This window comes from Culex quinquefasciatus, chromosome 2 (genome assembly GCF_015732765.1).
Source record: "Culex quinquefasciatus strain JHB chromosome 2, VPISU_Cqui_1.0_pri_paternal, whole genome shotgun sequence".
Lineage (NCBI taxonomy): Eukaryota > Metazoa > Arthropoda > Insecta > Diptera > Culicidae > Culex > Culex quinquefasciatus.
Window position 1 is genome coordinate 155,882,448 of NC_051862.1, and position 72,089 is coordinate 155,954,536.

General features: G+C 36.0%; 2 protein-coding genes across 2 annotated transcripts; both read left to right on the top strand.

Annotated features, from left to right (window-relative positions):
• Positions 1 to 20,293: 20,293 nt before the first annotated feature.
• LOC119766364 (T-complex protein 1 subunit beta-like) lies at positions 20,294 to 32,888 on the top strand. The gene is made up of 3 exons (XM_038250862.1): positions 20,294 to 20,321; positions 32,229 to 32,528; positions 32,588 to 32,888. Exons 1-3 carry the CDS (start codon positions 20,294 to 20,296, stop codon positions 32,869 to 32,871), a joined length of 612 nt encoding a protein of 203 aa, XP_038106790.1. The 3' UTR covers positions 32,872 to 32,888.
• A 6,968-nt stretch (positions 32,889 to 39,856) lies between these two features.
• On the top strand, positions 39,857 to 41,202 carry LOC119766365. Its single transcript, XM_038250863.1, has 3 exons — positions 39,857 to 39,864; positions 40,602 to 40,766; positions 40,841 to 41,202. Exons 1-3 carry the CDS (start codon positions 39,857 to 39,859, stop codon positions 41,187 to 41,189), a joined length of 522 nt encoding a protein of 173 aa, XP_038106791.1. The 3' UTR covers positions 41,190 to 41,202.
• The last annotated feature ends 30,887 nt before the right edge of the window (positions 41,203 to 72,089 follow it).

Below are 72,089 nucleotides of genomic sequence, written 5' to 3' on the forward strand. Positions count from 1 at the left end.
TGCATGATTAAATTGTCTGTAGTAATACTAAAACAACCATTTCCTCAGGTAAAAACAATGCCGATTAAACACAGTTTTAACATGTCTGCTGTTAAACTCAAGCTATTGACTGTAGGAGTAAAGCGGAGTTTATATATTTTTCTATAAATTATTGTGTGTTTAAGCGAAATTCGAGGTTAAAAATGATTTAACGCATAATTAGAATCTTGAATTTAAACTCTTACAGCAATGCGGAGTGAACATCAAATATTTATTTATTCATTTGTTTTATTTAAATGCGAGAGTTAGAATTTAAATTTAAACGACCGATTCAAAAAGCATTTAATTAGTTAGAATTTAATTATTTTTTGTGTAATGGGATTAATCAGCATAATTATATTTAAAAAATCGAATTGATCGTTCAAATCCTAAAGTTCAACCGACGCGTAAAAAACTGTACTAATAAAAAGAAAATATTTGTCATTTACGTTATCCTGAAAGAAAATGCATAGAAATTATAGTTCGTGGCCCACTATCCACTCTCAATCAAACACGCATTTGCAGACACACAACATAGAACGAGCTCACCAAATTTGAGGGATCCTCTTGCGTCGATGTTTGTTGGCTTTGTTCAATGAAGCAATTCATGTTCAAAGACTCTTGAGCTGGCATTTCTTCTCTGTTTTATTTTTCAACACTGTTTCTTGTCTCACTTTCCCCTCTCAAAAAGTATACAATTTGTTTAATTTCCTCGTCATTTTCTTAAAGTTAAAAACAAAAACTATTTCCACTTGTCTGTGGCAATCATCGCATCACACACACAGCTTCACCCCATGACATTTCTTTCAGCAACACCCAACCACGGATACGTCACGACTCTGAATTAAACTTTCGGAATTCATAGGGCTTTTGTTAATTTGAATTGGTTAACCGCGGTGGATTTTTTTTAAATATTTCGAACTGTCAAAAATCCACCAAGGATCTACCGGTGGATATTTTTCTACCACAGTTTTTTGTGTGATCAATGTGGTAGATGTTTTGGTGGATTTTTGACAGTTCGAATTATTTCAAGAAAATCCACCGCGGTTAACCAAATCAAATTAACAAAAGCCCTCATGTCTCTTAATTCTTGGCAAGCAAAAATAAATAAATTGAAATTACAAGCCAAAGTTTATCTATTTTAATAAAAAAAACGTTGTAAAATGCGTCATACTCTGGAACATTTGATTTTAAAACATTAGTTTTCAGAAAGTCTTAATTTTTAACAAACATAATATTAATTGCGAAAAATATCACTCTCAACTTCCGGTGGTTGGTAACTTTTTCGTTTGACTCTTTTAAGTTTGGTTGAAAAAGTCAAACTAAAATGTGACGAACAATCAACAAACAATTTTTTTTTGTAAATTTGAACGAATTTGTATTTTTGAGTGTCAGATAAAACTAATATTATGAGTAAATTAAAATTGTTTTGAATTCAAAAATTATCAGTGCCAACAAACCCGTATTGTATTTGTATTATTTGATTCGTCTCAAACTTTATAGGGGCCTTTCCTATGACCAAAGAAGCCATTTTGAGTCAAATATTCGAAAATCGGTATCTTTTGAAGGAATTTTTTGATCGGTTTAGTAACTTCAGCAAAGTTGTTGAAGATTATTTAGAAAAAAATAAGCGTTTGAGATTTTTTTTACGCAAATTCAATTTCTCATAAAAGAACATAAAAATCATTTTTTCATGATAAACTTAAAAAAAAATAAAATTAGGCTTGAAAGGGGTCTTTTTTTAAAGGACTAAGCCCCGCAACTTTTGAGCTACAGAAAAGTATTGCCAAAAATTTTGCCACAATTTTAAGAAAAAAAATCCCGATTTCAGTACTTTTTATCAGAAAAGTTGAATTATCATATGGGTTTATTTAAATTTTTACAAGACAAAAAAGTATATTTAACGCTAGGGTTTAGGATTGGGCGAATTGGAGTATAGGAGCTTTATTTTTTTTAATTAAAAAAAATCAGATTCAATTATCTACATAGGTCATCTTTGTGGCCCTGTTGGTTATCTCATCAAATCAAAAAATATAAATTACAATTAGAATGCATTTTTAGGGATTTATTCCGAAAACTATTTTTTTTATATTTTTTCAAACACACAAACGTGGGAAAGAAAGCTGATTAACAGCCAAAAAGTTTGAATTTATTGAAAATTAAGTTTTTTTTCAGTGCCAATCAGCTTTAATTGTTTTGCTCGTGATTTCTAGGAAACTTTTGGTTAAATTTTGAATGTTCAAAAATAAAGCATCGAAATTTTCAGGTGTTTTCAATAAAAATAATTTTGAAATTTATTAATCAAGAGTAATCTTTTGAAATTGCTTTAAATATTTATTGTGGACATTAAAAATAATTTGGTTTAATTTTCAAACTTCTAATCTAATCTTATCTAATCTAACACAAACGCAGCCAGTCCGATGAAAGCATGCTGGAAAGTCTTGTGATAAAATTACGCCCCAAGCACTTTTCTTGTCAATATTAATGATTGCAGTACATCCGAGAACACCCGAAAATGTATTGCAAAAATTAAAGCGGCCAACCCTACTGCGTTGTGTTTACCACAGAGAGGATTCTGAGAACGGATCACATTTCACAGAATCTACTTGGTTTAATTTTCAAACTTAATGTTTTTTTTCTTAAAAAACAGTGAATTTTACAAAAGTATAATCTTATATCATGCAAAACCATGAGAACTGATATGATGACATTTTTCTCATTTTTTTTTTGTTGGCAAAGACAAATGAAGAAAATTGTAGAAAATGTTCACAGCTTCTCAATTAATTTTTTACAGGGTTGTTTTATCCTTAATATAGTTTTTTCAAGTTGCAAAAAATAAAACATTTTTCGAAAATTATTATATTGAACTGCCCTTAGCTTGAATACAGTGCACTCAAAAAAGCCATTTCGATTGCAAATTTGATTTGCATCTAAAAATGATTTTTGAAATTTTGCTTGACAGAATTTGCTTGCTAAATCACAATTTATTCAAGAAATGTACTACTCCAAAACCAGATTTTGCACCATGCTAAACTTTAGCACAAAAGTTGCCCTGAAAACATAAAATAAACAATATTTATAAATGAGTATTTAAGGAATTTAACTTTTTAGTGCTGAAAAGTCTAATAAAGTTATCGGTTTTCTTTCCGTGAACCTTTTTTTTCTGAAAAGTCCTAATATTATTATTTGGAATTTTGTGATAACCCCAAAATTTTTATTTGAGTCAAAATTCTCTAATAATTCTAGTTTTTTCTGCAAATATCAATACAATTAAAATTTATGATACAATCATAAGATTTATCGAAATTTTCTGCACATCATCATCAAACATAATCATAATCATTGATGTATTACTACATAAGCAGATCAATTTAAGCTCCACACACTCGCTGTGATGCCCCTCATTCTCGTTGCCACATAAGCCTCGCAGCATAGGCACAGCATTGAACAACATACAGAAAGAAAGTGGATTAGTGAAAGTAGCAACTGCGCGCGCGATCGAAGCGCAAAAGCAAACCGAAAATAGGTTATGACATAATTAAGCATGTACTGGATTTTTTTTCTCTGTCTTTCCATCTCTTTCACTCTCTGGTTGTTTTTTCGTGATTGGCAAGATGGCTTCTCCACCAACATAGGTTGGCCCGGTCACTGATTTAGGTTAGCGAGTAGGTGGCCATTCGCCACCCGGCAGGTGACCGCTGGTCCGGGTTTGGCATTTCTCTACCCTGGGGGAAAAGAGGAAGAAAGAAAAAAAAACGTTGCCAGCCGCATGTCTCATGTCGGGCCACGTTTTCCTCGTGGGAGAGGCTTTCTTTTTTCCCATTTTCCCAGTAAACGAGAAGGCTATTTCCAGAAAAAGAATGCAAAAGTTCTGCAGGGCACACGTAACCGCCCTCCCGGGATGTGGTAATGAGTATTTATGTGGTAAGACATGCAAACGCAAAGGTTATTTTGAGCCAATTTGGTTTTGCTGGTTATGCGTATTTTTAACAATTCGTGTCAACTGGACCTGAAATAAAGTATGTTTTGGGGAGTTCAAAAGAAGAGGAGTTTTTTTAACCGATTTAGATGCTATTTGTGGCAGCGCAAATATACTTTCTATGAATATATATTCTATTTCTTCTTTTGAAAATGATTCTATTAATATATAAGGACTTCTTTTGTTGAACATAAAGGTGTCAATCGTACTTTGCATCATGACAATATTGCATCAAATTGCACACTTTTTTATTTATTTATTTTTTCAGTTTACAGATGTTCTCACTCTATTTATCTCTGGGGTATACCAGAGCGATAGTTTTAAAACATTTGCATTCTACATACTTTAAATTTAAGTTTGATCAGTTTGCTATGTCAGTTGAGTCAATGCATTTTGTTTCAAGTTGTCTAACTATTACATTTTTCCCAAAATATAAAAGGGCAAAAAATGATAAAAGCTGAAATTTTCATGGAAAAAACTAGTTAAATTTATTGTTAAATCATTTCGAATACATTTCACTTTTTATATTTGGATTTTTTTTGAAATATGACACTTTTGGAATTTTTACAAATTGCCAGCAGTGTTGGATTACAAATTGCAAATTAAAGACGAAGATTAAAAAAAAAATTATTTAATGAAGTTATTTACATTTTGCAATTATGTACACTACTACAACTGTGATTATGGAAAAAGAGTTTTATAATGCATTTGGTTTCGTTTATTTCATTATTTTTTATCATTAAATTAAATTTGTAATTTTTAATAACACATATTATCATCGAAAATGTCAATGCATCAAATATTTTCTTATATTTTTAGAATTTTAGGAAATCCCGGGATACCATGATATTTTTAAAACATTTATAAAATCCATGTTTTCACTAATATTTTAGCTTAAAATAATACATACTTCTATCTAAACAAGTACAACGGTTTTTAGATAGCTAAAAAGAAATTATAGTGCTTTGGATTTAAATCATCCACAATTTTTAATCGAACGTGACCCAAATTATATAAGTTTCGCATTAAAAATATTTATAAATAATTTATTTTTTTATTGCTTGACTAGAAAAGCTGGCATCTAGTCAATGTTAAATAGATAAGTTAATAATAAATATCATGTATTATATAAAAATATATTTCACAAATTATCTTCAAGTTACTACTAAACCAACTAAGGAAAATAGGGACTACAGTCTGGAATGGGACAGAAGAATTGTTTCTTTTTTATCACCGAAATCAAATAAAAACATTATCCAAAAAATGGCTTCAACAGCTGTCTTAATTTGTTTTATTTGTTCTGATTCACCCCGTTGGCGGTGCTTGAGGAAAAATTATAAAAATGATTTGAATTTGAAAAAAATAACAAAGTTACATCGAAGGCATTTTGCGTATCTGTAAACAATTTTGTTAACTATTTTCCCTTATCAGCCAAATTTATGGTGCCGAATAACATTCGTATTTTATAAACTCTTTAACGATTAATATGTATTCAACTGTTCAACTTTTTCACAATCAAATCCGAATTTCCTGCCTAAAATTTGCACTATTTTATTTTCATTTTCGGGAAAACCGGAACAATTTATTATAAATCACAAGAATTGGGAAAAAAATAAAATAATAATAATAATTTGTTTGAAATAATTATTCAAAAGAATAATCCTCGAAAAATCCTAGCAGAAATTTACTAATTTCAACACTGTTATGTCAGATATTCTAAAGACTTTATAATTTTTCAAATTAATTTTAAACTCTTATCGAGTAAGGCCGTTGCAGATATTTTATGAAGTTAATGTTTATGATGGGGTGCAGAAAAATAAAAAGTTTTAAAAATTTAATTTACGAGCCATGATTTAAAAATTTGAATGAAAAAGGTGTTTTAAAATGCATTTTACACCTGTCCAGTTGTTTTGCAATCATTAGTTTCCAAAATATCTAATTTTTGACGAAAATGTTTTTTTTTGCGAAAAAAAAAGTTATTGCGATGCTGGTGCATTTGAATTCCATAATAATTCAAGATATTTTTAATCCAGCCCAAATATGCTAAATATGATTATCAATTAAAAAAAAAAATTTAAGGGGAAATATACCCTTTCCAATCAAACACCTATCTTCGTCATATGGAGAGTTTGATGCTCGATGAAAGCTCCAAAAATACTATTTAGGCTATAAACTTACCAGCAACAGCACCGCCTCGAGTAAGCATGCAAATTTATGCCATTTTCTGGCCAAAAAGATCAAATTTAATGCACTTTTGATCATAATTTCTGTTTTGCGAGACCATTTCTCATCATTTTGGAGGCACACACATCCACACGCAAGATCAGAGGTTAACTCAATATCTTTTTACTTGCGCTAACGATTTCAAAGCGCTTAAGAAATAAAATTGCTTCAAACTACCGGCAACAAGTTCTTTTGACCGTTACTTAGTCACTCACTTGAAAAATAATCCCGAAAAATGTAAATAATTAGCAAGCATCATAAAAAAAAAACAAACGCGCTAAGTCATCTGACGTTTGAATTTTGAATACCCATAGGGGGATGGCGTCGCTATTTTTAGACCACGTTTTCCACTTTTTCTCATCGAAACCGACTACTTTATCGACTGCATTTTGCTGGGCGAGATAGGACGCCGTCTATTTTTAGACGATGACTCAGCACTTTTACACTCTTGCGCTTAAAAAAAACCAGGTGGCAGCACGATGTAACGCCACGTCCCTATTCCAATCGAGGGCTGAAGAAAACCGAGCGAGGAGCGAAGGCAAATAAAGAACAAAGGGTGGCCACCAACACCACCAACATGCTGGTGCAGCGTCTGTTGGAGTGAGCAAGTGCTGCCAGGAAACTTTCGCTATAAATGCTTCTTTTCGTAAGTGTTCGATTAAAATTTAATCAATTTTGGCAGCACTAAGCAGATCCAAAAAAGCGCTGAAAGAAAAAAAGAACTAAGCTGAAAATAGAAAAATGGGCATGGCCCAATGCACTCGACTGATTAGAATGCATTTTTGATTTTTTTTTTAAATGCTTGTAAAAGGAATAGCATAACTTTTAATAAAAGTGAAAATAAACAGAAATGTTCACAAAAAGTTGCTTTACTCGTTGGTGTACTTGGTTTTAGTGAATTTCAAGGAACAATCCAGATTATCCAGCATCATTCAAACACGACCGCTTATTAGGCTTAAAATGGGCATATTTCCCCAAGATTGGTTTCAGTTGATTTGATTTCTATTTTCATTGAAATTTTAAAGTTTTCTGAAAAAAACTTTTTTTTGCCCCCTGATTTTTCGGAACAATTTTGAAGGGGGGCGACATAAACTGAGCAATTCTCTGAGATTTCGGTCATTCGATTTTTCTTGTATTTTTTAATCTGGCTGAAACTTTGTTGGTGCCTTCGGTATGCCCAAAAAAGCCATTTTGCATCATTAGTTTGTCCATATAATTTTCCATACAAATTTGGCAGCTGTCCATACAAAAATGATATGTGAAAATTCAAAAATCTGTATCTTTTGAAGGAATTTTTTGATCGATTTGGTGTCTTCGGCAAAGTTGTAGGTATGGATATGGACTACACTGAAAAAAAATGATACACGGTAAAAAAAATTGTTGATTTTTAATTTAACTTTTTGTCACTAAAACTTGATTTGCAAAAAAATACTATTTTTAATTTTTTTTTTTTATATGAGGACATAAAATGCCAACTTTTCAGAAATTTTCAGAATGGGCAAAAAATCTTTGAACGAGTTATGATTTTTTTAAACAATACAGATTTTTTCAAAAAATCGAAATATTGGTCGCAAAAATTTTTCAACTTCATTTTTCGATGTAAAATTGAATTTGCAATCAAAAAGTACTTCAGTGAATTTTTGATAAAGTGCACCGTTTTAAAGTAATAACCATTTTTAGGTAACTTTTTTGAAAATAGTCGCAGTTTTTCATTTTTAAAAATTAGTGCCCATGTTTGCCCATCTTTGAAAAAAATATTTTTGAAAAGTTGAGAAAATTCTCAATATTTTGCTTTATTGGACTTTGTTGACACGACCCATAGTTCCTGAGATATTGCCATGCAAAGGTTAAAAAACAGGAAAATTGATGTTTTCTAAGTCTCACCCAAACAACCCACCATTTTCTAATGTCGATATCTCAGCAACTATAGCTCCGATTTACAATGTTAAAACATAAAACATTCGTGAAATTTTCCGATCTTTTCGAAAAAAATATTTTCAAAAATTTAAATTCAAGACTAACATTTCAAACGGGCCAAACATTCAATATTACGCCCATTTGAAATGTTAGTCTTGATTTTAAATATTTGAAAATATTTTTTTCGAAAAGATCGGAAAATTTTACGAATGGTTCATAGTTTAACATTGTAAATCGAACCTGTAGTTGCTGAGATATCGACATTATAAAATGGTGGGTTGTTTGGTGAGACTTAGAAAACATCAATTTTCCTGTTTTTTAACCTTTGCATAGCAATATCTCAGCAACTATGGGTCGTATCAACAAAGTTAAATAAAGCAAAATATAGAGAATTTTCTCAGCCTTTCAGAAATATTTTTTTCAAAGATGGGCAAACATGGGCACTAATTTTAAAAAATGAAAAACTGCGACTATTTTCAAAAAAGTTACCTAAAAATGGTTATAACTTGAAAACGGTGCACTTTATCAAAAATTCACTGAAGTACTTTTTGATTGCAAATTAGATTTTACATCGAAAAATGAAGTTGAAAAATTTTTGCGGCCAATATTCGATTTTTTGAAAAAATCTGTATTGTTTAAAAAAATCACAACTCGGTCAAAGATTTTTTGCCCATTCTGGAAATTTCTGAAAAGTTGGCATTTTATGTCCTCTAAAACATATCAAAAAATAAAAAAAAATTAAAAATAGTGTTTTTTTTGCAAATCAAGTTTTAGTGACAAAAAGTTAAATTAAAAATCACCAAATTTTTTTTTACCGTGTATCATTTTTTTTCAGTGTAGTCCATATCTATACCTACAACTTTGCCGAAGACACCAAATCGATCAAAAAATTCCTTCAAAAGATATAGATTTTTGAATTTTCACATATCATTTTTGTATGGACAGCTGCCAAATTTGTATGGAAAATTATATGGACAAACTAATGATGCAAAATGGCTTGTTTGAGCATACCGAAGGCACCAAAAAAGTTTCAGCCGGATTAAAGAATACAAAAATTAAAATTAAAGAAAACATACCGATTCCGTAGAGAACTGCTCAACTATGAAAAATATTTGCAACGGCCTTATTTGTTCTAAGTTCCCGTTTCCATAATTAATTTCCTGACAACTACATAATTGCTCACCACTCTTTCTATCCACGGAAATCGATCTTAATTATGTCACGTTTTACCTGACAGTCTCTAAAGTGATAACCACCATAGAGCCAGAGCCTAGCTCCGTAGCTGTGGAAGTACCGTTAGCCCGGTATTCATCACGTTCCAAACCGAAAGAAAACTGGGCCAACCCGTTCAGTTTTAGTACGCCTTCTCTCCCTGCACCACTCCCCTTAAACGGTTCCATCATCCGATATGGCGGTGGTGACCTTAAACCAGCACACCGCAGTGAAATGGACGGACCTCGACATTCACTTCTCACTGTCACTGCTGCCGCTGCCCGTTTGGAGGTGGACCGTCCGAAAAACCTAACCCTAAAAAAGCCGTGGTCTCAAAGTCGCTGCAACAACAACGAAGAAGGGTAGAATGAAGGGGCCAAAGCGCAAAACGATAATAAAAAGCCAGCATAAAAGAGAGAAAGTAATAAAAAGGAAAGTGGCTCGAAAAGTAGAACACCGCGCGAACATAGGTATTGAATAACAATAATCACAGCTCGGTGCGGAACGTGTGCAAAGAAGCTGGGTGAAGGAGCAGCAGGAACTGCTCGGATCGAGTGGCACCACCACTCGGTGTTGGAAGTTGGAAGTTGGAGTTGGTTTAGACCAGGCCTGCCCAACCTTTTTGGCTCAATTTTCACATTTTTGATCGTCAAAATTACAATTGTTGATTTTTTCATGGTTTCTTTGATGGAATCGGTTCTCAGATGACCAGTGAACATAACTTTGATAAAAGTTTGAAAAAATATTTTTGCGGGTCGTTTTTATGTAAGTTTTAAGTGAAAAATTGGTCCGGCCCGCGGGCCGGATTGATTTTTGCCGTAAAATGTAGATAAAAACGACTTGTATAAATATTTTTTCAAACTTTTGGTAAAGTTATGTTCACTAGTCATCTGAGAACCGATTCCATCAAAGAAACCATGACAAAATCAACAATTGTAATTTTGACGATCAAAAATGTGAAAATTGAGCCGAAAAGGTTGGGCAGGCCTGGTTTAGACGCATGCATCGGAAACCGCTGAAACTGGGTTGCACGGGCCAATATGAAAGTTGGAAGTGAAAGGGAAAATTATCCACGAGAGCCATCAACGCAGCTTCGAGGCTCTTCTGGACCTGGTGACCAACTTCCCAGCGCTAAGATACTTACTTTGCCTCGTTGTTTTTCCCAGCGAAACCGCAGCAGTAGGCAGCGCTTGTCATTTCGCGTAACAAAACGAGTTTCCGAAGTCGAGGGTTGATCGCTTTCTTCTAAAAGCGCAGCAGGCGCGGAAATTGCGCGAGCTTGGTGCGATTAGAGGAAAGTCGCGCAATAAAGCTTAGGTAGGCCGTCGGGTTAGGGTTGGGGTAGCATTTTTGCATAAATTTCAGCTTGATGTCGTGGTTTCGATATAGGTGGAAAACTGGTTTTCTTGGTATTTATCTGGTGTACCTTATCACGGTCAAGTTTGAGCAATTTTAGCTTGGACAAGACTAGAACATTATTGGCGTTAGTACCTGACTGTTTCAGTCCCTGCTATTTGACACGAACCAGGAACTAATGATTTATATAACTAGATTAGGTACTTATCGAAGGAAAATTACACGTTATGGCATAGATCGTGCAAACATGTTATATGCTTTATTTAGAAATTCACTGTCCATTTTTTCCCCAACAACAAGTAATCCAACAAATAAAAATATACTTTGAGTAATACTCAGTATCTTGACGGAAATTAATATTCAAGCGGAAAAACAGCGTTTCATTTAAAAAAAACCCAATTCAGAGGGTCCCTAGTAACATTTTGAAACCTACAGGTTTTATCAGGGTTCTGAAAACCCTCATCTAAACTAAGAAGGCTTTATGGCCTACTTAAAACCTAAAATGTGGTGTTTTCCAGAATTTGAATTTGTTAACATTGTTCCATTCAACTCGTTGCCAAACTTGATTTTTCAATCTTCTTTTTACAACTACTATTGCAACTGACCCAACGGCAGCTGCCCGACCTTTTTTCGATTTGTGTGAAACTTTGTCCTAAGGGCTAATTTTGACACTGATCACAAATCCAAATACAGATCCTAAAAGGAGTTTTCAACTGAAATCAAGTGATTACACTACTCGACAAAACAAAACTTGTGTCATGGGAAACACGATATCTCATGGGTTCCTCAGAGAAAATGCTTCCTCGAATCCGATGCAATCGAGAGAATTTGATTTTATGTCCAAGCGGACTGACGAGAATGTGGTATTTTTTTTAACATAAAAAATCGAACAATTTAAAAAAACCATGGGTCTCCTCCAAATTATATGAGCCATCTACAAGAATATGGAAGCGCCTGGTGCATAGTCATTTCCTTTCAGCACAACGGAAACAACTAATACAAATGTATAAAAAAGTTGTCAAGTTCGGGGGGTCCACAGCTAGTACGATTATAAAAATAAATATTAAAAGTTTAAAGTTAAAATATTCGAGAAACATTTTTTTTTGTATTTATTTGTTGTTCTGAAATTTTATGTATCTCAAAGGTCTATGGGTACTTCGGGATGTCCATGGTCATCCAAGGACTGTCTGGAGTTAAGATCTAACAGTCTACCGCATCGCATAATACATTCAGATTGAAAGGGGAGGAAAGCACTACAAAATTTGAAATGTATTTGCAACGGCCTAAATCAGTGCTTACAACGTATTCAAAAACTCAGTTAAAACTAAATTTCCATTATGTTTAGAGATTTGCAACTTTCTACAAAGATGTTTCTTGTGTCATTTTGCACATTTTGGAGAGTACACAGAAAAAAATATGTGAATTTACTCGACACGGAAAAAATGAATCACATGTAAACTCAGTTGATGTAAACATGAGATTCGACGTAAACGGTTGAATCACACGTAAAATCATGTTTTTACGTATAATTTGTTGCAAATTTACATCAAATTGAATTAAAATTTAAATGTTTAATGACGTGCAAAAGTGTTACATCATAAAAGATGTAACATTCGGAAATATTTTTTTGTGTGTAGATAAAACATACCATTTTTACCCAAGTAACATTTTTAAACCAAATAGCCACCACCTAGTTTTATTAAGGTTTTATGGTAGCATCTTGATCGCTTAAAAGTTTTATTTGGGCAAGCAAGAGTTAATTAATAGGTTCTAACAGGGTTTTATGCCTCGTATTTAAAACCTTGTCTAATCTAATCTAATCAGACCCTAGCGCAGCCAATCTTTCGAAGGGATCCTGGAGAGTGCCTTAGGTAAGATGACACCTAGCACTCTTCTTGTCATTTATTAACATTTGTAGTGCGCCATTGCATTCGAATGCATTGAAACATTACAAGTGTTAAAGCGGCCAGGCCTACTGCGTAAAGCCGTATCGCAGAGATGACTCGTAATTGGGTTGAGTTTGAGCACTGAGTGTTCGAACAACAACACAATTCTGAATCGACAGGGGAGGAAGAAGCGTGGGGACACACCACCATACGCTCCGAGCTTTTGGTTGTATTCGTTGGGAGCACCATGCTAAGAAGGTTTGGTACTCCGGGACCCTCTGGGATGGGAAATTGTATTTCCACGAATGCCCTGGACTCTATCTGCCGTGGTTATAGCGCCACAACTCGCTCTCTGTAACAGTAGTCCTAATTCCAGTCCACGCTCACCAAGTCGTCATGGCCTAGTGGTTAGCATTTTTGCATACCAATCCAGAGGACGGGGGATCGAACCCCACCTCGAGCGGCTTTGATTTTTCGTTCATATTCATCATTTTCAAATTTCTGTGTTCTTAACTTTCTCTTTGGGAGCAGATGGGAATCGAACCCAGAACCATTCGCTTACAAAGCGAACACCGTAACCAGTCAGCCACGGCCGCTCCCTATGCCTCGTATTTAAAACCTTGTGACAATAAAAGCTAAATGGCTTTCAATAAGGTTTTATGAAAGTTTTAATAGAGAACATGTCATTTTATGCGAAATTTAATGTACTTTTCGAATCTACATTGACCCAGAAGGGTCATTTTTCATTTAGAACAACATTTTTCATCTTAAAATTTCGTGTTTTTTTCTAACTTTGCAGGGTTATTTTTTAGAGTGTAACAATATTCTACAAAGTTGTAGAACAGACATTTACAAAAAAAAAATTGATGTATAGACATAAGGGGTTTGCTTATTAACATCACGAGTTATCCCGATTTTACGAAAAAAAGTTTTGAAAAAGTTACTTTTTGCGTTTCTCTTTGTTTCGTCGTCCGTGTCTGTCGCGGGTGATCATGAACGGCCATGATCGACGACGACCAACTTTTTGAAAACTTTTTTCGTAAAATCGCGATAACTCGTGATGTTTATGTGCAAACCCCTTTTGTTTATATATCAAATTTTTGTAATTGTCTGCTCTACAACTTTGTAGATCATTGTTACACTCTAAAAAATAACCCTGCTAAGTTAGAAAAAAAACGAAATTTTAAAATGAATTTTTTTGTTATAAATGAAAAAATGACCCTTCTGAGTCAATGTAGATTCGAAAAGTACATTCAATTTCCCATAAAATGACATGTTCCAAAAAAATTTACAGTCGAGTAAAGAAAAATGGGAGAATTTTTAAAACTGTTTTAGTGTTTTTTTTCGATGAAAAATACGTTTTTTTCGGAATTTTGAGTACGCCATCAAATCGGGCGTTTAATTTTACATAAAAGTCCTTTAGACACTAAATTTCTATCTCATCACCGTTTCAGGCTGCAAATTATTGAAAAACACTTCTTTTTTCGCATGTTCAAAAATGGAAGGGGTCGTACCGCCCCTCCGTCACGAGATATCAAAAAACGGACCTCGGATTCGTGATCAGCGACAAAAGTTACCCCTAAGGACAAAGTTTCACGCAAATCGAAGAGGGGTCGGGGCAACTTTTCCCGATTTCGTGTGAGTTGGTAGAGAATTACCCTATTATAATAATGGTTGTTGAGAAAAAAAAAGACATAAATTTAAAACCAAAAACAATTGCTTCGCAAAATCAAACAAAAAGTAAAAAAAAATTCCGCATTCAAAAAAACCCATCCAAAGGACCTTTCAGTTCGTTTGATTTCACTTCGTCCAGTGCAATTTGGTTAATTTGTCGCAACGTGAGGGTAGACTTTGCAACGTGAGCTTACCTTTTGTCTTAACCAGTGACTTACGTTGAATAGGTCACTTACCGTGGAACATCCTTAGGCAACGCCACAGTTCCTAAGTGTTCGTGTAAAATTTTATTCTGTAGCGTCTTTTATTTTTGGTCCCAGAACATTCCAGACCAAGCAAACCGTAGACTGCAATTATCTAACAGGTTCAAAAGTTTTCCAAAGGAGAGAAGGGAAAAAGTTTTTCCTCGTCGTACTTTTTTCTACGCAACCTGCCGGAAGGTTCGCGAGACTCACGTTCCGTGCCTCATGACAGCTGGATTTGACGCAAGTGATTGCTAACAAAAGTTACAGTTTTTTGTTCGTCAAGGAAGAACAGGATGAGGATTTGCGTCACTATTTGGGGGTGGGTTTATGCTTTCGACTGTTTGAATTTTAGATCGTCACTGCTTTTGATGTTGAGAAACGAATTTTGATCAAATCATAATTCAAACTAATTTAGATCTACTGATAACTCTCGTTTTTTTGACGCACATGTCAATGAAATCCAAAAGCTCGTGATTGTCACCCATCGATTCCATGCCCAGTACAGCGTGACTTATTAGCTCAATTTATTAGTGGTGCCAACTGATCGGAATCGGCCCCGAGTGTCGTTGAACTCCAACTTTCCAAACGCAAACAACGCACGAAGAGGGACCTTCCCAGGAAAAGCATTTGAATCACGCCAATGTCATTCCACCACGGCCGCCGCCGTGGAATATCGCCGGGGCCGAGGCCGAGTTCACTTCTGGAATCCATAATTCGCACCTCGTAGCAAGCCAACAAACAACTTTCACGCGCAGATCGCCAAGTCGAGAGCCGAGGAGTCACGGAAGGCAAATTACGAAATCTGTCTGCGAAGAACTGTCGCCGATACATTGACCCAGTTATGCGAACTTTCATTCAACCTTTCTCGTGGTACGTGGTCTCCGCCGGTTGTCGTCAATGCCGTGGACTTCCTCGAAAGAGCCACGTAGGTATGCGCCGCGAAGGAGTGCATTGACTCCTGCGTGAGGAACTGTTTGGCTGACGGTAGGGTTGGAGGAGCTGGTATGAATCTAACGCAAAAAAGGATATTTTAAAGGAAGCAGCTGAATTACTCAGTCCAAATTAAAGAGAATAAATCTATTGTAAATCTATTGTAAATTTTGTAAGTTGTAGAGCAGACAATTACCGTCAGTGGGGGTTATTATGGCATCTATCGTTATTTCTAAATAACAAATAGGACGCTGTGTCTTTTTACAGAAACAAGAACGAAACATATTTGCCTCTGCAAATTTTTGAAAATTTTCTCAGTTTGATGTTAGTGCGTTTTCTTGAAATTTTAAATCAAAATATAACTTACAAAGATCTAATATCAAAAATGTGAATATTTCCATTCAAATTTCCATACAAAATTAAAAATAAATACGCATAAATTATTCAGGAGTTGTTTTGAGGCCCAAAAGGCACCATAAAAATTGTTTTGATTATTTAAAATAATCTATGTAACGACGAGCCAGTTTAACATGTACCTACTTTGATTTAAAGCAAGAAATATAGTAAAAAACCAGTTTTTTTTGTTATCCTGATCTTATCCAATTATGAAAAAAAATATATAGTAATTGTATCTGTATTTAAAAATATATATATTTTATCTTCTAAGATCACTGCCAATATTTCAAAAGTTTATGTCCTGGGGGAACACAAAAGTTCAAAATTCAAATTCAAACATGGCAGATAAAAATATCAACTCGGATTTTCAATACTTTTTAACAAAAAAGAGATGTTGTGTATCTTAATTAAACTATATTTCACAAAATATATGAAATATCATTTTATTTTCTACAGTGTATTAATTTATATTCAAAAATTATTTTAATTATTATTTTCTGCTAAAAATAAGATGAAAAATATGTTTTGCCCTCTGATTATTTAAAAAAAAAATAAAAAAAATATCTCTGAAAAAAAAAATGCATCATAACAGTTTTGGTATATTTAACATATTAAATTATTCAATACTGAAAATTTCTTTAAAGTTATTCTGGGATAAAGCGTATGAATCTTTGCTTGCTCATTCCTTAAAAAATACTAGTAGCATTCAATAGTAAAAAGTTAAACTTTTTTCAGTAGTACGTCCATCCCGGGATTTTTCCAAAACCGGGAATTCCTGAATCCCGGGAAATTTAATATTTTGTCCCGGTAATTCCCGAAATTGAAAGAAAAAAAAATAATTTTGGTCTGAAATTTCTGTATTTGTTGTGAAACAGATGAATAGTTGCCACAGCAAAAAATCCGATGGTAAAATAGCATGAAAAAGCATGCACATCACCTTCGTCAAAATAAACACTTAATATTACACACTGCATGTACATTTTTTGCAAACACAAAAAAAAAAGTTGCAACCGATGGGATTCAAACCCAGCACCAACAGTAAGGACTGGCGCCTTAGCCCAGTCAGCCATCAGACCGATGTAAATCTGTAAGTATAAACGCATATATGAGCTTGACATTTCGGTCAAGTAGGTTTCCCATACTGATGAGCTACATATTTTAGGGTGTAAAATCACATAAAATTGCATAAAATAATGAAATATTTATTTTACACCCGTGTCTTTTACACGCAGCTGGATCACTACTTTATTTGCTGTGTGTATACTTAGTAATCGATAAGAGATCTACAGCATTAAAAAATGTTATTAAACTTTTGTCAGTATTCAGTCTGATTATAATGGAAAATTGTTAAAATTTCAGTTTCCAGATCCGAAAATGCCTAGCGCTTTCAAAATGTTTTAATTAATTTTATTCATTTTTGAAAATTCTGTACTTATTTACGTTTATTCCATGTTTTAAATTAAAAAAAATATTATCATATTTAATTATTTTTCCTCAAACACCAACATCTTTAGCAAATCAGGAGAAATGTATCGAATCGTTGGAAAGATCTTCCAATTACCTAACCAACGATGTGTCGGATGATGGATCCGGACATCGTTTACATACTTTTAAGTGAGATCTGGCATCAAAAAGTACAAATATATCGCTTAAGTGGTCATAACTCGAGACAGGGTTGCCAGAACTTCAATGTTGTGGACTCGTTGGAAAGGTCTTTCAATTACTTAACCAACGATGTGTCGGATGATGGATCCGGACATCGTTTACATGCATATAAATGAGATCCGGATATATGTGAAAACACATTTTTATACATAACTTTTGAACTAGTTATCGAAACTTGAAACAATTCAATAGCGATGTATGGGACCCTAAACCAAGTCGAATGCAACTGGTTTGGTCAAAATCGGTTCAACCAGTGCTGAGAAAACTCAGTGAGAATTTTGGTCACATACATACATACACACACACATACACACACACACATACACACACATAGACATTTGTTCAGTTTTCGATTCTGAGTCGATATGTACACATGAAGGTGGGTCTTTGAGCTTTTAATAAAAAGTTCATTTTTAGAGCAGGATTATAGCCTTACCTCAGTGAGGAAGGCAAAAATATTTATAAGAGACTTATTTAATTTGAATGACATTGAAGAGAAATTCCGTTTCCCGGGATATTAAAAACCCGGGGTTTCCGTGGTCATAATGAGCCCAAATTTGGAATTAAGCCTATTGATGGGCCAATCTTTGATTTCAGGGGGTAGCCCTGAGAAAGCCCGGACCAACCAAAGGTATAAAACACGGGAATACCAAATTTTGGTAATACTAGAGAAAGTAACAGGGGAAACACATCATTTTAGCGGAAAATTGGTCAACATTTGTCCAGAGTTTCAAAGGAATTTGAATGAGTACTGAAATACCAAAATGACTAAAAAAAATTCCACAATTTCAAGTAATTTCCTTAGGGGGCATACAGTCACCCCACATATTCGGAACACCCATAAATTCGGAACACTTTTGTGATAATTTGTCAATAGCATGCCAAATGCAGCTTTTCTCTGAGCCTACTTTTTTTAGGACCTTTATTTGGATATTTTCTTGCTATTTCGCTAGTAAAAGTAGTACTTTTTGAACAAAAAACTTCATTTCAAGACTATTTTATCTTGAGCAGCAAAACACTTGCTCCAAATTGCCTGTTCCATGATTGTGGGATGTTATTGTGCCTCCCACAGTTGTGGAACACCTGAATTTAACTGATATTTTCACAAAAAAAATGTTATCAGACCATGAATAAAACATTACTAAGCTTGAGTTTCACTGGTTGCAGTGTGTGACGTCATTATTTTGTTACAAATATGTACTCCAGGAGAGATCCAAAGTTTGTTCACATCCGTAAGAAAAAAGTGTTCCGAATTTGTGGATTTCAAGGGTCAAAGTTTTTCTTCAAAAACTTGATATAAAAGATAAAATTTTCAGTTGTTCGATACAGCATTCGAAAGATCGCAAGAAAAACTTTCAAATGAAGGTAAAATCATTAAGTTCAAATATCGATTTGCTATGTTTTTTTGAACATTGGCCGATCTGTAAACTGTTTCGAATATAAGGGATGACTGTGTCAATAATTTTAAAAATCTAGATTAAAAATTTATGTTTTCAATGAAAGCATTCGCTTTGAGCCTTTATTTAGCGCAAAAATACTGCAATACCATAAAAATACCAAACTGTGATATTCGATCATTGACAAATTCTGCAATTTTGCAATATTTAAACAATTCCTTAAATTGTTATGATTTCGAATTTCGCTCTTGCATATTCCTTAAGACAAATTTTAAAGGGTTCAGCAATACCAAAATTTTGAGATTGATACCAGAGAAAGGATCTATAACGCATTTTCCTTGTTATTTATCCATACTCGGGAACACCAATTGTCTTACAATTTCAATTTAAAACATCAGATTTAAAGTTATTGTTGAATTATTATTATTATAGTTTATTTTTGACACTTTACCATAGTTTGGCATTCGTGTCATTACAAGATTGTTGAATATTATTCACGAAAATGCATCCGAGAATACTTGATCCGCTAAGCTATTTATTTTAGGAAATTAAAACAATCATAAAGCTCAAAGCAGTGCACCTTACCCTATCAAGATGTTGCTGGCCCACTGAGCGGGAGTGTTATGTTTGGTCACATGTGTTGCTGTTGTTGAACATGGCTCGCGCTAAACGGCAGCAGCTTGTATGACAAACAACTTGGCCATCCCACTTCGTCCCTTCCTCCAATGTCGCCTGCCTGACGGCCCGGCCTGACCGAAATTTTAACAGGAGAAAGCTTTTATTTGCCTAAAGTTCAAAAACCTCACGCGACTGGACGTGTGGTCTTCACTTTTATTTCTTTCCCCGCTGCTGTTGTTGTTGTTGTTGCTGGTCATCGAAATTTCTTCCACGTTGACATCGTTCAGCTGGGAAGTTCTCTGGAAACAATATGTTTTTTTGGCTTTTATCGAAATTTGTTGGGCATATCAAGAAGTTTTTTTCTGTATTAAAAAAACTCTTCTTAATATTATGAGAAATTGTAAAAAAAACAATAATTCGTTAAATTCCAGAGAATAGTTCAGCAGCAACAACAACATCAGAAGAAATAGTAACACGTCACAGCTGGAAATTTCACTCTGAGATCGTGAGTGTCCTCCATGGGTTGACCGGCAGAAAGGCCACGATCAGCAGAGGACACTGATCCTGCCCAGCTTACGACGACGACGAGGGTCTTTGAACTCCAAGCGGCGGCGGCACGCATAATTCGCGTATTACGAGAAAACGACTGCGAAAAGGGGGCTTTTTTGCCTTCCAAGAAAGGAAAGACCTGTTTTGGACCGCGCCGGCATCAGGATTTCCCTTCCGGGTGGAACTTTTTGATGCTGGGTGTTGTTGGTCGGGGAGGAGATCTGAATCATGGCACGCGGTGGTGAACACGATGACGGTGAGAGTGTTATGTATGCTTTCGGGGTGGGTAAGGTGCCAAATAGTTTTGTGAATCACGCTTGTGAATGGTTGTTATGTTTTGTCTTGCTGAGCATTGAGTCATTGGGAGATGCATCATCACATCACAATGAGAGATTATTTGGATCACATTGTAATTTTTTTCTTTTCTTTATGAATGATCTTTTAAATTTTATTTGACATTAAGGTATTACCTTGTCAATAGAATCAAATTTTTTTTACTTTGATGAACATCAAAAAATCACCAATTGATTTATTTTTTTTGCGGTTTTTGAGCAAATAAATCATATATGAATTTGATAATTTTTGGGAAGCATGATTAGAAAAAAAGCTCCGATCAGGCTCAAATTAGACTGGAGGTTCCTTGATCAAAATAATACAACCCGTAGTTTTTTGTTTAGCTCTTAGAGTGACCTACGCCGCGTTAGGGTGGTCAGAAAAATGACAATTTTCGTCACTTTTCGCAAAAATAATTTTTTTTAATCTTAATTCTACGCCATTTCAATCGAATTTAGCTCTCTCGGACGTAAATAATAGAATATTGATTGGGATTTTAGAAAAAAAAAATAGTTTGGAGTATCAAAAATCTAGCATTATATTAGAAAAACTCGTAATGTGATTTTGGAAGTTTCGAGACAAAAGAGCCTATGTCTGAAAATATTTATTACCAGATTCCTCGGGCAATTTTACATAATATATCTTAATATGGTGAAGTTTCATTTACAGGATTCCAAGATATAATTTTTAGAAAATAAAAACTAACTAAAAAAATTACTTTTTTCACCAAAAAATGCAAAATTTAAGCGATGACCTAAGCGATGGTTACCAAAATTACGAAAATTTTAGCTGTTCAGTTTTCTATTTTATGAACGGGTTTAATCTAGGACTGCATTGGTAGCTGAATAAAAGTGTGAGGGTTTAATATGCACTGTATATAGATGAATATGTAACAGTAAATTTGGCAAAACCTAAGCATCACTCAACAGCACAACCAGCTTTTTTGTAGCTTATTATGATGACATTAAAAAGAAAATTAACATTAGGGATACCTTCTGACTCGATTTCTTAAGAAGCTATGCCAATTTTGAGCCAAATCAGTTGAGGTTTAAGGGTTGCTATAGATCGTTGAAGTTGGTGAAAAGTCATTTCATACCAACACGTCTTCTATAAATTACTCATAAATCATAAATAATCAGGGCCACCTTTTGGTGCAATTTTGAAATTTTTGTCTTTCCCCATATTTTTTTTTCGGATTTTTCCATACAAACTTCAACAATCAATTGCGACCCTTAAGCCTTAACCGATTTGGCTCAAAATTAGCGCTGTTACTCATTTTTACCTTAAGAATCGAACCCATTTTTCTGGTCACCCTATTGCACATGTGTTACGAAACCGGATCCATGTTTGAAAAAATGGGCTATTTTTTTCATTTCTGAACATATTAAAATTATTGCTTTTGATTTTATATAAAAATAGTGTTCAGGTTTGACTAACCATAAACTAAAAGGTCCTCGGATTCAAGAGCAATTTGATTTTTTTTCTCCAAAAAAAGTTGGGTACTTCATGGTTTAAAATTTGGTATTCCCTAAAAAAATTAATTAGGGTTTTAAAAGTGTAATCATTTATCTTCAAAATATATAAGTTTTGATGAAAATTTTATTTTTCGCAAAAAAATTTTTATTGTACATTACAATTTCACAATAAATCAAGATATTATTAATCTAGCCCAAATCTGCAAAATATGACTTTGAATGCAGGAAAATTTCAGGTTTTCAGTTTTCAGTTGATTAGATTTACATTACAATTTTGAAGTTGTTTGAAAAAGTATTTTTTATCCTTGATTTTTCACATAAACTTTGAAAAATAGTTGCAACGACCTTTGAAAAACAATTGGACTGTTGTGTAATGCATTTCTCACAATGTTTTTTTCATTGAAATGTTGATTTTATGGTTGGCAATTTAATTTTTAAATGTGAGCAGCTTTTTTTTCTACGAAAAATTTTACTCTAGTACAGTCATCCCACATATTCGGACCCAGGGTTACCAGGTCAAAATTTGAAAAATCTGGCAAAGTATTTATAAAAATCTGGAAAAATCTCAAAAAAAAAACTCTGGATTAACTGATTTTAAAGCATCAAAAATGTTGAATTTGCATTTAATTTAAGAACTTTAAGACTCTATTTTCAATTATTTTCGTTTAATTTAATCGAACAATTGTTCTAAATTGGCCTAAACTGAAAAATCTGGCAAAATCTGTCAATATCTGGCACAGAGAAGGGTGAATCTTTATTCTGGCAGACACTTGAAAAATCTGGCATTCCCAGATTTATCTGGCAATCTGGCAACCCTGTTCGGAACACCCAAAAATTCGGAACACTTAGGTGATGATTTGTCAATAGCATGCCAAATGCATCTTTTCTGGCGACCCTGCTATTTTTAGTATACTAAATATATGTATACGTATATTTGGACATTCTCTTGCTATTTCATTAGTAAAAGTAGTACTTTTAAAACAAAAAACTGCATTTCAAGACTATTTTGTTCAGAGCAGTAAAACACTGCCTCCAAATTGCCTGTTCCATAATTGTGGGATGTAATTGTGCCGCCCACAATTGTGGAACACCTGAATTTAACTGATATTTTCACAACAAAAAAGTTATCAGACCATTCATAAAACATAACTAAGCTTGAGTTGCGTTGGTTTCAGTGTGTGAGGTCATTATTTTGTAAAAAAAATATGTACTCCTGGGAGAACCAAAGTTTGTTTACATCCGTAAGAAAAAAGTGTTCTGAATTTGCGGATTTCAAGGGTCAATGTTTTTCTTTGAAAATTTGATATAAAACGTAAAAAAATTACAGTCGGTCAATACATCAATCGAAAGATCCCAAGAAAATTCAATTATCGATTAACTATGATTTTTTGAACATTGGCCGATCTGTAAACTATTCCGAATATGAGGGATGACTGTACTGTAGTAATTCCCCACGAAAACAGCATGATTCGAAAAAAAAGTTCTCCGATGGAGCTTAATTTTTTTCTGGGAGATCCTTGGCCGAAATAATTAGACCCGTATTTTTTTGTTTGGCCATTAGGGTGACCTACGCCGTGTTAGGGTGTTTCCAAAAATGGCAATTTTCGTTGATTTTCGCAAAAATCATATCTCCGCGCCATTTCATCCGATTTTAGCTGTCCTAGACACAAAAGAAAGGTGATTAGTTTGGCTATTTGGGAAAAATAGTAAGAAGTTTCAAAAATCTAGCTTAACATTTAAAAAGGTTGAATGAAAACATAAAATGCTATTTTGAAGGTCTCGAGACCAAAGAGCCTATGTCTGAAAATATTTTTATTGGATTCCTCAGAAAATTTCACAAAACATATCAAAAAATGGTGAAGTTATGTTTTCGATACTCTGTGATACGATTTTTTGAAAATAAAAACTGGGGTTTTCGACGCGCCACGCGTAAAAATGGGAAAATGACGAAAACGAAAAAAAAAACAACTTTTTTCACTAAAACTGCGATAACTTTAAAATTTCAGCGATGATCTATACATGTTAAAATACCAAAATTTTCGTAATTAAAAGACGCAACTTTTGGTACCATAACATTTTCCCATTTTTGCGCGTGGCGCGTCGAAAAATCCAGTTTTTGTTTTTCAAAAAATCGTATCTCAGAGTATCGAAAACATAACTTCACCATTTTTTGATATATTATGTGAAATTTTCCGAGCAATCCGATAAAAATATTTTCAGACATAGGCTCTTTGGTCCCGAGACCTTCAAAACAGCATTTTAAGTTTTCATACGACCTTTTCAAATGTTAAGCTAGATTTTTGAAACTTCTTACTGTTTTTCCCAAATAGCCCAACTAATCACCTTTCTTTTGCGTCTAAGACAGCTAAAATCGGATGAAATGGCGCGGAGATATGACTTTTTGAAAAAAGTGGTTTTTGCGAAAATTGACGAAAATTGCCATTTTTCGAACCACCCTAACACGGCGTAGGTCACCCTAATGGCCAAACAAAAAAATACGGGTCTAATTATTTCGGCCAAGGATCCCCCAGAAAAAAAATAGCTCGAACGGAGAACTTTTTTTCCGAATCATGCTGTTTTCGTGGGGAATTGCTGCTCTTGTTTTACCTTTTTTTTCAACTATTTTCTGCATTTTTATATTTATTAATATTTCATACTTTTTTCGGTTTCAGGCCTATTCTAAAACCTTTAATCAATATTTATCTGAAGCCTATTGGCTGATTTTCATTATTTTTCAGTCACTTTTTTTTATATTTAAAGTGTTTTTCACAAGATCCCAGATTTGTCATTTCCAATGCTTTTTGAAGATTCCAAATGGGTTAATTGATGTTTATTTTTTTAGTTTGAAGTCCGTATAGTTGTGGGGTTTGGTATGAGAAGATTAGCATTTCTATGTCTCGTAGTTGTCGCCACGCAAATAAGCTTGGGAAGGATTTACTTGTTCCAATTGTCTATATCATAGAAATCGCCAAACTACCTTTTGAAAAATATTTTCTCACCTTTTTTTACTTGAGTCAGAGTCGACGGTTTATAGAAAAAATATGAAGGATTATCTTTGTTAATAATTCTTTTAGAAATGATTGAAAAGTTCAATCTCTTTCATCATTAACTTTCATGGCAAAAATATCGCTCTGGTTAACTTATGAAAACTGATGTGTAGAATTTGCTGTAGATTTGTCAATTTAGAAAAACTGTACAAAGAGTATGGGTGGTTTTTAACTGCACTTTTGTTAGATTTTTTATTGAATGATTTATTTTTCACTAGCTTCAACCTCAAGTATAAGTAGGTGAATCTTTACCAAATTTGTTCACATTTCGACGTCGTCTTGCTATCATGTCGCACCCGCCATTTTGACGTTCCGAGCAAAACGCGTTTTAATGTTTGACCTTGAATAAACAAAAACGAAAGCACGCAATGTAAACAATAACAAACACGTTTTGTTTGGCTGTGCATTGTCCCGAAGTTTGGTTGAAGTTGGTTACTGGAGTCCCGAGTTATAATTAAAAATGTTTACGGTAGTCTAACTTGTACACCATACTCTCTTCGGGAAAGTTGTAGAGCATATTCCAGAGCATCCGAATATGAGTCCGGTTTTGATACAGCGTGAAACTTGGATTTTTTAAATATCAAAATCAAAAAAAAAATGGTTTTCTCCATACAAATTTATATGGAAAATTGATTCGCTTTGCGCAATGTGAGGACTGAACGAATCGTTTACAAACTTTGGGGAGTTGTTAAGGACCCCAAAAGGAACTGAAAAATTGCTGTGCTGGAAAATCGATTTTGTTATTACACCCTATTGGGACATTTTTATGCTTAAGTAACATAGTTATGCTTTAATTAATCGGAATATTGGAAATTGTTACTTGTAAGAGATCAAGACGATAATTAAAATCTAGTTTACAAAGCAAATAGAGCTAGAAATATACTACAGCACGAACAACACAATACAGGAAAAAAAACACTGATAACGAACAGGATTTCAGCCAGGATCTACTGACAAATGCAGTCCACCCTGCACCCAACCAGTCAATCTGGTTCCGTAGGTTCTTGTGGGCGTAGAAATCTTTCGCCACTGCACCACACCAGCTGACCAGCTGGCCAGCCTATAGGTAACACACGCGCCGCCAGGGTGTGGTTCTCGAACCCAACCTCGCAAACAAGGTGCCACACAAGCATAGCCCGATTGGGAAACCTTGAATTTCTAGGTGGAACTCCACTTCCTAGCACGGGCAATATTTCTGATTCGAAATGGTCCAGTATCAGAACGTATGAATTCGTGTTTTGATTCCGTATTAGCACATTCTAAATTGACGGTAAATAGATTTCGCTTCTCGAGGTAAAACCTGCTAATAGGGACACCGTCGTGCTTTGATAGCCTTGAATTAGGTTATTTTATCGGGAACTGTTTGCGGTTCCAAAAATGAAAACAACGTAACGCTTTGTCACTGTTTTCATCTTAACTAACATAAACGAAGCCTAGAATAGTGCCGCACTCAGCCTCGAGGAATGATCTAATCGTGGCAAACAAAAACAACCTGGATGAATTACCACACGAGGCCACGTGCCCTCACGTTTGCGCAATTCTTCCCAGCCGTCCTCGATCCAGGATGATACATTCAACTCCACTGCACTGCTTTGTCGGTCGGTGAATACTGTTTACTTCAGGGTGAAAACAGTGTGCACTTGGATTCGATGAATACACCACTTTGGGATGCAAAATTCTTGCGAAAGTTGGCTCGGCAAAAGCTGGTCACGTGGTGACGGTGACATGTGATTTAGAGTGAAAAAAAAGTAGATTTGCAGTCGTATCTCTTTTTTAAACCTGTCTAAGGTTGAGTAAGATCTAGTTTAATGATTCAGGAATAGTCATTTATTTAAATGGATTCTTGATATGTGGCTTTGCAATTTAAATTAGTTGCAATATGATTAACATAAATTGCGAACTTTCCATTCCAGACGAAGAATTGGCATTCTAGAATTTTGTAGAGATTTTCACTGAGTGCTGTTAAGTAATTTCTCCAGGATTATTTTGATTTGATAGATGGGTAATTCTCCGCCAACTCACACAGCAGTTGCCCCGACCCCTCTTCGATTTGCGTGAAACTTTGTCTAAAGGGGTAACTTTTGTCCCGGATCACGAATCCGAGGTCCGTTTTTTGATATCTCGTGACGGAGGGGCAGTACGACCCCTTTCATTTTTGAACATGTGAAAAAGGACGTGTTTTCAATAATTTGCAGCCTAAAACGGTGATGAGATAGAAATTTGAAAAAGTTGGTCGTCATTGACCATGGTCGTTCATGGTCACCCGCGACAGACACGGACGACAAAACAAAGAGAAACGCAAAAATGAACTTTTTTAAAACTTTTTTTTCGTAAAACCGCGATAACTCGTGATGTTTATAAGCAAACCCCTTAAGTTTATAAATCAAATTATTTGTAATTGTCTACTCTACAACTTTGTACAACATTGTTACACTCTAAAAAATAACCCGGCAAAGTTAGAAGAAACACTAAAATGGAATTTATTGTTCTAAATGAAACAAATACTCATCTAGGTTAATGTAGATCCGAAAAGTACATTAAATTTCCTTAAAATGACACATTCCAATTTTTTTACAGTCTAGAAACGGGAAATGGCAGAGTTTTTAAAACTTTTTTAGTGTTTTTTCCGTTGAAAAATACGTTTTTCCGGAATTTTGAGTACGCCATCGGGTGTCCAAAATTACATAAAATTCCCTTTGACACCGATCCCGATGATGCTATGAGACGCGGGTTCGATTCCCGCCTTATCCACTGAGCTTCTATCGGATGGTGAAGTAAAACGTCGGTCCCGGTTTCTCCTGTCTCGTCAGAGGCGCTGGAGCAGAAATCCCACGTTAGAGGAAGGCCCCCGTAGTGCCAATAGTTTCGTTTTTTCCCTTTGACACCAAATTTCTATCTCATCACCGTTTCAGGCTGCAAATTATTGAAAAACACCTCTTTTTTAGCATGTTCAAAAATTAAGGGGTCGTATCGCCCCTCCGTCACGAGATATCAAAAAATGGACCTCGGATTCGTGATCCGGGACAAAAGTTACCCCTTAGTTACACGCAAATCGAAGAGGGGTCGGGGCAACCCAGATACTTTGAGAATACTTTTTCTATGACCAAAGAGATCATTCAAATCAATTATTGGTCCTTCAAATTTGTCATACCGCTCTTCTTACAAAATTATTCAAAATTGACAAAAATCGGCATCTTCAAAATAGGTTTCATGATCAGTTCTTTTTCTTCGGCAAAGTTTTTAATATTGTGAATAAACTATTGAAAAGTATCTCTTAAAAAAAATAGAATTTCTCAAAACAATTGTTTGAAAATATAATTTTGGGTATGCTGTAGATGACCAAATATACAAGCTTGGAATGAATTAGTTGAAAAGCTGTCAAAATTTAAAAAAATGCTTTTTTAGATTTTATATTTAGTGTTAAATTGAAAAGAATTCTATATAAAATATATGATGATAAGGTGCATCAATTCCAGTTTCAAGTGATATGTTTCATTACAGTGACTTTTCACCTAAAGAAGTCAATATCAATCAGTATCACCTGACTTATTCAGAATATATTTACTTCGAAAAGATTGTATTTTAAATAAATTTAATGATTTTAAAATTTGACTAAAACTGAGTATTAACAAAATACTACTATTTCAAGAAACAAAATCTCAGAAGCTTTCACGCAGAAAAATGTTTTGTAGAATCAGCCTGTACGAGGTTTGTTTAAACAAAAATTTCGTTGAATATAATCAACACCGATTTTGCGTTGAAACAATCCTTGATTTTCTCAATTCCACAAAAATCTTTTGTTGTTTTGAAAAAGTTGCTTTGACGTTTAGCGTCTTGATTTTCAAGTCAACAAAATGTTTTGTTGATTCAAATATGCCTTATTTTTCTGCGTGTTAAGACCGATTTTCAATCTGATAAAAAAACATAAGTGATTTTTTTCTTTCAAAAATGTTTCAGCAATTCTCCACCTTAACCGGAAATAGATTTCATTCATATTTTTAAATTTAGCTGAAACTTTACGGGGGCTTTTCCTATGACCAAAGAAGCCATTTTGTGTCATTAGTTCACTCATACAAGTTTTCATACAAGTTTGGCAGCTGTCCATACAATAATGGTACATAAATATTCGAAACTTAGTAATTTTTGAAAAAAAATCTGATCGAGTTGGTGTCTTCGGCAATGTTGTAGGTATCGAAAAAAAAGTACACGCAAAAAATGTTACTTTTTTCACAAAAATAATCTATAAATCCATATTTTTTATTTCTGAATTTTTTGATATGTTTTAGGGGACAAAAACACAACTTTTGATGCATGATTTTTTGAAAAAAAAAAAAGTTTTTTGGAGAAAATTTAAATATTAGTAATTATTTTTGACAACAGTTTTCAATGAAAAATCAGAAAAGTACTATACCGATTTTTTGAGTCATTCATATAAGTCCTTAACAATTCACCAAATAAAGTATTCGCATGGTGCTTAAAAACTACTATTTTTCTTACTGTAGTATCATCAATTTAAATTGTGTAATAAAAAATTCTGTGAATGCGTGCACCGAATGATCGATTTTTTTTTAAAAAGAAGTATCATCAACGGTTAAAACAACTTTCTTGATCCATCACCAACTCCTTAAATGGTGTCATCCTGCGTTTCATATTCCTAGACAACTTTGGATCATTATGTTAGTTGACTCTTAAATAACGATAACTTAAATTTAATTCCACTTAGGGATCATCTATAAACCCACGTGGACATTTTTTGGGAAATCTCTGATAACCCCCCCCCCCCCCCTAAGAGTCCACTCCTCTTATTTTCTAAAGAATCGGTTTGCAATTGATTATTTATATATTTTTTTACAATAATTTGGAAAGGTTTAATATTTATTGCTTTAAAAATACCTTTTTTGTGTAATTTTAACAAAATGAATGTGTAAAACAGTGAAATTCATTAGAAACTAATCCAAATTTCAACGGTTCCTGTTGTAAAATTAATTCACGCAAAATTAGTCAACATCCCCAAATGTAATAACATTATCATTTTTAATTTCTGTGCCAATGGTAAAAAAAAATAAAATAATATGTTTATTGAAATAGTTTTAGGTAAACCAAATCTTTTTTTATAACTTGATGTTGTAGCTGCATCCTTAGTTTAAAAGAAACCCAAGACGCTACAACTATACAAAACCCTGCTAAGTATACTTCTCTTTTACTACGAATCAAATCTTACATTTACTGAAAAAAAGTGCTTTTACAACTCATATTTATCGGTCACATGCACTCATCACTCCTCTCGATGATCGCACGGGGTGATGTAAGAACCTTTCGCGTTGCCTGCCTGCCTGCCATTACAACACCCGCAATTACAGCAAAACAAGAGTAAACAAGGTGGCCTCGGATAGCAAAACTGTGTATTTGTTAGATTTTTTTTTTTGTAATGCTTCTCAAAGTAATAATTCCATTTAAATCAATTTATTTTGAAAAAAATAATTTGATTATTTTTTAATTCCGTTGTTTTTTAACGTGCCACCAACTTGTACTCAGAGTGCACCTCGCTCTGGTACGGGAACTGACACGTGAGCGCATCCGACGAAGGCCCGATTAAATCAATTCCTAAAATGGTAATCTGTGTGTGAGTGAGTGTGGCTGTGTTCCGTCCAGAATGGCCCCGTGCTCGGCCTCAAAGTCAAACACCGGCTTCTGACGAATTGACATGTTTTCGACGAGTCCAGCAGCTCTCAGATTTCAACATTATTTGCAACGTAACAGAATTCACAGCGGTTCACGTTTTAGGCCGAAAACGTGACAGCATCGGGCATTAGTTGGGTGTCCTAGATGGATGCGGAATAGATTAATTTGATGGAATGGGAAATGACCTGACGAATAAGTGGAGTGGAGGTTTTGCTTTGATGATCCAATAAGATGAAATTACAACCAATTTTGGATTTACGTAATGGATTTACTATGTTCAATATTTATTACTTGAATAAATTTAAGTTTAAAAATATTTTGTTTTATAAAATTAACCTTTACTGATAGATAACCATAGATTTGAGATTAGAGCAATTAAATATTACGGATAACCGAACTAAAACTATAGAGCAATTCCATGTCAAATAGGGAATCAGTTGTACCCGACCCTCTCTGATTTAAATGAAACTTTGTAGACATGTTATCCTACACTTATATAAGCCATTTTTGTGTATATGGAGCCAGTTTCACTCGATAATGACATTTGAGAAGGGCGTAAGTGTTTTAAATATTTTTGTTTTTCGTAATTTAAATATTGCTGTATCTCGAAGCCGTTGCATCGCATTAAAAAGTGGTCAAAGACAAACTTTTAGGAAATTTGATGGGCTTTCCGAAAAAATACACTGAAAGTTATAACACACTCCACTTTTAGGAGAATTTTAGATTTTTAAGTTTGAAAGGTAAGCCCACGATTTTTTTTCGTTCAAAATTTTTGTGAAAATAGCCCAAGATGTTTCAAAAAGACTCACGAAAAATGCAGGATGGTATGTCTCTCCTAAAAAAATACAAGAATCATTTACTAAAACTATTTTTTTTAATGTGGTCTAAACGTCAAAATTTTCAAAAACCGATAGCGGGAATCGATTTCCCAGACAATTTTACATATTGACCATTGCCCTATGCCCAATCCTTGTGAAGTTACAGCGGTTTTAAAAATAATATTGTTGAACAAATAGGGTTTTTGATGGTTTTTGGCAATTTCTATATTGCAGACTTTATTTTTCAGTCTCGAAAATATTTTTACCGGAAAGCTCGTCCAATTTCCCATGAACCGGCTCCGTGGCTTAATGGTTACGGCTTCTGCCTCACAAGCAGAAGGTTCAGAGATCGAATCTCGGTCGGTACCTTTGAAATTTGGAATCGGGAATTGGAACTTTGAATATGAACAAAAACGAAACAGAATCAGGTGGGATTCGAACTCACACCTTTGGATTGATGGTCTGGGACTTTAACCAGTCGGCCATCCGAGGGGGACGTCACTCCGCGATAACACACTAAAACGCACAAAAACGAGCTCGAAAAGCATCAACGCTACTCATCGTGCCGAGTTTTCACCTAACGCCACCTTAAAGCAAGTTATCGCAAGTTAACGCGCGTTAAAGCGAGTTAAAGCGACCAGCGTCTGCTCGACTTTTGAACCAGGGAAATTTATCTTGCAACCTTGCCGTCGAGCAGTTTTTGGTCATGTTTGGCAACTCGGCATTTGTTTTGGTTTTTTTCAAGCAGTTTTGACAGAAAGAAAAAAACAAAGCAAAAATTGCGATTTTTTGTCAACGACCGAAAAAGTTTGCTCCGGGGTGTTCGCCCGGCTGTCCTCGTTTGTGGGGGCCATCGCGATCGGCAATCTGGTCAAGAACACACTCGGCCCGAAGGGAATGGACAAGATTCTGATTGCGCACGGCCGTAGCGCCGGCCAGGTTGAGGTCACCAACGACAGGGCAACGATTTTGAAGGCGGTCGGCGTGGACATGAGTCGCTTCCAGGACGACGAGGTTGGCGATGGAATTACTTCCGTGACGGTGTTAGTGGCAGAGTTGCTGAGCGAGGCGGAAAAGTTGCTCGAGCAAAAATTTCACCCTCAAACGAGTGCGGCCTAGCAGGCGGCACGTTCGGCGCTGTTTGCCACGGCGTCGCTCAGCTCGAAGATTGTGTCCCAGCAAAACTATTTGCCGGCTGTTGCTTGGAGGATTCGTTCCTGGACGAAAGTTTCCTGTTGGACAAGAAGTCCGTTGTGCACAAGCCGAAACGCATCGAGAACGCAAAGATCTTGATCGCCAACACGCCGATGGACACGGACAAGATCAAGGTTTTTGGATCGAGTATAAAGATGAACTCGATGGTTGCCGAGCTGGAGGTCGCCGAGAAGGAGAAGATGAAGGACAAGGCCAACCAGGTCCAGGCTCGTCTCGGTCGTTGTGATATGTTCTAAAGTTTGCATCGATGTGATCGCCCGTTCCAACATCCGCAGGACACGGTGCTGGAATATCTCGCAAGGAGGCAAGTTGCTGCTCAACAGCAACTTCGCCCCAAAGTGATAAGCAAACTGCACGTCAGCAGAGAGGAATTTGGAGAAGATTTCGGTGGAATTCGAGGAGGAGAAAAAGTTCATGGGTAAGTTTTTTTTTTTTTTTATCCGGCGAGTTTAAGTTTTTAAGAGTATAATTGAATAATGCCGTCATAAGTGCAGTGCTTCTGAGGACGCGCAGTCCTGTTTTTTTCGTGATAATTTTCGTCTCTTTTGTGTGGCTGTTTGTGTGCATGGGGTGATTGGTCAGTATAATTGAATAATGCCGTCATAAGTGCAGTGCTCCTGAGGACGCGCAGTCCTGTTTTTACGTGATAATTTTCGTCTCTTTTGTGTGGCTGTTTGTGTGCATGGGGTGATTGGTCAGTATAATTGAATAATGCCGTCATAAGTGCAGTGCTTCTGAGGACGCGCAGTCCTGTTTTTTTCGTGATAATTTTCGTCTCTTTTGTGTGGCTGTTTGTGTGCATGGGGTGATTGGTTAGTATAATTGAATAATGCCGTCATAAGTGCAGTGCTTCTGAGGACGCGCAGTCCTGTTTTTACGTGATAATTTTCGTCTCTTTTGTGTGGCTGTTTGTGTGCATGGGGTGATTGATTAGTATAATTGAATAATGCCGTCATAAGTGCAGTGCTCCTGAGGACGCGCAGTCCTGTTTTTTCGTGATAATTTTCGTCTCTTTTATGTGGCTGTTTGTGTGCATGGGGTGATTGGTCAGTATAATTGAATAATGCCGTCATAAGTGCAGTGCTCCTGAGGACGCGCAGTCCTGTTTTTCGTGATAATTTTCGTCTCTTTTATGTGGCTGTTTGTGTGCATGGGGTGATTGGTCAGTATAATTGAATAATGCCGTCATAAGTGCAGTGCTTCTGAGGACGCGCAGTCCTGTTTTTCGTGATAATTTTCGTCTCTTTTGTGTGGCTGTTTGTGTGCATGGGGTGATTGGTCAGTATAATTGAATAATGCCGTCATAAGTGCAGTGCTTCTGAGGACGCGCAGTCCTGTTTTTCGTGATAATTTTCGTCTCTTTTATGTGGCTGTTTGTGTGCATGGGGTGATTGGTCAGTATAATTGAATAATGCCGTCATAAGTGCAGTGCTTCTGAGGACGCGCAGTCCTGTTTTTCGTGATAATTTTCGTCTCTTTTATGTGGCTGTTTGTGTGCATGGGGTGATTGGTCAGTATAATTGAATAATGCCGTCATAAGTGCAGTGCTCCTGAGGACGCGCAGTCCTGTTTTTACGTGATAATTTTCGTCTCTTTTGTGTGGCTGTTTGTGTGCATGGGGTGATTGGTCAGTATAATTGAATAATGCCGTCATAAGTGCAGTGCTCCTGAGGACGCGCAGTCCTGTTTTTTCGTGATAATTTTCGTCTCTTTTGTGTGGCTGTTTGTGTGCATGGGGTGATTGGTCAGTATAATTGAATAATGCCGTCATAAGTGCAGTGCTCCTGAGGACGCGCAGTCCTGTTTTTACGTGATAATTTTCGTCTCTTTTGTGTGGCTGTTTGTGTGCATGGGGTGATTGATTAGTATAATTGAATAATGCCGTCATAAGTGCAGTGCTTCTGAGGACGCGCAGTCCTGTTTTTTCGTGATAATTTTCGTCTCTTTTATGTGGCTGTTTGTGTGCATGGGGTGATTGGTCAGTATAATTGAATAATGCCGTCATAAGTGCAGTGCTTCTGAGGACGCGCAGTCCTGTTTTTTCGTGATAATTTTCGTCTCTTTTGTGTGGCTGTTTGTGTGCATGGGGTGATTGGTCAGTATAATTGAATAATGCCGTCATAAGTGCAGTGCTTCTGAGGACGCGCAGTCCTGTTTTTTCGTGATAATTTTCGTCTCTTTTATGTGGCTGTTTGTGTGCATGGGGTGATTGGTCAGTATAATTGAATAATGCCGTCATAAGTGCAGTGCTTCTGAGGACGCGCAGTCCTGTTTTTTCGTGATAATTTTCGTCTCTTTTGTGTGGCTGTTTGTGTGCATGGGGTGATTGGTCAGTATAATTGAATAATGCCGTCATAAGTGCAGTGCTTCTGAGGACGCGCAGTCCTGTTTTTTCGTGATAATTTTCGTCTCTTTTATGTGGCTGTTTGTGTGCATGGGGTGATTGGTCAGTATAATTGAATAATGCCGTCATAAGTGCAGTGCTTCTGAGGACGCGCAGTCCTGTTTTTTCGTGATAATTTTCGTCTCTTTTATGTGGCTGTTTGTGTGCATGGGGTGATTGGTCAGTATAATTGAATAATGCCGTCATAAGTGCAGTGCTCCTGAGGACGCGCAGTCCTGTTTTTACGTGATAATTTTCGTCTCTTTTGTGTGGCTGTTTGTGTGCATGGGGTGATTGGTCAGTATAATTGAATAATGCCGTCATAAGTGCAGTGCTCCTGAGGACGCGCAGTCCTGTTTTTTCGTGATAATTTTCGTCTCTTTTGTGTGGCTGTTTGTGTGCATGGGGTGATTGGTCAGTATAATTGAATAATGCCGTCATAAGTGCAGTGCTCCTGAGGACGCGCAGTCCTGTTTTTACGTGATAATTTTCGTCTCTTTTGTGTGGCTGTTTGTGTGCATGGGGTGATTGATTAGTATAATTGAATAATGCCGTCATAAGTGCAGTGCTTCTGAGGACGCGCAGTCCTGTTTTTTCGTGATAATTTTCGTCTCTTTTGTGTGGCTGTTTGTGTGCATGGGGTGATTGGTCAGTATAATTGAATAATGCCGTCATAAGTGCAGTGCTCCTGAGGACGCGCAGTCCTGTTTTTTCGTGATAATTTTCGTCTCTTTTATGTGGCTGTTTGTGTGCATGGGGTGATTGGTCAGTATAATTGAATAATGCCGTCATAAGTGCAGTGCTTCTGAGGACGCGCAGTCCTGTTTTTACGTGATAATTTTCGTCTCTTTTATGTGGCTGTTTGTGTGCATGGGGTGATTGGTCAGTATAATTGAATAATGCCGTCATAAGTGCAGTGCTCCTGAGGACGCGCAGTCCTGTTTTTTTCGTGATAATTTTCGTCTCTTTTGTGTGGCTGTTTGTGTGCATGGGGTGATTGGTCAGTATAATTGAATAATGCCGTCATAAGTGCAGTGCTCCTGAGGACGCGCAGTCCTGTTTTTACGTGATAATTTTCGTCTCTTTTGTGTGGCTGTTTGTGTGCATGGGGTGATTGGTCAGTATAATTGAATAATGCCGTCATAAGTGCAGTGCTCCTGAGGACGCGCAGTCCTGTTTTTTCGTGATAATTTTCGTCTCTTTTGTGTGGCTGTTTGTGTGCATGGGGTGATTGGTCAGTATAATTGAATAATGCCGTCATAAGTGCAGTGCTCCTGAGGACGCGCAGTCCTGTTTTTACGTGATAATTTTCGTCTCTTTTATGTGGCTGTTTGTGTGCATGGGGTGATTGGTCAGTATAATTGAATAATGCCGTCATAAGTGCAGTGCTTCTGAGGACGCGCAGTCCTGTTTTTTCGTGATAATTTTCGTCTCTTTTGTGTGGCTGTTTGTGTGCATGGGGTGATTGGTCAGTATAATTGAATAATGCCGTCATAAGTGCAGTGCTCCTGAGGACGCGCAGTCCTGTTTTTACGTGATAATTTTCGTCTCTTTTATGTGGCTGTTTGTGTGCATGGGGTGATTGGTCAGTATAATTGAATAATGCCGTCATAAGTGCAGTGCTTCTGAGGACGCGCAGTCCTGTTTTTTCGTGATAATTTTCGTCTCTTTTATGTGGCTGTTTGTGTGCATGGGGTGATTGGTCAGTATAATTGAATAATGCCGTCATAAGTGCAGTGCTCCTGAGGACGCGCAGTCCTGTTTTTTTCGTGATAATTTTCGTCTCTTTTGTGTGGCTGTTTGTGTGCATGGGGTGATTGGTCAGTATAATTGAATAATGCCGTCATAAGTGCAGTGCTCCTGAGGACGCGCAGTCCTGTTTTTTCGTGATAATTTTCGTCTCTTTTGTGTGGCTGTTTGTGTGCATGGGGTGATTGGTCAGTATAATTGAATAATGCCGTCATAAGTGCAGTGCTCCTGAGGACGCGCAGTCCTGTTTTTACGTGATAATTTTCGTCTCTTTTATGTGGCTGTTTGTGTGCATGGGGTGATTGGTCAGTATAATTGAATAATGCCGTCATAAGTGCAGTGCTCCTGAGGACGCGCAGTCCTGTTTTTACGTGATAATTTTCGTCTCTTTTATGTGGCTGTTTGTGTGCATGGGGTGATTGGTCAGTATAATTGAATAATGCCGTCATAAGTGCAGTGCTTCTGAGGACGCGCAGTCCTGTTTTTTCGTGATAATTTTCGTCTCTTTTGTGTGGCTGTTTGTGTGCATGGGGTGATTGGTCAGTATAATTGAATAATGCCGTCATAAGTGCAGTGCTCCTGAGGACGCGCAGTCCTGTTTTTTCGTGATAATTTTCGTCTCTTTTGTGTGGCTGTTTGTGTGCATGGGGTGATTGGTCAGTATAATTGAATAATGCCGTCATAAGTGCAGTGCTCCTGAGGACGCGCAGTCCTGTTTTTTTCGTGATAATTTTCGTCTCTTTTGTGTGGCTGTTTGTGTGCATGGGGTGATTGGTCAGTATAATTGAATAATGCCGTCATAAGTGCAGTGCTTCTGAGGACGCGCAGTCCTGTTTTTTTCGTGATAATTTTCGTCTCTTTTGTGTGGCTGTTTGTGTGCATGGGGTGATTGGTCAGTATAATTGAATAATGCCGTCATAAGTGCAGTGCTCCTGAGGACGCGCAGTCCTGTTTTTACGTGATAATTTTCGTCTCTTTTGTGTGGCTGTTTGTGTGCATGGGGTGATTGGTCAGTATAATTGAATAATGCCGTCATAAGTGCAGTGCTCCTGAGGACGCGCAGTCCTGTTTTTACGTGATAATTTTCGTCTCTTTTGTGTGGCTGTTTGTGTGCATGGGGTGATTGGTCAGTATAATTGAATAATGCCGTCATAAGTGCAGTGCTTCTGAGGACGCGCAGTCCTGTTTTTTTCGTGATAATTTTCGTCTCTTTTGTGTGGCTGTTTGTGTGCATGGGGTGATTGGTTAGTATAATTGAATAATGCCGTCATAAGTGCAGTGCTTCTGAGGACGCGCAGTCCTGTTTTTTTCGTGATAATTTTCGTCTCTTTTGTGTGGCTGTTTGTGTGCATGGGGTGATTGATTAGTATAATTGAATAATGCCGTCATAAGTGCAGTGCTTCTGAGGACGCGCAGTCCTGTTTTTTCGTGATAATTTTCGTCTCTTTTGTGTGGCTGTTTGTGTGCATGGGGTGATTGGTCAGTATAATTGAATAATGCCGTCATAAGTGCAGTGCTTCTGAGGACGCGCAGTCCTGTTTTTTCGTGATAATTTTCGTCTCTTTTGTGTGGCTGTTTGTGTGCATGGGGTGATTGGTCAGTATAATTGAATAATGCCGTCATAAGTGCAGTGCTTCTGAGGACGCGCAGTCCTGTTTTTTCGTGATAATTTTCGTCTCTTTTGTGTGGCTGTTTGTGTGCATGGGGTGATTGATTAGTATAATTGAATAATGCCGTCATAAGTGCAGTGCTCCTGAGGACGCGCAGTCCTGTTTTTACGTGATAATTTTCGTCTCTTTTGTGTGGCTGTTTGTGTGCATGGGGTGATTGGTCAGTATAATTGAATAATGCCGTCATAAGTGCAGTGCTTCTGAGGACGCGCAGTCCTGTTTTTTTCGTGATAATTTTCGTCTCTTTTGTGTGGCTGTTTGTGTGCATGGGGTGATTGGTCAGTATAATTGAATAATGCCGTCATAAGTGCAGTGCTCCTGAGGACGCGCAGTCCTGTTTTTACGTGATAATTTTCGTCTCTTTTGTGTGGCTGTTTGTGTGCATGGGGTGATTGGTCAGTATAATTGAATAATGCCGTCATAAGTGCAGTGCTCCTGAGGACGCGCAGTCCTGTTTTTACGTGATAATTTTCGTCTCTTTTGTGTGGCTGTTTGTGTGCATGGGGTGATTGATTAGTATAATTGAATAATGCCGTCATAAGTGCAGTGCTTCTGAGGACGCGCAGTCCTGTTTTTTTCGTGATAATTTTCGTCTCTTTTGTGTGGCTGTTTGTGTGCATGGGGTGATTGGTTAGTATAATTGAATAATGCCGTCATAAGTGCAGTGCTCCTGAGGACGCGCAGTCCTGTTTTTTCGTGATAATTTTCGTCTCTTTTATGTGGCTGTTTGTGTGCATGGGGTGATTGGTCAGTATAATTGAATAATGCCGTCATAAGTGCAGTGCTCCTGAGGACGCGCAGTCCTGTTTTTACGTGATAATTTTCGTCTCTTTTGTGTGGCTGTTTGTGTGCATGGGGTGATTGGTCAGTATAATTGAATAATGCCGTCATAAGTGCAGTGCTCCTGAGGACGCGCAGTCCTGTTTTTACGTGATAATTTTCGTCTCTTTTGTGTGGCTGTTTGTGTGCATGGGGTGATTGGTCAGTATAATTGAATAATGCCGTCATAAGTGCAGTGCTCCTGAGGACGCGCAGTCCTGTTTTTACGTGATAATTTTCGTCTCTTTTGTGTGGCTGTTTGTGTGCATGGGGTGATTGGTCTTCGTTTTCTTCTTATTTTTTTTTTAAGTTCGCGCGTTCGTTGGCCGATAAGTTTTTTTTGTTCTCTTTATATAGTTTTCGATAAAACGATCCGAGTTCGTTAGGTTTATTGCGTAACAAAATTATTTTGATTCATCAAGAACGTCGTGTTGTACGCGAGTCTTTTTTGTGTTGAAAAGACCTTCCCATAGCTCCGTAGCTCGGAGGGCTCGACGTCGGTTGTTTGTGTGTTAAGCCCTCTCCATAGCATCGTTGCTCGAGAGGCAACGAAAATCAATACCTTATCTAGCTAACAGAAAGAAGATCGAAAGGCATTTGATGGTTGAGTTCGTAGCGTCAATTCCGTAACAAATTTATGAATTAAATGGTTATATAATTAAAAATCAGACTACGCTATCATTGCAGCATTGCGTTTAACACCTCATTCTATAAATAAACATTATTTGGTTTTATCTTTCCACAGCCGGTTGTCTAAGATAAAACCATTTCATTTAAAATTTAACAACAGTTAAACGGGAAATGTCTCATCCGCAGCATCCGATTGTTTGCCTTGAGAATAATATATAAAACCTTTCAACAAACACTTCGATTTTGGGTCGCATCATCATCTTCTATGATGAATCCTGACCAGCACCCTATCCTACTAACAAATTTTCAGGTTCCTGGCGCTTGTGGGGTGTAAGCACAGAGTAAATCAGCTGCCCTAGTAGCAACCTGCGCTAACTAACATTCCCGTCCCTTAAAATCGAGGTCTACAAACTGACATGGCGGGCGCCGTTGGTGGCCAATGACTGTTACCTATTCGCAACTGATCTAGCTTTAGCAATCATGGTGTTTTATCTTTTCAGCGCATTCATACATGCTGTTGATAAGGGAATTACCACTTGATAGTCGAAGCCTATGATCAGTAGTGCTGAAAGGATATTACGGTTCTGTTCAGCAACGGAGGGGCAACCATGGGTGATCTCTCATGCTCATGCTCATGCTCATGCTCCGGCGAGTTTAAGTTTTTAATTTTTTAATTTGTTGGTAGATTCTAACGATCATTCCGGTGTCGGTGCAGCAAAACTGTCCGGCGCGTCCTACCTGGGTTAGAGGATAAGCTGCAGCTGGAGAATCTAAAATTTAAGGTGCTTCTGTCGGCCGCTGACGAGAATCTGGAAAAGCTCAGCTGCAACTCATCCGGGAAGAGCCGACGTATGCGGTATGCGGTGTGGAAAAGTAAAAGGTAAGCCTGTTCTTTTGGCTGAACAAGCATTTCGATCGAAAGTGCATAGATTTTTTAAAATATTTTTATTTTAGACGTTTGTTGGTGTTGAACACTGGGCCAGACCAGAACACTAGATATATTCTCGCTGCATCAGAAAGTGCGTCGGCCGCCAAGGACAGACTAAACCAGCTGGGCAGTATTCCGTGGAAGATCAACAGCGAAGTGATGGCGTTGTTCATCAGAGCAGCATCTCCATGCTGGACCTTTCTTGCCCTCCCTCCGCGCAGTGAATTGACCGGTTACGATTGGTTCATCTTGATGCGCAAGAAGATGACCCACTGGCGCAAAGCTCACCTGATTCCCCCGCACCTGAACCACTCTGCTATAATCTGTCCCGCAGCCTCCTTAGTTCGGTATGATTTTGTACACATAATTGAATAAAATCCTGTTTTTTTTCTGTTGATACTGTTTATTTTACTTTAGCTTAGAATTTATCTATGAATTAACACAATAATTAAGAGCGATTTCAATATCAGAATCCACCTGAAATATTCAGGGGTTGTTCGGACATATATAACTAACATCTAGGCTAAATATGAGCACCCACACGTCTTCATCAGCATTTCAGGTTGTACAGGTAGATCTTCGTTTTACTCCTTGTCGGCCGCGTCCGGCATGTTAAACAGCGTGGCCGAGTTCTTGACCAAAAAGCTCAAGCGGGATCCACCGCCGCTGTTGGACGCAACTGCGACGGTCTCCTGAACAACTGGAGCCTGTGCCAGCTGCAGTCGATGCTGTCCTCCGAGCTGGCCACGTTGCCCTATGCATCGTTATTGTTATCCACAGCCAGTCGCATTAATCATGCCGATGTTCGAACGCTTCGCCCTGATTTTCACCTGCCAGCTAAAGGATCTTAATGGCCACTTCCAGGTTGCCACTCTTCTGCTCTGTTACTTCAGAGTTTCGCGCGGCCTTTCGATTCCTCCACCACGAAATCGACGAAAGACCGATCCGTCGCGAACCGCTGGAACAGGAACCCTTCGAAGGCGCATGAAACGGTTCCGACGGCTGATCTGTCCCCACCGGTTTTGCCCTCCGCAGGTTCACACGCCCGTTTTCATGACCGTTCCGACCGGAAGTTGCATTCTTTGAAGCCGGCCTGGCTGGTGACCCTCTCGATCAGCACAACGCGGCGAGAATCTTGTTTCCTCCTAGAGCGCCACCGTTTTTTGACCACCATCCGTCCGGTGACGGAGAAAAATCTAGCAAAACAAACTGCTCGACTGATTTGACAACGAGAACTGTCATTTGCTCTTGACAGTTCTCGCTGTCAAAAAAATCGAGCAGTGTGATGCGAGAACGCAAGAAAAGGCAAGCCAAAAAGCAAGTTATCGCGGTTAACGCGCGTTAAAGTAAGTTAAAGCGGAAAGGTGAAAGTGAACGCTGCAAAGGTTTGAAAAGGAAGCTTTATCGCTCGGTTAGCGCGGAAGTGACATCCCCCTCGCGGCCATCTGAAGGTTATAAAACATGTTGTATTCTTCTCATATTAAATACGCTCTGATCCCTGGTTTGCCTGAAGGGATTGGGAGTCTTAAGATCAACGATGCCAGATTATTTTATGGGAGATCTGTATTTTCTTAAAAATTAATCTGTATTTTATCTGTATCATGTCAAATTCGAATCCTTATTAGATTTTTTTAGACTTTTAACAACATATTTTAGCATTTTGATCATATTAAAGCATAATTCAATTACTAAATTGTTGAAATTTTTAAATCGAATCATTTAAAAAAAATCTGTAAATACAGATTTTTGTGATTTTTGGGATCGAAAAATCTGTATAATACAGATTTATCTGTATATCTGGCATGGCTGCTTAAGATAGATCAAGGATCCGTCTGGTGCTTGCTTCTATGTTAAGGCGGGGCCGGACAATGCCCAACGACCTCGGAATTAGGCCGCTAGGATCTCTGCCATTCTGAAATGGGTCGTTGGAAGCAGCGCGAGGGCTATCACCACCTAATACCCGGGACTGAGATAAGTTGTATCAGCATTCGGCATATACAATGTCTGATACAAATTAAACTTTCCCATAATTTCGCTACCGGTTAGCGGGTATTGGATTGGACCACACACACACACACACACACACACACACACAAAGCTCGTCCAATTTCCCATAAATTTGTCTTTGACCACATTTCAATTGGATGTATGAACTTACAGATATGTACAGCAATTTCCCACGAAAACAGCATGGAATAAAACAAAAGTTCTGGGGGTTCCCTGGCCGAAATCATTAGACCCGTATTTTTTTTGTTTGGTCATTAGGGTGACCTACGCCATGTTAGGGTGGTTTAAAAAATTGCCAATTTCGTCGATTTTCCCAAAAACCACTTTTTTTGAAAAATCATATCTCCTCGTCCGATTTTAGCTGTCTTAGACGCAAAAGAAAGGTGATAAGTTGGTCTTTCAAAGAAAAATAATAAGAAGTTCCAAAAATCTAGCCTAACATATGAAAAGGGCGTATTAAACATTAAAATGCCGTTTTGACGGTGTCTGGACCAAAGAGCCTATGTCTGGAAATATTTTTATCGGATTCCCCGGACATTTTTACATAACATACTAAAAAATGGGAGGAGTTCATTAACAGGATTCCGAGATATGATTTTTTGAAAATAAAATCCGTGTTTTTCGACGCGCCGCGCGCAAAAACCGGAAAATGACGAAATCGGCAAAAAATCAACTATTTTCACTAAAACTGCGATAACTTTAAAATTTCAGCGATGACCTATAGATGTTTGGGTACCAAAATGTTCGTAATTAAACGCAACTTTTGGTACCCAGACATGTATAGGTCACCGCTTAAATTTTGTTGAAAAAGAAATTGTCTCAGGAACACGAATATGATGAAATTATCTCCGGAAAATTTGATCTAAGGGGTCCCCGAGCAAAAATTTACAACAAAAAAAAATCACCAAAAGAAAAAGTGTCTATTCAATATGTAAAACTGCCTTACCTAAAGCGTTCTCAGTCTCAAATGGTAGTCCCAGATGTCCCCTACAAGCTGCAGGTCGAACCGAGTTGATATCTGGATGGAACACTTTTTTATATGAGTTTGAAAATTATGCTATTTTTTCACTAAAATGCCAATAACTCCCTTTAAATTTGACCAATTGGGATGTTCTATCCTGCATTTTGTTGCATTTTTTAAGCCCTTTAAGATGCATTTTGAATTTTGAAATTAAATTGAATTTTGCCTAAGTTATACTGCCCCTGATCGCATAAATGTCCCATATGCATTTTCATCGTTTTTGAGCTATTGATGCAGTTTTGTTCAGAATCGTGTGATCTTTCAGAAAAGCCTATAACATCCAGTAGTTTGTTCTAGAAATCAGGAGGAAATCCAGTATTTTCGTGAAAACTTAACACGTAGCCTTATGTGTGGGACAAACTTGTTTTGCGTTTTTCTCAGCTTGCTGTTTTTGCATATGGGACATTTATGCGAACATGGGCAGTATAGCCTTTTTAACATTTTTGACGTATTTGAACTATAAAATGTTGTGTCCCGATTTGCCCCACTTCCCGTTGACCTAGAGTGCTCAAATTTTGGCCAGATGCTAGTTTCATATGTACAAACAACCCAAATTTCAGGCAGATTTGTGAGGTCAATGCGAGATGTGTATGCTTTGATCGTGGACTCGCTCTTAAATATTGTAAATATTTTTTAAACATGGCCCGAAAAAAGGGAAAAAAATACTTACAGTTTAAAATTAATTTTAACAAAAATCTTTTGAAAATTAGTGAAGTTCTAGTGATTTTGATATAGGAAAAAATATCAATTCCTTGTGCAATTATGTTTTTTTGTTGTTAAGGCTGATGCAAATATTGTTCGAAGTTTATGTCGCCCTCCAACCCCCTCATTTCGAAAATGGCACGAAAAATGAAAGGCCAAAAAAATATGTTTTTTGGAGAGCATCTAATTTTTAATGACAATAGAGATGCTAAAACTAAATCAATTTAAATTTAATTTACCTAACTACGTTAGCTTAAGCACGTTTTGCCTCATTAAAAAAAAATTAATATCAGTGAAATTTTCGTTTTCGAAATCAAATTTTCGTTATTTTTTTCTATTGCTGTATAATGCATTTTACAAACATTTTATTTGTATAAAATGTTGAAATGGTGGCTTGCAATTTACTTTTTCTGTAATTTATTTTTATTTTTGTTGTACCGCCTCGGCCTCAGCCAAAGTCAAGTAACATAAAAAAAACTTTGGACCACAGATCGGGCATAAGTAAAACATTTATTTAGGAAAATAAAAAATCCATAACACACATTTATTTCAAGTTTATGTAACTCGACAGAGATAGTGACAGTGACAAAGTCAAGGGGTAAGGAAAAGAGGCAAGAAAAAATACAAAAACTGAAATTTCATGTCAAAGTGTTGTAGTAAATTGTTGGCAGTTACACAACTGTAATATTGAATAAAGCATTAGTGGATCTTTTTGCATATTTTTTTAATCTAGCCTGCATTTTTTGCTAAGATCACTCCAAAAGCCAAGGGACAACATTTTTATATAAAAATTGTACTAACCGAACAAACAGTGCCAAAAAATGCGTTCCAACCGACAATCCGTCAATCAAAAACAGCCAATCCAAATGACCCTTCCACTTCACTTCCCGACAAAACTGCTTAGAAATCAAAAGTGCCTCAATTTGCGTTCCATTGTGTGAACCCTCCTGAAATTTGGCGAAAAAATTCCACCACCAGCCAATTTTTGCGCACCGAAGCATAAACTTGTGACGCGAAAACGTCGTGTCCTAAGTCAGACACCCCGACGAAGCCGTGCCATTCTAACCCTAATTTTTAGTTTTCGGAAGCACCTGGTTCTCAGACAGTCGTCGACTTCGTTGTCCCCTCGTCCGGATAGTGTATGGCAAAAAAGACCCCCGGTTCTTGCTGAAGTACACCACACCACACACTCTCTTATTCAAGGTGCACAGTTTATGTTGTTTGAAAGTTGGGAATTTCCATGCAAAAATTGCATAGATTTTATGTTTGAAATTTTTATTTGCTAAATTCAATACAATTTATAAAATTTTAGTTCTTATTAAATTTGCTGATTAAGTAAAAAAAAAACAATAAGTTCTACTCAATAAAAAAAAATATTTAGAAAAATCGCAAATTTACATGGAATTTCACGGAAAGAACCTTCGGCACCAGGGACGATGATGTAATGCCGGTGCACATGTACAACATAAATTCAATGAAGCGACATAAAACTGAGACACACTCAAGCATGTGCAAATATTCCGGGGCACAAGCGCTCTAACAGAACCCCAGTCTCTCTCGCTCTCGGTGACGAAAATTGTCAACTGGTTTGAATTGCTTCTTACCTCCTTCACTTCTGGCAGCTCCTCAGCATCTCAGCAAGCGTTGCAACAAAGAACTGTAAATTTGACCAAAAAAGTGCCGAATGCAAAAATGCCCTGTGTGTGAGTCAGACTGAGAACAACGGAGAGGAAGGAAAAGAGAGCAAGAACCGCCAATTTTATGATGATTTGTGAATGAGAGTTGCGGCGTCGCGGTCATAGGGCTTGGAATTGCAAGATGATGTGTGATTTCGAATTAAATTATTTTTAATCTTTTAAATACATACTTAAATAAAATGTGATCATTGAAAACATGTTTAGAACATAATACTACAATCTTCAACGTAATTAAAATATCCGATCTAACTCTAATTTGAAAGGTTTTGGTTTGTTTATGCAGAGAATAAAAAGAACACATTTTCTTTACAAAAATAATTTTAAGATGGTTTCAGCCAAACACAGTTTTTATAAGATGAAATTGAGATTTTTCTATCTTTGAAAAAAAAATAACAATTTGTTATGCAATTATTTTATTTTATTAGCAAAAAATAATTATAATTTATCCAGTTATGATGTAAAAAATGTCACGGAAATTTTTTTGCGAACAAAAGAACATTTTTTTACATCCGTTTGGCAGTTATCTACATAAAAATGCATTTAAATCTAATATTTTGAAGCTTTTTTTTTTTTTAAAGAAAAAGGGTTTCAGTTTTACATTTAATACAAATAAAATCCCTCAATCAATAAAAAAACGGTTTTTGATATGTTTTAAATGACCAAAATTCAAGTTTTAAAGATTACAAAATAGAAGCTCTCTGTCCTTCGAATAAAAAAAATCATGATTGATCAAGCCTCATGATTGGTCATAAAATACTCAACTCTATTTGTTTAACAAATAATTCCATTTGTTTTTAATAAAGGAAAAATTAAAAATGAACTCAATTATTAAATAAAATTAAAAATAAATTCAGCCACCAAACTTTGGGGCAAATTTTATGGTCGTGGACACTAACCCAATAATATTTTATAATTGGTGTGATTATTTGTATGCACTTTTAAATCTAATGAGAAGGCAAATTTCTAGAGTTGTTTGAAAAAAATCCAAAACACAAAATTTTCAATTTTTACTCTTTGGGTGTTTTTGAAACCGCCTTTAGCCATGGGTAGGGGAAAGTGAGGCAAGATGACCTTATGGGTCAAGAAGAAAATTGCCCGTGTGCGTACACAGAAAAAAATATAGTATTATTCATCAAGAAATGGTGACAGATCTTGCGTCGAAAAAAATGTGTAATATTACATCAGGAATTGGTGAATATTCATCTGTTTTTGATGAGTATTCATCAGTTTTTGATGAATATTCATCAGGTTCACATTTTTATACATTTTTTATGTAATATTTTCAACCTACCAAAATTCAACTTTTTTTCTGTGTCAAAAATTCACTTTGCGCATTGCATTTTAATTTTGTATGGGAATTTGTATGGAAAACCTTCTTTTTATTTTCCACTAAATTTTTCAAACCAACACAATAGCGTTAAAATTGATAAAATACTCTAAAACTTTCCCGAAGTAAGTATTGTGCAATATTTCTCCTGTCAAAAGATACAGCGTCCTCAAAACTGGTCTAAAACGTGTTTATGCTTAAGTCTAGATAAGTTATTTAAAAATTATAAATTTATTGATATTTTACTATAGAGCGAAGAATTTGATTTTGATTTGAATTGATTTGATTTAATTCTTGGTAGTAGCATAACTGAAAAAATGTAGAAAGGATTTTGTGATACTTGTTGAAGGTTGGGATTGAAATTTAATATTTAGTTATTTTTAGTTATCAATTTTGTGTAAACCCAAACTGGTTTTATTGGCGATTGGTTGAATTCCTTTTTAATTACCTCAAAAATCAAATCAAATTATTCGCTATACAGCATTGCCTTGGCGTTCTCGATTGCGAGATTTCTACTCTAAACTAAGTGTCCGAAGGCTTGATTGTTGAGGCAATTGCAAACCTCTTTTTACACCTTAGCTTCCATCCACCCCGGGATTCGAACTGATGACCTTTGGATTGTGAGTCCAACTGCCTACCAGCGACTCCACCGAGACAGGACCCAGGAGACGACTCCTACACCTGGACTGAGCTAACGACCTTACCTTTAGGTTAGTCCGGGGCCAACATTTACTTCCCTGTCCGACGAAAGGCGTGATCAGACAAATCTCGTCTTGAAAAATGCCTCCAGGATCGAACCCTGGACGGCTGGGTGAGAGGCAATCACGCGGCTGTGTTTTTTGTATAAATCCTAATTTTTCATAAAACAATTTTTTTAAATACATTTTTGAAATTTAAATGAAATTGACTTCCGCCAAGAGCAGAGCATATTGAAATATATGAACTGTTATCAAATTCTGTTTTGTAATGGTCATTTTTTGCTTAAAAATAGTGAAAAAATAGTGTCAATGTTTGTCCATTTCTGAATATATTCTTAAAGTGTTTTCAATCCAAATCAAGCAATAATTGGCTTAATGCCATTGCAAATTTTATTTCGAGTTTTTGTCCCATTTAAAAATGCCCCAAATAATCAGAGGACAAAACTATTATGATTGGAAATCATAATGTTCATAAAAGGGCACTTTCAGATTATCAAATTTTGATTTTTGGGACGACAGATCGTTAAAAGACTTAAAACTTGAGATAAATTATATAAAAATTATAAATTTATTGATATTTTTCTAGGAATCTTGATTTTGATTTGATTAATTTTGATGTTTTTTTTCTAACTTTTGGTAGTAGCATAACTGAAATATTGTAGAAAGATTTTTGAGATGCTTTTGCTTTTTGTGATACATTTTGGAGGTTGGGATTTTTTTTTTTTCGTGAAATTGTTTATTTAGGTCCCCTTAGCTGTAAGTAAACTGGTTCGGACCGGGTTTTAGTTGTAATTTACATTTTAACTTAAGGCTATAGTAAATTAACAGTTTAATCAAAAGAGATAATGGCATTAAGCGCCGAATTCTCCCTGAGCATCTTGCCGAGTTCTTTGAAGAAGGGGATCAGAGGTTAGGAGGTTGGGATTGAAATTTAATATTTAGTTATTTTTAGTTTTCAATTTTAAAAGTAAACCCAAATTAGTATGTCTTGATGGGTTGAATTCTTGTTTCATTACCTCTGGATTGTATTTAATCAACGCTGGAAATAACTAAACTCATAATACACCCCCAATATTCCATCAAAATAATATTTATCAAATGTGCGAATCATTAAGCAAAGTTTCAAAACTTCTAGAACAAAGAATTGTACATAAAATGTAGAAAATTGCTCAATTTTTGCACAGCACCTAGAACGAGTGCAAATCTTTGGCCGGTGCATCCAGACTCCAGACTTCCAGACACGACCAAACCATCATCGCCGTCTGCAGCAGCGTCTGAGCGCCGGAAGAAAACCAAAACGAGACGAGGAGAGAGAGAGAGAACGGCCAGTCACGCGGCACAAGCAGAGAATTAATTCAGCGCGCGCCATGTGCATCGCCGCAGCCGCCACACACAACACATCTCTCAAGAACCCAAAGCCAAAGAATAAGAGAGTGCTGCGCGCGCGTGTATTGTACGAGGAACATGGGGAGAGAAGAACGGAGTGCATCGTCTGCGTCGTCCGGAGGAGCAAAAAACTGGCTGCAGAGTTCAAGGCTCTTTGGAGCGCAAACCGAAAAGGAGCAAGGAACATAACAGAAGGAAACGCGATTCCAAAAATCGTGGATTATGAAATTATAGTGTTTGTGTTACGAAAAATCTTTCGAATGGACTTTGTTTCCGGTTAGGAGGCATTATTGGTGTAGTTTTAGCATCGTTTTTATTTTTTGAAATCTCTGGGCAACACACCCTACATATCTAGAGTTAAAAAAATACTTCTATGAACTTTGAGATTTTTTATTTTTATTGGACCTCTTCAAATAAATTTGAGATATAAATCAAATAATAAACAAAAAATCAAGCTCAAATCATCAAACTAAATCAAATCTGAGTACAATTCAGACTCATCTCTCCGAAGCCTTGATTATCCGAAAATTTAAAAGAAACTTAATCAAAAAAATCAATGATAAAATTTGTTAACTATTTAGAATAAATTGTATAACGTTTATTTTTGATTTTTTAACAAAATAATGGTATTTTAATCTTTTGACAAATTATGAATTTTAAGACAACAGATCTAAAAAGACATAAAATCTCATGTAGAAATATATTTCCACAAATTCATAAAAGTGGTTCTTTACGATTTTGCAAATCAACTCTACTTTCTATTTTTTTTAATTTAGATGAAAATTTGTCCATGCATTTTCTATTTCAAAAGAAGTCATGTTGCATCATGCATTCTTCCATACAAGTCTTCAAACAATTTTTGGGACTGGTCATACAAAATGGGTATATAAATGTATGAAATCTAGTATCTTGAAAAGGGATTTTCTGATCGATTTGGTGTCTTCTGCAAAGTTTTAGGTTATGACCAAGACTTTTAATAAAAAAATAGGTACACGGGAAAAATCCATTTTATAATTAACTTTTAATGACTAAAAGTTAAATTTTCAAAAAACCTTTTATTAATATTATAAATTTTGTTATATGTTTTAGAGGACTAAAAAGACATCTTTGAGCCATGGTGCGTGAGGGTGAAAATATGTTTTTGGGAGTTTAATTTTTTAAATAAAATAGTTTTTTTTTAAACATCCCTAATTATGACATAATATATAAACACATTTTTTATGCAAAATTTAATCAGGCAAGTACCCTAATTTTTTTTGACAAAATAAACCTTTTTCAGGTTAGGCCATTGCAAATATTTTTTTAACCTTATGTCTCTCGACTCTGGGACTCAAGGGAGTAAAAAAATATAGATGATTTAAAATTACAAGCCATGGTTTCAAAATGTTTTAAAATGCATAAAAATAAACTCAGAAAAAAAATCAACGGGCTTATAGTTGTCTACTCTTAGCAATAAGTTATCGATTTTATTTAAGATTTATTAGGTTAAAAAAATTGTTCTTGGGAGAAAAGCACCTCTTAAAAAAAAAAATTTTAAAAGCTGAGAATATTTCCTTTTTTTCTTTTTTTTTCGTTTTAGTTTCTGAGATACAGCCTCACAAAAATTCGACTAGATTATTAGTATTAGTTTTATTAAAGACACTTTACCATTGCAATGGCATTCGTGTCGTATTTTTAAATATACAGAATTCTAATTCGGTTTCTTAATCTGTTCTTTAAGCTTTGTAAGAGTAAGAAATTTTATAACATTTTTTAATTCGAATAGATGAAAATAAATTCCTCCAAGTGTCACTTGTAATTTTCCGCTGATGATATCTCAGAAACTAATGGACCGATTTTCATTGATAAAAATTTAAACATTTGCGAAACTTTCTGATCATTTCAATAAAATTACTTTTAATTTTTTTATAAGTTTGGTTTAAAACACGAAAAAAAAACACGGCCCTTTGAAAAGTTTTGCTTGATTTGAAAAATTTAAAATTATGTTTATTGAAAACATCTGAAAATGTAAAACAAGTTTCAATTTTCTTTTGACAAAGGGAACGCATTGACGAAGTTTCATCCATATAAAAAAAATCAATAATTTGTGAAATCATAGAGAGCTACTTATATGAATTTTGCAAATTTGTGACATTTGCATAATTTGTTATTACTTTTTGTTTATTTAAATCAGGTTTGAAATGAAAATTAAGTTATTTTGCTTAGCCCATAACCAGAGTTGAGAAATAAAAATTGAAAAAAATAATAATTTGAACTAGTCATACAGCATTTTAAAGTCTATTTTAAACTGTCAAAAGTTGAAGAAATTTACGAGAATGTAGAACTAATATTTCTACTCGCCTGCCAGATCTAGTTACACAAACTGCAAGTCAAGTTGTTTACAATTTACACACAAAAATTCCCCGGTTTCCACGAGTAGTAATTCTACACTGCAGTATACAATCTTCCATTCATCCCCACGTGCAGTCAATTATTGCGATTTCCCGATTCCCATCGCAACGCGCAACGCGACGACGCCCTTCGGCAGGTTCCCTAGTCACGGGCCCACGCGGTTCCTCACGTGGCCAGGTCATCGGTTCCAGAGAGTCCATTTTCTGGATCAGTCAGTGTGTGTGTGTGTGTGCTGTGGTTGTTTACCGCGCGTGCGAATCATTCCTAACTACATAATTCGAGTGGCTTTTCAAAAGGACGTAACTTTTTTTCGTAACCTAACCATACTAAATTCTTGTATGATCAATTTTTATGGATTAGAAGTTCAAAAATGTTAAAAATAACAATATTACGACGATTTGAAAACCTAAAACGAAAAACGTCAGCAAAAATTCCTATTACGAGGTATTCCACGAGAGGCTCGTGTTTTGGTGCCAACAGATAGTAAGCGATTACCCAACACCCGGGTGACTGTTGTTGGCGAGGCAAGTGGCGGGAACACCCGTGCCCGATTAGACCAAAACAACGTGCCTCGGCGTTTTGCGTACTTGTTTGGAAGAGGCATCGCCGGAAACTGATTCACGTTCTCGTTCTCGAGCGTGCAACAGTTGAGGGGGATGTTGTGTAGTTGTGGGATGCGCTAATTGATCCAGGAATGTCGGTTCGTAAATAATGTAATTTGGGCGATGAGCAGGGTTGCCAGGCGGCCAGATAGATCTGGGAATGCAAGATTTTTCAAGCGCCGACAGAATAAAGATAAGCCATTTTTTAACTCCAGATTTCAACAGGTTTTGTCCGATTTTGAGAATCGACCGATATTGATTTATTTTTTACCAAACTGAACGTGCTAATTACATAAATCTTCAATTTAGGTTATGTTTTTGAACATTTAATATTTTTGAGGTACAAATTTAGCCACTTAAAATCACGGGAATGGATTACGGTAGGCAAATTTTATATTTTTTCTAACAAAATTGTCAACTTCCACCCCTTTTTCATCCGTCACTGGTGCATTTTTGATTGCCAGTTTTTCCAAAAAAAAGCGGCACTTGGTCAGATTTTGTAACTTTTGAACTGGCAACCCTAGCATTGAGACAAAAGGAATGGAATTAATTTGGATGCATTACAGATTTTAACCATTTTGGTCTCATTCGATCCGTCTTGGGTTCTCATAAGTCGCTATCGAAAATCAGCAAGTTTAGTTAAGTACAGTTCAGACTTGATTATCCGATAATCGATAATCGAAAAACGAAAAAAAAATTCATTGTCTTGTTTTTTGAAACCGAGCTCAAAAATAACCCCTAACCTACCTTAAATGTTTATTAGAATTGTTAAATCCAAGATGGCGGCTAAAATTGCGGTTATGAAAATTGAAAAAAATGCATTTCATTATTTCAAGCAAAACAATGTAATTGGTCCTCAACCACCTTACAGTGGATTAAGTAACGTTTTCAAAGCAAAATAAGAATTTTCATTCTAAAAGTAAATACGTTTTTTTTTAAATGTACTGTTTTCAAGATATAGATTGTTTCAGGTATCCATAATAGATTTCTATTAATTTTTGTATTTAAAAAATACTTTTAAAAAGAAGAGCACCCCTGAAACAATCGATTCGATGAACATGAATTTGATTTTCACCTAATTAGCTGGAAATTTTTAATTCGCAATGTCTCGGAAAAATATTTCAAAAATTTCATAATTCGTCTAAAATATGAAATGGATTTAAGCTTTACTTTAGAATTTTAAAATTATTTTAATTGAAAAGATTTCACAAAAGTTTCAATTTTTAACATTGAAAATTAGACCAATAATTTCCGAGAAATCGTCAGTTAGAAATTATAGGTTATTTAAGTTACAATGAAATTCTTTTTCATCGATTCGAATTCTTTGTAAGGTTGTATCTCTGAAAATAATTGCCCGATTTTTAAAATTACAGTTTAAGGAAATTTTCGCAGCCATTCGAAAATGTTTTTTTACAGGTACTATACTTTCTATATTTTTTTTAAACTCAAAATCCAAAAAAATATTATACCTACTACAGTCCAGATTCGATTATCTGAAGCCTCGATTATCCGAAAGGGATTTTGGATAATCGAATCTTGAAAAAAATATATTTCATTCGAGGTTTTTTATTTTCTAACACTAAGAATAAAATTATTTTAGTTTTAGTGTTTATGAAATTTCAATAGTTGATTGTCTATTAAATAACAAAATGCTCTTCTTTCAATATTTTATCACTACCATCATAATTAAAAAAATATAAATCACTTAAACTAAATAAAAGTAGTTTGAATAATCAAAAATCAAAAATAAAACAAAATTAAAATAAGACAACGAAAAATTATGTGTTCCGTGATTTGATTAAAAAAAGTGAAATTTTTCTGAGGCCTTCGGATAATCGAGTCTGGACTGTAAGGCCGTTGCAAATAATTTTCAAAGTTTATGTCGTCCTCCCCCTTCAAAATCGGCCTGAATAATCAGGGGGCAAATTTTTTTTTTCGAAAAACTTCAAAATTTTAATGAAGATTAAAGTTTATTCAACTGAAAATCAGTTAAAATGCATTTTCCTTCGTTTACAATCATATTCAGAATGTTTGAACTCCTTTGAAAACATTTCAAATTATCGAGGTACATTGCACAGTGGTCCAGATCGCAAAATTAAGTGGAAAATGGATTTTCCGAAAAATGGTTAAGTTTTAGAGCTTTGGTGTCTCCAGAAGAGTTGTTGCATATGGCAAGGGGCAACTTTTGGTTTGGTTGAAAATTAGGGTGGTTCACGATTAGGGTGATTTTGGAAATCTAACTTTACAGGAATATTTTTGGGAATTTTTTCGTCTTCTAGAAAGTTGACGGGCTTGTCAATCCAAGCAACTTTGTCGAAGACACCAAAATTTTATCTCGTAATCTACGCCTTCTATGACCAAATTTATAGAAAGCATCTGAGCAAACCTTCAAAAATCAGTTTTTTTAACGTGGCAATTCAGGGTTAAGTTTTAGAGAAAAGTGGTATTCGGGACACTTTTAGAGCTCTAAAAAACAAACATTTTTATTATCTGACAAGTCAATTTGGATTTAAGGCTCAAAAGTTACAGCGATTTTAAGGTAAAAAAGATGCAAATTTAAAACTTAAATATCTCGAAAAGGCGCAAGCCAATTTTTAAGCACTAGGTTGCATTTGAAAGAAGAGATCCAGCACTACAAACCGATGCCTCTGTGCTCTCGTATGCTAACTAGATAGGAAAACCAGCAAGCTTAGTACAAGAGAGCACAGAGGCATCGAAACGCTGAAAAAATCTCAGGGATGTTTTTTTTTTTAAACTCGAGATATCTTCATTTGAAAAAGTCTAATTTTCAAGGGAAAACCTTATGGGACCACCCTAACGAATTTCGAAAATTGTCCAAATATATGTTTTTCCATGTAATTTTGCCCGCTGAATCTGAATCTGCCCTCAGAATTGACCCAAAGTGTCGAAAATCGATTTTTGGTCATATTTTGGATTTCCATGTAAAATTATCATTTAAACCCAAAATATGACCAAAAACCAATTTTTCGACACTTTGGGTCAATTCTGAGGGCAGATTCAGATTCAGCGGGCAAAATTACATGGAAAAACATATATTTGGACAATTTTCGAAATTCGTTAGGTTTTCCCTTGAAAATTAGACTTTTCAAATGAAGATATCTCGAGTTTAAAAAAACATCCCTGAGATTTTTCAGCGTTTCGATGCCTCTGTGCTCTCTTGTACTAAGCTTGCTGGTTTTCCTATCTAGTTAGCATACAGAGCACAGAGAGTGCTGGATCTCTTCTTTCAAATGCAACCTAGTGTTGGCTTGCGCCTTTCGAGATATTTAAGTTTTAAATTTGCATCTTTACCTTAAAATCGCTGTAACTTTTGACCCTTAAGTCCAAATTGACTTGTCAGATAATAAAAATGTTTGTTTTTTAGAGCTCTAAAAGTGTCCTGAATACCACTTTTCTCTAAAACTTAACCCTGAATTGCCACGTTAAAAACTGATTTTGAAGGTTTGCTCAGATGCTTTCTATAAATTTGGTCATAGAAGGCGTAGATTACGAGATAAAATTTTGGTGTCTTCGACAAAGTTGCTTGGATTGACAAGCCCGTCAACTTTCTAGAAGACGAAAAATTCCCAAAATATACCTGTAAAGTTAGATTTCCAAAATCACCCTAATCGTGAACCACCAAGTTGCCCATATGCAACAACTCTTCTGAAGACACCAAAGCTCCAAAACTTAACCATTTTTCGGAAAATCCATTTTCCACTTAATTTTGCGATCTGGACCACTGTGCAATGTACCTCGATAATTTGAAAACTTATGATTAGAAAGCAACTGGGTGCGTGTAAAATGCATTTTAAATCACTTTTTTCCATTCAAATGTTGAAACCTAGGCTTGTAATTTAAATTTTTAGATTTTTTTCACAAATTAGTACACAAATTAGTATCTTGTCGCACCCGCCACATTTCGACGTTCCGAGAAAAACGCGTTTTAATGTTTGACCTTGAATGAACAAAAACGAGAGCACGCAATGTAAACAATAACAAACAAGTTTTGTTTGGCTTACCATTCTGTGCATTGTCCCGAAGTTTGGTTGAAGTTGGTTGCTGGAGTCCCGAGTTACAATTACAAATGTTTACGGTAGTCTAACTTGTACGTGCGTCAAACGTGTTCTGACCTGAAATCCCTCTGACCAATTTTCGCACTTACATCAATTTTCAGGCTGTGACAAGATAGCACGACAAGATTGAAACTTCTTTCATATGAAAAGTGACAAAAATGCACGGTTTTTTTTGGTTTTTGTTGAATATCTCAGGATTGAAATCGAATTTTGGGGATCTGTGAAGGTCAAAAGAGGAGGCATTGTTAGCTGCACAAAATGGTTTTCTTAACTCAATTTGGCCCAAAATGCACGTGCGACAAGTTAGCACGACGGCGACGAATTGATACTTTTAATGAATTTGTGATCTTTTTTGGATTGCAGTTTTTCTCAATCTATGGGTTAAATTAATATCCTAATCATCCCAATATATTGTTAAAAATAGTTTTTATTGTTTTGACGAAATGTCAAAAACAAAAAAAATACTACGGGTAACGCCACAAATAATCAAAAGATGGAGCCGCACGGTACATCATCTTCACCCCTCTCTCCACCAGACGTCAATCGAACGGTTCAAGTGATTGCGGGCAGTCTGCCCCGGCAAGTCTCGTCTTACGTTTGGTCCATTCTTACGTCAGCAACACTGTGGTGTTGCACTGGCAGCAGCAGCAGCCGCCGTCTAGGTCAATATCGCATGCCAGCAGCTTCCTCTTCTCGGTTACTTCATCCTGGCTGTGAGTATTCTTGCCGCGCAGTCTAGACTGGTAGACAACAATAGAAAAGTGAGAGAGCTTCCCTTTCTCAGTGCTTCTTTCTCCTTCTTGAGGCAACATCAAGGAAGAGGAGCACCCAAAAAAGGGTCTTCTTCATGTATGTCCTTGTGTGTGTTGTTGTTGCTGTCGGAACTTCAATTTTGTACAACAACAAGTTCAAACCATTTTGTTCCCCAAAATACAAATTATGTTAATTTTTCCGGTCTGTTTTTTTTTCGGCTGCTTTTTTGACTTGCTCCAAAATAAATTATTCCAGAACCGACAAGAAGAGCGAAAAAAAGCATCGTTTAATGGCACCGGAAAGACATAAAATAGCGACGGATGGGAAAACAAAAATCAAGAATTCCCGACAGACGAATCATGCAACGCCAACAAAAAAAGGATAATTCAAATCGCGCGTTCCTAACTCACACACACACACAGCATCAAAATGGGCCGCGACGACACGGTGCGCCGCGTTTTGTTCGATTCCTTTTGTTGCTGGGCCGTAATGCGGGCCTCGTTCCGAGTGTAAATATTGCGTGCGACTCCTTGGCGCACTGTGATGCAAATTCAAACAAAATGCATCAAAAAGTAAAATCTATTTGGAATTCCTTGACCTCATCAATATTTCTTGTTTTTGAACTCGGAGAAGCTTTTTTTAATAAAATGCATTTTTAATTTAAATTTAAAGATTTCATTTCTCAACATATATGCAAAAAAGTGAAAGAAAAAAAATCAAGGTATAAAATTTTAAAATGAAAAGTAATCACTAATCAAATTAGGGGTGGAAATGATTGAGTCCAAAGAAATAGACCCGTTTTTTTTTATTTATTTATTAATAGTATGCTTCGCGTCATGTTAAAGTGGTCCAAAAACGGTAATTTTCAACATTTTTTGAAAAAGCCGAAAAAATTAAAAACTTTACGCCATTTTGACCATCTAAGCTATAAGGGTTGCAAAAAACGTAATAATTTGCTCTTCAGAGAAAACATGTAATGCGCAATTGTCTACGTAACCGGCCGATTTTGACCCTTTTTAATTTTTATATTATTCTATCGATTTTGGCACTGAGCCCTCAATAAATTTTAAGGGAACGATTTTCTCGACTCTGAATTTTGAGTGTAGGCTTAAACTTGTGGGGGCCTTCCCGTATGGCCAAAAAGCCATTTTGTAAAATTGGTAGCAAAGTATGGAAAAAAATTATGCCGAGTTATATTTTTTTTAAACTGAAAAATTCAATTTTTTTATTTTTAATGCAATGTAATATCGAATAAAAAAACAATAATTGTAGTTCATTCAAACATTCCCACATTTTCTAACGGCAATATTTTAGCAGCTTGTGGTGCAATTTTCAATGTTAAGAAATATTAAAACTTGTGAAATTTTATGATTGTCTCGAATAAAATATTTTGAAAACTGCAAAAATATATTAAACTTTAGAAAACAATTAAACATTTTTGGAGTCCCCCGAAAAGTTTGAGCCAAATAAGGAACTATCCATAAACTACGTGGACACCTTAGGAGGGGGGGGGGGAGGGGGGGTTTAGCGATTGTCCACGCTCCATACAAAGAAGATTTGTTTTGTATGAAAATTGTCCACGATGGGGGGAAGAGGGTGGGTCTGAGATTTAAAAAAAGCCCACGTGGTCTATGGTTGGTCCCTAAACAAATTCAAAATATTAAAATGTTCGAAATCACTAATAGAGAATTTTTCTGCAGTAAAAAGATAAATATTTATCAAGTTGATTAATTTAATTGATATTTTTTATAATTACAATTATATTTTAAACCAATAGAAAAAAAGAAAATCATTCGAAAGAATTTTGAATAACTTTTCGAGAATGTCTAGGAATCCAATCTTCCAACATATCTTCACTTGAAAATAGGAAATATTTATAAAGTTCGTAGGCTGATGATAAAACTGATACTCTCAAACTACAAACTGAAAAGAAAAGTGATTAAAAAAAAATGATACATGAGCAATTATCTCAGAAATCTGCCGATTTTGACCATTTTTTTGTATTTTTTGATTTTGAGTGAATTTTCTGATCAATTTGGTGTCTTCGGCAAAGTTGTAGGAGAAAAAAAGAAAAAAAAGGTACACGGAAAAAAATGCCAATTTTTTAATTAGTTTTTTTTGTACTTAAACTCAATTTACCAAAATACGTATTTTTTGATTTTCGAGATTTTTTGATATGTTTTAGGGGACAAAAACCCGCAACTTTTGAGCCATAGAGAAGTATGATAAAAAAAATCTGCCGCCAAGTTATAAATTTTTGAAAATATAGTAATTTTTGGAAAAAAATGGAAATTTTATGCAAAAAAAAAATTATATAAAATTGAATTTGCAATCGAAACGTACTTTACAGATTTTTTGATAAGGTGCATCGTTTTCAAGATATAGCCACCGATAGTTTGATTTAAGTGAAATATTTACAGTTTTTCAATTTAAAAAAAAATTACTATGAAAATTTTTACTAAAAAGTTACAGCTGTTCGAATATTTACATACCATTTTTGTATGGACAGCTGCAAAAATTGTATGGAGATTTGTATGGGTGAACCAACGACATAAAATAGCTTCTTTGGTCATAGGGAAGGCCCCCACAGAGTTTGAGCCAAATTTAAAAAATACAAATAAAATCCATTTCCGAATTTGGTAGAGAATTGCTCACATATATATTCTATAACTACTCGGAAAAAAAGTCAACTCTTGAAATCGTGAATAGTGTTCATGAATTTGAGAATCACGAAAGAACATATTCACGTTTATAGTGCAAATGCACCATTGGATTTTTTGATTTGAATATTTTTTTTATTTTTCATTTCCAATCGTTTAAATACTTTGGAGAAGTTGTACGTTGCATCGATATCTATTAATGGAATTAATGCCTTTTCAAGTTTTACAATCACAGCTATCAGAAAAAAACACTTCAAAAATTATAATCAGAGTTTGTTTACGGGTCATTTAAAATTTCATAAAAATTAAAGATCCAATCTTTGTATTTTTTATTTAAAACGTTTGAAAACAAAAATTTATCATTTTAAATCGTCTATAACATGAGGATGGATATTTGTCCATTTCAATTGCACTATTAAATATTACTGTATGCATTATTGAAATTTCGTTCAAACAATTTGTTAAATCTGTGTAGAGTTATTTAAAACGAAACCTTTTTTTCAACGATGTAGGTAATACCGTTGTGCCCCTGCTCCATACAACTATCGGCCCTTGGGACAACCAAAACAAGAGAGCGATCCGCGCGCGCGCACTTGCGACGCATATCATCCTTTTTATTCCGAAAGAGACCAACAACTCTACTGTGCATGTGTGCGCCTGAAACGGAGCATAGTGTGTATGTTGTTAGCAGCGCGCGCCGCGTCAACGAGTTCAGTGATCGGACAAGCTTGACCTTGAGGATATATGCAAAATGTTATGAACCGAGCCGAGTTGAGCCGAGTTGTGTGTGGCGGCTGGATGCCTTCCTGCCGATGATGCGATGCGCGATAAATACTCGCACACACAAAGGTTCCGTTGGTGTTGGAAGTTCGAGAGACAGAGAGAAAAACGAGGATGAATCAGCGAGACAGGTGAAGGAAGTGTGCGAAAAAACAGCGGTGAACGGTCACGAGGACGATCGCTGGGGGTGGGGATGGGTGAAGGTGGTGGTGGTGTGTTGTTTTGGATGGAATTCTTCGGCAGGAGCAACAACACTTGATTGGATTGATGCGATGCGATGAGCTAATTCGTTTTATAATAAAGTTGGTTTTGATGCGATTAGTTTTGAAATTAAATTGAATTCTTGAGTCTTGAGTTGAAAGGTATTAAAAGTGAAATAAAAATATTAACATAAAAAAAACATGTGTAACTATAACTTACCCTTCCCCTTTCTAGTATTTAACGTTTGAAAATTTCAAAAACACAAAAAAACTGTCTAAGTTAATGGATGACTAAAAATTAATTCTAAAATTGCAATTTTTGCATTGTTCCTGTCCGTAACAACTATTTTTTTAAGTTTATTTTTTTATGGGTCCACTCTTTCATAAATGGCCCAAAAATCAAGGGCAAAAAAATGTTTTCGATAGACTTCAACAATAAACAACGCATTTTCCGTTGTTTATACTCTTTTTTGCCATATTTTATCTCTTTTATTTTTTTTCATTTACTAAAAACTTGTTGTATTTTTTGCAAAAAAATATTTCTATATAAATCTTCGATTTTTTGTAATTTACCATGTAAGCCAACTGTACTGGAGAGCAATTATGTACGAAATCCGAAAATTTTATTTTATTTGTATTTTTCAATTTCTTAAAAAAATAAATATTTAAACTTAGAGGACGTGCAGATGAACAATCTTAAGCATTTTTGAAGTGCATATTTCACGAATTGAACGAGAATTGATAGAAAAACTGTTTTGTTTACAAATGGTGCTGAGGACTATTTGAAAACTAACCTGAGAATTGAGTGTGTGAGAATATGTCTCCTATACATTTGTAGGGCCCATAAAAAACGTTTTTCTCCCAAAAGAGAAGAGAAATAGCGCCTTTTTATATTTTGAATAACTTAAAACAGTTATGGAGTTGGACCTCACTCTTGGAAGCATCTAAAAGTCCGCATCATAAGGTACATTTCGATGCCTCTGTGCCCTCTTATGCTAACCAGAAAGGAAAACTAGTTAGCTTAAAACGAGAGAGCATAGAGGCATTGATTTTCTAAATATTTTCATCTCGGAGATCTTTTTAACCAATTCTATCTTAATTTGAAATAAGGCTTTTTTAATTTAATTTTTATTTGGAAATTTTGATATATTTGAGCAAAATTATTTGGCGATTAGATTAAAAAAGTTCATTTCAAGCTTTACAAATGTCTAGAAGGACTGCCAATCGTATAATGTAATCCAGTGGTTGTGAAAAAGAAAAAACAACAGCTTAAATATTCCAGCAATTGATAAAAAAAAATGAATCAGTTATCTTTTTTAAATCGCTGAGAATTCTTTCTTCATTGATTTATTTAGATTAAAAATTAAGAAATTTTGGGTGTTTTCAAGTTATTCCTAATTTTTCTACTGACAAATACAAATTTACAAAATACAAGAAATAAAATTTTATGAGCCGAATTCATCAGTAAAAATTGAAATGATTTTGCCATCAAATTGTTAAAAATATGCAACAGTAGGAATACTTTGTCATACGCCATGACTGAAGGAGATTAATCAAAAGCATGTTTTCAACAAAATAATATTTTCAAGATAATTTTAAATATCGAAAACAAGATGGTGCAAGCCATGCCTGAAGGAGATTATTATTGCAAATCAATGTACCTAAACAAATTCTTCGTCAGAAGGACCTGCAATCGTAACCAATTTTTTTTTATCTAGGGATTTTTGATTTATTAAAAATTTGAAAAAAAAAAATATAATTTAAAGGAGGCGCGCCATACTTCACCTAATACAATGCTTTGTGATTTGATTGATCGTGCGCCTCCATCAAAACATATGAAAAAACCAACCGTCCCCTAACATGACAGTTATCGTCAGTTGCGCGTATCCTCCGACAGATGGCAAGTGGGCCTCGTCGGAGTACGCCCATCAAATACGCAACTCAAAATTTGCATAGGAAACTTTTTTTTCGTGACGGCTTTTGTGGCACGCTCACTTCAACAGTTCTAGACTAATATTTGAACGTGGCGTAAACAAATTTTTAAAGAAAATGATTCCATAATGCTTATTTTGTGGTTTAAAACCAAAACAAGGCATAAACTATATTTAATTAAACTATTCGCCATTTTCAGAAATTTGGCTAGATAATATCGAAGGCCGCCATCTTAGGCCCACTGGGCCCACAAAACGGGGTACGCTCAGTTTGTATGGGAGCTGTCAACATGCTCCCGGGCTGAAAAAAACATAAAATTTGAAAAAAATCGAATTTTGTGAAGTCCAAATCCATGTTCAGTGTTGCGCAACAATTTTGATCTCTGTTTTTGAGTACTTCGGGCCAAAAAATAACGACGAGTGATAAAAAAATTAAGTTTTGCTAAGAGTTCCATACCATTTTCTTTTGCAATTCCTAAATTCCTTTGAACATATAAATCAAATATCCATATAAAGACTAACATTAAATCATTAAAATAAAAAAATGTTGAAAAGTATTTCTTCTACAAACAAGTGCTGAAAAGTTCAACTTTTCAGCATCCATTTCAGATCTGAAATAGTAGTTTATGCAACAAGTCGCAAAAAGAAGATTTTTTCAGCACGAGTTGTACATTAAATGTTTTATCCAACGAGGTTTACCGAGTTGGATAAATACGACGAGTGCTGAAAAAATCAAGTTTTGCAACGAGTTGCTTACAACATTTTTTGCAATTTCGAAAAACGTGGAATTATATGTCAAACATTCATGTGTTTAGTAAATTCATCGTTCAAAACAAAAAAATATTGAAAAATGTTACTTTTCGACTTACTTTTTTTTTACTTTTCGATACTAGTGTTGAAAAGTTCAACTTTTCAGCACCCATTTCATTGCTGAAAAGTAGAACTTTTCAGCACTGTTATTGAAAGGTATTAATTTTCCATTCTGTTATTTTTGGTAGGGAAAAGTAGGCCGTTTCGGTTTTCCAGAAGACCAGGAAAAGTTGACAGTTTCACAGTGGAATTGCAAAAAGTAGAACTTTAAGCATTTGGTTTGAAAAGTGCTACTATTCGATTTTGTTATTTATTTTTAATAGAGAAAAGTAGGCAGTTTCATCGTTTTTCTTAGTATATCAGCCCAGCAAGTTTTCTAAGTTGATTGTAGATGACGGCCGTAAGTTGCGTACTTTTCTAAGTAACTTATCTATTTTACTTCACTTAACTATTCTAAGCTAAGTGATTGTAGATAGACCATGATGACAGGAAACGTAAGTAGTTTCACGGCGGAACTGAAAAAAATCGTATTTTTTGGCAGAAGCATAAGTGTTCTTGAATCATTTTGTAAAACCTAAATTTTTTTTGTTAATAGTTCTAATCATTATTATAAATTGCAATAAATTGTTGCACTAAAGTGTGTGGCAATAAGAACGATTGAGGATTTGCTTGGCGAAAAGTTCAAACAAAATTTCGACTGTTCCTAAAACAATTTCATCACAAATTTCAGCGCGCCAAAACTTCCCCCATGGCCAGCTCATTGCATAACATCATCCTGCGCGACGATTTCGTCAGAACCTGACTGCAGAAGAAGATGATGATGCCATAACAATTCTTGCGCGTTCTCACGCGTGGTCACGTTAGATCCCTCGAAACAACAACAACCACACTTCTTTGTGATATCCCTGTTTGAAAAATGTTGCACGTCGTACGAGTTGTCGCACGGTTTTGATTTTACCGTTTCGATATCGATTGGTCGAAAAGACGACAAACGTGCGACAAACACTCGACATGCTCGACATTGTTTTTTCCATCGATATATACCTTCAATTTGACGTCGATTATCGTCGACGCAAACAGTTTGACAGTTCTCTTCAGTTGATCTTGTTCGGACTTGATCAAATCAGAAAAACAATATTGTTGTAAAGGTTCGTGAGGATTTTGGCTGGTTGATTGGTAAGTTGTTTTCCTTTTTTTGCTGGAAAGTTCCGGCCGGAGTGGGCGAGCGGCTAAATCATAACGTTATGTTCCAGATTTCCTGATTTCAGCCTTCGCGACGGTGGAAGAGAACGTGAAACATCGTTAACCCGGCGGGTCATGACGGAAGATGGGACGGGAAGGAACCGGTCTGCGCTCGAAAGCGGATTGGGGTGAGTCGTTTTTTTTAAACGGTGGAGGTGTGCCGGGAGGAAAAAAGAGGACGATGGAAATGTGCGTGGGGGAGGACAGGAGGGGGGATCCAAACCTAATGCAATCACAAATTTTAAACAATAAAATAATACAAAAAATAATTCTTGAATTCTTTAATTCTACGAGCCAAAACTTTTTTTAAATCTCAAACACAAAAATTCTGAAATTCGTTACTTCTGAAATTCTAGTATTCAAAAATTCTAGAATAATAAAGTAAAAATTATAATACTCTAAAATTCTGAAACCTGGCTCAACTCGAGGGGGCAGCATGAAGTTTGTGGGAGTAAGCGAACAGCTCTAATTCTCCATACAAACTTTGGAGAAAACCCATTCGGCTCTGTCCAAATATTTTTGAAATTTTTGAAAAATACAAAGTAAACATGTTTTTGGGGTCTTGTTGGTCGGTGTTATTTATAAAATCATAAAATTATAAATAAATAATTAAATTGTTAAATAATTTAATTAATAAATTATAAAACGATTAAATTATTAAATTGTTAAATTATTAAATTATTAAATTATTAAGTTTTTAAATTATTTAATTATTTAATTATTAAATTGTTAAGTTATTGAATTATTAAATTGTTAAATTATTAAATTATTTACCTATTTAATTATTAAATTAATAAGTTATTGAATTATCAAATTGTTAAATTATTAAATTATTAAATTATTAAATCATTAAATCATTAAATGATTAAATTATTAAATAATTAAATTATTAAATTATTAAATTATTAAATTATTAAATTATTAAATTATTAAATTATTAAATTATTAAATTATTAAATTATTTAATTATTAAATTATTAAATTATTAAATAATTAAATTATTAAATTATTAAATTATTAAATTATTAAATTATTAAATAATTAAATTATTAAATTATTAAATTATTAAATTATTAAATTATTAAATTATTAAATTATTAAATTATTAAATTATTAAATTATTAAATTATTAAATTATTAAATTATTAAATTATTAAATTATTAAATTATTAAATTATTAAATTATTAAATTATTAAATTATTAAATTATTAAATTATTAAATTATTAAATTATTAAATTATTAAATTATTAAATTATTAAATTATTAAATTATTAAATTATTAAATTATTAAATTATTAAATTATTAAATTATTAAATTATTAAATTATTAAATTATTAAATTATTAAATTATTAAATTATTAAATTATTAAATTATTAAATTATTAAATTATTAAATTATTAAATTATTAAATTATTAAATTATTAAATTATTAAATTATTAAATTATTAAATTATTAAATTATTAAATTATTAAATTATTAAATTATTAAATTATTAAATTATTAAATTATTAAATTGTTAAATTATTAAATTATTAAATTATTAAATTATTAATTTTCAATTCAATTCGGTTTTATTAGTGAATAATCATGGTACAATTTGTTCATTCGCAGTACATAACAGAGATTTGGAGTTCCTTTCAGCTGTGTGTTAATTCTCAATCCATTTTGGAACGATTATTGCTTATCACTAAGAGATTGCCAAGAGTAAGAAAAGATTAGAAAAACTTACTGAAATTGCAAAGGAAAGGGGATAGAAATAGAAAAAGCTTAAACTAGATCACAGTTTTTATCTATTGTAGATGTGCTTAATCATAAGCTCCCCGAGGGCCAGAAATTGCTCCGCCTTGTTACGGCAGGTCCGGAACCGCGTCATCATCTCACCCGCCAGAGCAAAAAACTCCGGCAAGGTGAAGAGATCTTCCCCGGTTACTTCTTGCTGGGCCGCATCGCCGCTACCGGCAGCGACCACGCTGGCGAACGATCGCCCCCATCCAGGAGGGAACGCTGGGTTGTCCGCTGGAACCGTACGCTGTCCAGCTGCAGGAACGGCAGAGCTCGTATTCCGCTGAGAAGGGTGGGATGCTGCTGCTTTCTTCTTCCTCTTTTCCTGCTCCTCGAGGTACGCCTTGCGCGCGACGCATCCGCGGTAATTACCGGTATGGTTGCCGTCACAGTTGGCGCACTTAATGCGCGCCTTGGTTTGCTCTGCCTTGTCCCCCAAGTCCGCCTTGCACGGCAGTGCACACTTCTCCGAGAGGTGTGTTTCACCGCACTTCACGCAGCGGGCGGGAGGTTGCAGTTTCGCGAGCCGTGGCCGAACTTCTGGCAACGGTGGCATTGCGCTACGTCCATTGGGTTTTTGGAGTAAAACCGCCAGTTTACCCAAAAACCGTCCAACGCCTTAGTCCGTCGCAGGTCTTGGATTTTGACGGTGCCGCGGTCGAAGTACAACAGGTACAGAGTGTGCGTACCTGTGACTGTTGTCTTGCGCGAGAGCACTTTTATCTCCCGTGGCGTTATTCCGGCACCCGAGAGGTGTTCCTTCAGGTCGGCGATTGGGCGGTCTTGGTAGCCCTGCAGGACTACCTTAACCGCGGTCTTCTCAACTGGATCGAATGTGTAGAACTTGAAGTTGCTACACTTCAGTTCTTTCACCACCAGGTCGAAATTCTTTTGTTGAAAGTAATCACTTGTACTTTCGATTTTCCAATTTTCAGACTATATTGGAGGCCTTCCAGCAACTCGTCAACATCGTCCGCCAACGTATCCAAAACAAAAATTGGAGGTGGTCGCCGTTCCTTCGGAGAATTATCTTTTTTTGTCGTACTACCTTTTTTGCGTGCACGTCGATCATCGTCGTCGTCGTCGGTAGTGCTGCTACCGTCGGTGTTGTTGTTGTTGGTTTCCTCGTCACTCAGTCTCGCGAACTTGTTACTGGTGGGAATGTTGGCGGATGTTGATGCGCCACCGGTCGACAGATTGCCGGAAGTACCTGAGCGGAGTCTGCTTCTTATAGGGCTGCGATCCTGGACACGGTAATTAGCGTGCAATAACTCCGGATTGAAACCATCAGCGCACACGCTCCCTGCGCGATGGCGGACGACGCGGCGGCGTTGTTTTGTTTACCTTTTGCACTCGGCCGGTAGACGAACTTCGCGGGTTTTCGAGGCCGCACTCGAACTGCCACGGCCACGGCCGGCCTTCGGCATGCTGGTGGAGCAACCTCGCGGGTAATCACGGTCGGTTACGGCGGAAAATTCGAAAAACTTTTAGAGCTCTGAGCACTTCACTGCTGCTTGCTCATTCGTTGCTGAGATATCCTATTAAATTATTAAATTATTAAATTATTTAATTATTAAATTAAAAAAAAAATTTAAATTATTAAATTATTAAATTATTAAATTATTAAATTATTAAATTATTAAATTATTAAATTATTAAATTATTAAATTATTAAATTATTAAATTATTAAATTATTAAATTATTAAATTATTAAATTATTAAATTATTAAATTATTAAATTATTAAATTATTAAATTATTAAATTATTAAATTATTAAATTATTAAATTATTAAATTATTAAATTATTAAATTATTAAATTATTAAATTATTAAATTATTAAATTATTAAATTATTAAATTATTAAATTATTAAATTATTAAATTATTAAATTATTAAATTATTAAATTATTAAATTATTAAATTATTAAATTATTAAATTATTAAATTATTAAATTATTAAATTATTAAATTATTAAATTATTAAATTATTAAATTATTAAATTATTAAATTATTAAATTATTAAATTATTAAATTATTAAATCACATACGAGGTTTGACTGTAAAGGTCTATAGTTATACCAAGTCTTGAGTCTCGGATTAGTATCGCTTTTTTAGCGTAAATCGGATCGGTTCGCGAATAGTTTTCGTATCGGTCGAAGCATAAGTGAACGGACAATCGGTGGAATATCGAGTACAGCAGCAAAATTACGGATTAGTGCGAATATCGAGCAGAATCTGGATTGTTGATATTCGAACAGACTACGGAGCAAGTGCTAGATCAGCAGAGTGGTGTTACCAAGAGAGAGAGAGAAAGCTAGCACCGCAAGCTCTTTAAACGTGCAGGCAAGCTTTCTACTGCTACATCTGCTAGCTTCTACTGGATCTCCATCGTCAACAGCTCGTTTCATTGGAAACGCACCTGTCGTCCGTTGGTGGAGAAACGCACATCAACTGAACTGCAGTATACGGACTACACTAGTGTGTCCCAAAAAGTGAGAAGCTGAAATCGAACTACACGGCTGGACCTTCTAACGCTTGGTCGTTGTAGAGTAAATAGGGTAAAGCGTAGTCGTCTTCCGTTCCGACGGGGCCGCAAAACAGGCCACCTGGACCTTAACCCTTGGGTGGGTCTGAGTTGAGGTAAAAGGGTAGTCGTCACTTGCTTAGGCGGTGTCGCAAAACCGATCACCTGGACCTTTAACCCTTGGGTGAATCTGGTGTGAAGGTGAAAGGGTAGTCGTTCCTTGTTCAGACAAGAACGCAACGTTGTACTGGTTCTAAAGTGAGCTGCAACGCTGTTGCGGCCATGGCCGCGCTGAATCCACTCCCTCCCGGGGATCCTCCGGATGGGAATGCTGGACCTAGTGGTACAAACGTAAACGCGAGGACAATGCCGGAATGGATGGATCGACAAGGAATGTTTGGGCAACGGATTGTTCTGCTCCTGCAACCGATAGGAACAAGCATGCTACCAAACAACCCATTCGTAATCGGCAAATCGATCGAACAAACCTGCGGAAAAATCGAGTCAGCAAACACGGAAGAAAATGGTACAAAATACGCACTGAAAACTCGAAGCGTCGATCAAGCAAGAAAGCTGCTGGCGATGACGAAGCTCATAGATGGTACCAAAGTGGAAGTGGTTACCCACCCCAGACAAAACGTATGCAGGTGTGTCGTCGTTTGCAGAGAAGCTATCGAACTCAGCGAGGACGAATTGGTCACGGAACTTTCGGCACAAGGAGTGGTGAATGCGCGCAGATTCACAAAACGAGAGGGTAATAACAGAGTGAACACCGCAACAGTCTGCCTAACTCTGAATGGTACTGTGGTCCCCAAACACATTTGGTTTGGACCGCTCAGAATAACTACAAGGTTGTTCTATCCATCACCGATGCTGTGCTTTAACTGCAGTGACTATGGACACACAAGCAAGAACTGTAAGAAAGAAGCCGTTTGCTTCAACTGCTCCTTGCAGCACACCGTTGAGCCATCGGAAGGTGGACGATGCATTTTGGACCCGTATTGCAAGCACTGTAAGGGGGCCCATCCAGCTACCAGCAAGGAATGCCCTAAGTACAAAAAGGAGGTGGCAATAATCAAGATCCAGGTAGAAACGGGAGTAACTTTCGCGGAAGCGAGACGAGAGTATGAAAAGCGTAACCAATCGCATGGATTACCCACCCACGCTGAAGTTGTTGGCGCCCAGAAAAGACTGGAAGCCATTGGTAAAGAAAACGAAAAGGACAACGAGATTCGCCTTCTCAAGGAAGAAATTGAGAAATTGAAGAACACTGCTATGGACAAAAACAAGGACGAAGTCATCACTTCTCTAAGGTATGAACTCGAGCAAACCAAGAGACTATCAAGCGCCTTGATGAAGAAGTTACGCGAAAACAAATTTGCCAAAAACGACAGCGAAATAGAATCGGATAAAGACAGCTCAGAAAAAGAAGGATCGCCAAAGCAAGCTAAATTCGCCAAAGGACAAGCAGGAAAACTGCAGGACAACCCAGCCCAGCCCGAGAAAACCCCCGCCGTGGTCGTGGAAGGCCACGGAAAACTCCAACACTTGAACCAGGAAAGTTTGATGCAGAAATGCACTCCACTTAAACATGGACTTAAGCACAACAAACAAAATCAAGGACAAAGAACCAGCTATGAACAAGAACTACTCGAACATTATTTCATGGAACACCCAAGGACTTAGAACCAGTAAACCAAATTTGAAAATACTATGCAGCAAAATCAACCCATCTGTACTATGCCTCCAAGAAACCATGTGCTCATCTAAGGACCAGGCGAACATCAACGGCTACAGCATTTACTACCGACCGAGAGCTGGTGGCGACCGTGCAGCCGGAGGAGTTTTGGTTGGCGTGAAACCTGAACTGGACAGTGAAGAAATCGACCTGGATACCAACCTGGAAGCCATCGCTGTTAAGGTAGGTCCCCCATTTAATCTGACCATTATCAATACATATCTGCCACCGGGGCAAGCCATACAAGCCTCGGATATTGTACACCTGATAAACCAAGTCCCCCAGCCACGCCTACTCGTGGGAGATATAAACGCCCACCACCCACTATGGGGATCGGAAACGTTCAGCGCCCGAGGACTAATGTTCGAGGAAGTATTGAACGAATGCAACCTGGTGGTCCTGAATAAAACAGATCCAACCCACATTAGTGTTGCGACCGGAACTCTCACGAGTATTGACGTGGCATGCTGCTCAACAGAAATAATAGACCAACTAGATTTTTCTGTACTACAAGACTCCTACGGCAGTGACCATCTACCATTATTGCTAAATCTCCCTGACACGGCCCATGCCATCCGAACGCGACCCAAATGGAAGATCGAGGAAGCAGACTGGGAGACATTCCAGACAACAGTGCAGTTCCCCCTCATGCCTACAGCTACACAACAAATCTCCAGCATTACCCAGAAAATACTTGAAGCAGCGGAACAAACTATACCGAAAACGACGGGGATGGTGAACAAGAGGGCGGTGCCTTGGTGGAACCAAGAGGTGGCCTCCGCTGTCAAGAGCAGGAAGAAAGCCTTGCGTGCACTGCAATCAGCCAAACGGAACAACTTGGAGAATCAAGAGGCTCTTGCAGCAGAATTCAGAGCAGCCCGCTCGCATGCACGCAAAGTCATCCAGGAAGCACAACGGACCTCGTGGATCAACTTCGTC

Excerpts from the sequence above, each read along its gene's own strand:
- LOC119766364 (XM_038250862.1), top strand. The coding sequence starts at position 20,294 with ATGGCACGCGGTGGTGAACACGATGACG. Across the intron at positions 20,322-32,228 it reads CGGTGGTGAACACGATGACG|TTTGCTCCGGGGTGTTCGCC; the intron begins GTGAGAGTGTTA and ends CGACCGAAAAAG. Across the intron at positions 32,529-32,587 it reads AAAATTTCACCCTCAAACGA|ATTGTGTCCCAGCAAAACTA; the intron begins GTGCGGCCTAGC and ends CTCAGCTCGAAG.
- LOC119766365 (XM_038250863.1), top strand. Across the intron at positions 40,767-40,840 it reads GCGGTGTGGAAAAGTAAAAG|ACGTTTGTTGGTGTTGAACA; the intron begins GTAAGCCTGTTC and ends TTTTTATTTTAG.